The 61,798-nt window shown below is 38.8% G+C and overlaps 4 protein-coding genes across 9 annotated transcripts; 1 reads left to right on the top strand and 3 right to left on the bottom strand.

The window, feature by feature from the left end:
- Positions 1-1,091: 1,091 nt before the first annotated feature.
- Positions 1,092-16,139, bottom strand: LOC136006494 (inverted formin-2-like; the record flags this gene model as incomplete). The annotated part of the gene is made up of 6 exons (XM_065664522.1): positions 16,114-16,139; positions 14,085-14,563; positions 6,968-7,017; positions 5,954-6,035; positions 1,830-1,906; positions 1,092-1,170 (listed from the first exon to the last, which is right to left on the bottom strand). Coding segments are annotated over exons 1-6 (793 nt in total), but the record flags the coding sequence as incomplete, so codon positions are not given.
- Positions 16,140-19,684: 3,545 nt separating this feature from the next.
- LOC136006493 (pre-mRNA-splicing factor 38B) lies at positions 19,685-29,283 on the bottom strand. Its single transcript, XM_065664521.1, has 6 exons — positions 28,887-29,283; positions 25,579-25,647; positions 24,902-25,053; positions 24,758-24,818; positions 22,020-22,243; positions 19,685-21,760 (listed from the first exon to the last, which is right to left on the bottom strand). The coding sequence occupies exons 1-6, from the start codon at positions 29,169-29,171 to the stop codon at positions 20,908-20,910; spliced, it is 1,644 nt and encodes a 547-aa protein (XP_065520593.1). The 5' UTR covers positions 29,172-29,283; the 3' UTR covers positions 19,685-20,907.
- A 5,491-nt stretch (positions 29,284-34,774) lies between these two features.
- On the top strand, positions 34,775-46,186 carry LOC136006497 (small RNA 2'-O-methyltransferase-like). Of its 4 annotated transcripts, none has more exons than XM_065664527.1 (7): positions 34,775-34,964; positions 36,528-36,659; positions 37,577-37,689; positions 38,514-38,648; positions 39,040-39,222; positions 40,860-41,037; positions 42,702-46,186. In XM_065664527.1, the coding sequence occupies exons 2-7, from the start codon at positions 36,543-36,545 to the stop codon at positions 43,104-43,106; spliced, it is 1,131 nt and encodes a 376-aa protein (XP_065520599.1). In that variant the 5' UTR covers positions 34,775-34,964; positions 36,528-36,542; the 3' UTR covers positions 43,107-46,186. The 4 variants fall into 4 exon arrangements, with proteins under 4 accessions (XP_065520599.1, XP_065520598.1, XP_065520601.1 ...); XM_065664526.1 differs by lacking the exon at positions 34,775-34,964 and adding an exon at positions 35,301-35,418; XM_065664529.1 differs by lacking the exon at positions 34,775-34,964 and adding an exon at positions 35,476-35,495.
- Positions 46,187-48,284: 2,098 nt separating this feature from the next.
- On the bottom strand, positions 48,285-61,217 carry LOC136006495 (EEIG family member 2-like). Of its 3 annotated transcripts, none has more exons than XM_065664525.1 (10): positions 60,721-61,217; positions 60,015-60,044; positions 59,412-59,528; positions 58,089-58,135; positions 54,295-54,401; positions 53,246-53,344; positions 52,531-52,711; positions 52,319-52,446; positions 51,853-51,922; positions 48,285-50,814 (listed from the first exon to the last, which is right to left on the bottom strand). In XM_065664525.1, the coding sequence occupies exons 1-10, from the start codon at positions 60,856-60,858 to the stop codon at positions 50,799-50,801; spliced, it is 933 nt and encodes a 310-aa protein (XP_065520597.1). In that variant the 5' UTR covers positions 60,859-61,217; the 3' UTR covers positions 48,285-50,798. The 3 variants fall into 3 exon arrangements, with proteins under 3 accessions (XP_065520597.1, XP_065520595.1, XP_065520596.1); XM_065664523.1 differs by having other exon boundaries at positions 48,285-50,819; positions 60,721-61,212; XM_065664524.1 differs by having other exon boundaries at positions 48,285-50,819; positions 53,249-53,344; positions 60,721-61,208.
- Positions 61,218-61,798: the final 581 nt, after the last annotated feature.

The following is a 61,798-nucleotide window of genomic DNA, read 5'->3' as shown; positions in this document are numbered from 1 at the left end:
ACTCATTAGCAGTCTGCAGTGGTGCAGGATATTGGATTTATCAAAGCAAAAGTTTCTGCTATTTCTTCTCATATATAGGAGAAAACTTCTCCCAAGCCACAAAAAAGGTTAGATGGAAAAATAATGTGTACATAGCAAGACACAGAAATACGGAATTTAATTATAGATCTCAAATGTATTCAAGCTACAATGGATTCCACTCTAGAAACTGAATTTATACACTACTTGGATGACACAAATACTGGAAATGACAGAGCTGTTTCTCTAACTCCTGATACAAAAGGTTCTGGCAAGCATTCAAACTGAAAGCTTGAACATTTGCAACAAAGGACATACAGTAAGATAACAGTATTCTTCCAGAACAAGAACTGCTTCATCAGCATAAAATGAAACAAGAAACAAAGGTGGTTTTGATAGTAATTTGGCTAACTGTTCTGAGAACACATAGTAGCAGATACGGCCTATCCACAGAGAGCCACAACTCCATCTCTGCCCTCAGCAGCACATTTGGGTTTCTTTACATGGCATTTTAGTCATGCTGACTGTCTGCAGAGGTATATGCAGTCACATAAGCCTCATTGGCACTAATTGTCTCTACTTTGCAATATGTCATGCATGCAAGGGCTAAGTAGGAACCTTCATTCAGGGACAGGAAAAAGCTGTCTCAAGTCTGAAAGAACTACCTAAAATAGCCCACTACAAAACAGTTCCTGAAGAAAATTCTTGCTCATTTGTATTTTTGAGTACTGTTTAGTTTACATGAGATACACAGTTTTACTTGATTTGTCTTCTTCCACGCTCTCTAGCACAACAGAAGATGTGAATACTTGAAAGATAAAACTAGATAAACTAAATTAAAAGCTGAGGTGGAGAACAATCAACATTGTTTGGTAATCATACAAGAAATTACCATTGCCATACAGCATGGTGACCACATCTCAGCAACCCAAATATGGTTAATGACTTGAGTCTCCTATCCTCTCAAGAAACATGACTCAATTTTCACATAATAAACTACAGTAAAGAAAGTTGAGGAGCCTACTTATTTACCTATATAATGTTACCAAACTGCAACAGAAAAGCTTACTTACAGTCAGTGAAATATACATATGCTGCTTTGTATCTGCTGGATGATTTAGAGATGAAGTCATCAATAAGTCCATCTACAGACTTAAGGAGGTAGGAAAAAATGAAGTTAAAAAAAAAAAAAGAAAAAAAAAAAAGAACACACATTAGTTTTTTGCTTTTCCCCACATACCAAACCAAACCTCTCCCTCCTCTCCTCCTCCCCTGTTAAATATGCAGTACCACTCAGGAATACTACAAATCAACATATAATAAAACACTCAAGAAGAAGATTTTCATTCCAGACCAAGAATAATAAAAAATTACAGTCAGTTGTGCACTAGGATCACTTCGGGAAACACACAAAGTAGGATACTTGCCTTGTTTTTCCACCTCTGTGCTGAGATATATTCTCTCAAGAAATTTTAGGGAGTAAGAGTTATTTCTAATAACAGCCATTACTTGGACTTCTGTTGTTCAATATATTGCATCACTCTTTTGAGACAGCATCTCTCTCAGTGAGATGACCACTATGCAAGCAATGAAACAGTGCTTCCACTGATGAAAAGGTAAACGTTTGCAGCGTGCTCTATGGTGACACTGCACTGTCTTTTCATCATGGAAAATCAAGTATCACACAGAGGAGTACCATGCAAAAAGCAAAACTTCAATACTATATAGTTGTACGCAGTGACGAACTGTTTTAAAATAAGATTGCTTTTTCAGTCTGAAAGATCTTGCTATACATTCTTTAAAATACTAACCTTCTTGGTGGGAGTTATGAAATATATTGCTTTCATGTGTGGGACAGGCTCGCGGTTTTTATATACATTCTCCACCACTATAAAGTAAGAAATATTACATTTTTATTATTAAGAGCTTTAGGCATCTGTAAGCAAAGTACCATACATATTTTAATTTAGAAGTTATAAAAATAAAATAACACCTATCAAGTTGTCCACAAAATTACTGGCAATGGTTAGCCTTGATTTTTTGTTTATTATTTTCAATAGAGCAAGTTATCACATGACTTTTTCAACTCTCAGTCTAGTGTCACCTAAATCTATATGACTAATTTTTTTCCTGGCTGTTGTACACAAGAAGAGTTTTGCCCTCACACAGAACAGGTATGGCAATACAAACCTGCTCAAGCCAAGGGGCCCAGTACGAACTATCTTGGAGGAGAACTGACTCAGCAGGATTGTTCCTTTTTCCAGCACAGTGAAGGAGAATGAGAAATAAACTACACAAGGCACTGTTTTGGACTAGAGCCTCTTCAGTCCTTCGTTTGCCTATTTCCTGTGCACTTACTGTGTTTCAGTATAATGGCAGGCACAAATTAGACCTTTCCATCAAAACGGTTTCACTCCATTCTTGGTTTTCTCTGTTTAGTAAAGCCATTACTAGATAGTGTTACAGTACACTAGCTTGAGAATGCAGTGATTCATGTTGCTCAGTAATTTCGAGGGGGAGGAACAAGGAAGATAAGTAATGTCAGACATCTGGATGTGGAGAGACAGGTTCTTTTCAGAAGTACACTCACTAAAAATAGAAGGCTTCCTACTGATGAACAGGATACATGCTCACCGAAGGGTTCTCACAAAGAATAAGTAGTGTTTCTTATGATTTAAAACACAATACAAAAAGTGAAATGTATATAGCTTCACTACTACTGCAGAAGAACTACATTACACTTAATAGCTGGAATAAGAAGAATCTTTCTACTTGTGGAAAAATAACTAAGTCTATAAAATACTCTCTTACAAAAGTGTTCCTAAAAATCTAAGCCTAAAGCTAATTAAAAATAAAAATTAAAAAAAAAAAAATAGAGAATTTACGTTTGGTATTCAATCACAAAAAAAGGCAAAAAAAGAGTTTGGCAGGATGATATAGTAACAAACGTTACATAAAGGTCAATCATAAAAAGCAACTTTGGTAAGTTTTTTATGATAACAATAACATACTACGTGGGGTTTTTTGTTGGGGTTTTCTTGGTTTCAGGGAGGAAAAGCCCATGAAATTTGCTAGAGAGAAAATACATTTTTAAAAACACTTGTAGAAAAATAAAGTATTATCTAAACAGACACTGCATAACTGAGATCTATCACAATCTAGCTATTGTTCACTTTTAACAGTGGCTAATATCTAATTACTGTTAATGTTGCTTATGGGTTTATTCTAGTTAAAGTAATCATTGATGTAACTTTATTTCAAGTTTTGGTTGGTTTTGTGTTTTTATTTTTTTTATTACATCAAGCTTTCTAATTTTCAGAAGACACTAAAATGTATCTCCACAACATAGAACTCAAATTTAAATTCTTGTCTCTATCACTTCCATTGCTTGGAAATGCCTCTCAGTTTGCCTGTTATTGTCTCCTGTTCTCATTTTGTCTTCAGTACTCGTGTTTTTCTGCCCTCCTAACTCTACTGTTCATGAGCATAAATTAATTTGAAGCAGCAAATATTACTGATTTACAGAACACATTAGGAAGAAATGCAGAGAATAATTTGGCCATTTGTATGTTTTACTAATCACAGAATCACAGAATCACAGAATCCCAAGGGTTGGAAGGGACCTAAAAAGATCATCTAGTCCAACCCCCCTGCAAGAGCAGGGTAACCTACAGTACATCACACAGGAACTTGTCCAGGCGGGCCTTGAATATCTCCAGTGTAGGAGACTCCACAACCCCCCTGGGCAACCTGTTCCAGTGCTCTGTCACTCTTACAGTAAAGAAGTTCTTCCTGATGTTAACGTGGAACTTCCTATGTTCCAGTTTACACCCATTGCCCCTTGTCCTATCACTGGATATCACTGAAAAAAGCCTAGCTCCATCATCCTGACACCTACCCTTCACATATTTGTAAACATTGATGAGGTCACCCCTCAGTCTCCTCTTTTGCAAGCTAAAGAGACCCAGCTCCCTCAGCCTCTCCTCATAAGGGAGATGTTCCACTCCCTTAATCATCTTTGTGGCTCTGCGCTGGACTCCTTCAAGCAATTCCCTGTCCTTCTTGAACAGAGGGGCCCAGAACTGGACGCAATATTCCAGATGCGGCCTCACCAAGGCTGAGTAGAGGGGGAGGAGAACCTCTCTTGACCTACTAACCACTCCCTTTCTAATGCACCCTAAGATGCCATTTGCCTTCTTGGCCACAAGAGCACATTGCTGGCTCATGGTCATCCTCCTATCCACCAGGACCCCCAGGTCCCTTTCCCCTTCGCTACTTTCCAGCAGGTCGACCCCCAACCTGTACTGGTACATGGGGTTGTTCTTCCCCAGATGCAAGACTCTACACTTGCCCTTGTTAAATTTCATCAAGTTTCTCCCCGCCCAACTCTCCAGCCTGTCCAGGTCTCGCTGAATGGCAGCACAGTCCTCTGGTGTGTCGGCCACTCCTCCCAGTTTTGTGTCATCAGCAAACTTGCTGAGGGTGCACACAGTTCCCTCATCCAGGTCATTGATGAAAATATTAAACAGCACCGGTCCCAGCACCGACCCCTGGGGAACTCCACTAGTCACAGACCTCCAGCTAGATTCTGCGCCATTGACCACAACTCTCTGCCTTCTTCCTTTCAACCAGTTCTCGATCCACCTCACTACTTGATCGTCAAGCCCACACTTCCTTAGCTTATCTATGAGGATGCTGTGGGAGACAGTATCAAATGCCTTACTGAAATCAAGAAAAACTACATCTACCGCTCTACCATCATCCCTCTACCTAGTCACTTCCTCATAGAAGGCTATAAGGTTGGTCATACATGACTTCCCCCTCATAAAACCATGTTGGCTGTTCTTAATGACCCCCTCATCCTTGATATGCCTAGTGATGGAGTCAAGAATAAGTTGTTCCATCATCTTTCCAGGGATGGAGGTAAGGCTGACCGGTCTATAATTACCCGGGTCCTCCTTCTTGCCCTTCTTATAGATTGGTGTGACCTTTGCCATCCGCCAATCCTCAGGCACCTCGCCCGTTTCCCACGACTTACCAAAGATGATGGAAAGTGGCCTAGCAATGACCTCCGCCAGCTCCCTCAGCACCCGTGGGTGCATTCCATCCGGACCCATCGATTTACAGATGTCCAGTTTGCATAGCTGATCCCTAACCCAATCCTCATCTACCAAAGCAAACTCCTCCTTTGTCCTGACTCCTTCTGGGGCTATAGAAATCTGAGGCCCTCGGGGAGAGTCTGCAGGAGTAAAGACAGAGGCAAAGAAGGCATTCAGCACCTCTGCCTTCTTTATATCCTCTGTCTCCAGGGTACCCACTTCGTTCAGCAGTGGGCCTATATTGCCTCTTGTTTTAGTTTTATTTGCTATGTATTTGAAGAAGCCCTTTTTATTGTCTTTAACCCGACTAGCAAGATTGAGTTCCAAGGAGGCCTTAGCTGTCCTAATTGCCTCCCTACATCCTCTAACAACTAATACTCCTATAATACTTGAATGAACTAGTTTTTCCTTAACTTCAACTAACAGATATCCTTAAGATCACTCTGTGACAGGTATCTTTCTCATTTACCCCACTGGTGACATTAGCAAATACCCACCCCTCAAAAAAAACCCACACCAAACCACGCCTAAATTTTAATAAGCTTAAAAACAAATACCAAACAACCCCAAACTTACTGAAATCTTTAGCAGAAATACTACTGAAGAAAAGGCTTTACCTGCTAGGCAAAGAAACATCTGATTCTTCATTACAAATAACAAAAATGCTCAATTGGGCAATTACTATACAACCAGAAAGTCTGCTAGTCTAATATCCCATTGCTGCTTGTCTTCATCAACACAATTAAGACAATTTCTTACAAGGGTACCATTAATTTTATTTTTCCCTTTTTCTTATCAGGATATTGCATCTGTATATTAAAAAGAATGATGATTACCTGTGATACCCTCTGCCAGCAGATCAGTCATTTTGCAGCACAGTGACAGTAATTTAGTAGTATAATCATCCAAAAGCATTACCTAATTAAAAAAATCCACAAGTATTCAGATAGATTATTCGGCTATAGTAAACCCATGTTATTTTCTTAACAACTTGCCATGGAAATTTGAAGCTGAAATCTATTACTCTGCATTTTCACCTACATACAGCTGGTATCTGTATCATTACCCACATTTAGCAACTTTGAAGGGGGAAATTAATCTCATTTAGCATGAGAAAGCAGCTCTCTGCATACAGGACTTCAAAGGATGAGCTGCATTGTATATGTAGCTTGTCCCCACTACTCCCTCCAGAAAGTATTTTAGAACTTTCACTTTGACACAGGTCTTGAATTCCTGCTAATTTACCCCATAGCCTGCTTATATATGTCCATACTTACCTACTCTAAAACTGCTTTACAGCTTAAGCAGCTCTAACAGATATCTTACTGCTGAATCCTGCTCCACTTGTATTGCACAGCAGCATCATAAAGTACAAGTCTTCCAAAAGTTAAACAGAAACACCTTCCAATTTATTTTTTTTCCCCAAAAACTTAAAAAAAAAAAAATCAAGACAAGTAACCATTTGTCTTACTATATACTCTGCTGTGTGATGAGACACTGGCACAAATTCCCCAAAGAAGCTGTGGCTGCCACATCCCTGGCAGTGTTCAAGGCCAGGCTGCATGGGGCTTTGAGCAACCTGATCTAGTTGGAAGTGTCTCTGCCCAGGATAAGAGGTTGGAACTAGCTGATATTTAAGGTCCCTTCAAACCCAAAGCATTCTATGATTTTAGACCTTGAGTTTTCATTATGTATTATACAGAGACTGAGTTAAGAAAACTAAAGTCCAACAACTGGACAGAAAATAATACTAAGTTTAAGTGCCAGCCATTAAATGATATTTTTTTTTCTGGTCTCAGAGATACAGATTACGTGTTCAACTGATTCCAACATTCTTGTAAGAATTATACCTTCCACTCTTCCTCTTTCTTGCAGTCCTCAAATATTGATGATTTTAGCTCTGTAAGAAGAAGCAAGAGATAGACAGTTTACCACTTAGAGGAATCAAATTGTTACTAAAAAATAATACTTCACCCATTAAGACTAATATGTTTAGATAACTAAAACAAAATTAAAAACCAACGCAGAACAAATCCAAACAAAGCACAAATAAATACCTCAGAGTTCTTTAGCACAAACTGTCCTTACCCACTTCAAAAAGATAGAGCTAAAGTTTCATTTTCACTAATAATAAACAGCTCCATAATAATCAGCCTGAATGATCACAGGCCTGTAGCTATTTCACTTGGGTTCTATTTTTTTATTTTTTGTGAACTCTTCCACTAAATGGACCGTGCATATGCAAATAATTTAAGCTACTTTAAGATAAAGGCAGCTGGAATGACAAATTCACAAACAGACCTATTTTAAAATACAGGCTAACTTCGGATGTCCTTGTTATTTCTCTGGAGTTCCAGAATAAGCCTAAGAAAATACCAGGTCTTTCAGGAACTGAAAGTAAACTTAAATAGGTATCCCATTATCTTTTCCTGCAATGATGACTTTGGGAGAAGTCTCAATTAAAAGGCTTATACAGGATGCAGCAATAGAAGTCAGCATCTAGTTATGATCAACTGCTTTTAAAGATCACCAGAACCAAGCTGCAACTTTCCTAAGCGATGTTAGCAGGCTAATGCAGATTAAGTCTCACAGCAATGGGATGTATTAATTAGAAGTCAGAATATCTGGGGAACTATTTAAAACCTTATGCTCATAAACACAGGAATAAAGACATGTAATTATTCTGTTCACTTTTCCCAGAGAACAGAATTTCAGACTAAACTGATGACTACTGCTGCCTATAAAAATATCTGGACCTTTCTCCCAAATGAAGAAACCAAAATTTCAATTACTACCAAAAGAAGGAGGAAGGAAAAAAAAAAAAAAAAGGAAAAAAAAAAGTAACCTTCAGAACAGTAGGTGCACATACAAATTAAGGACACCTATTTCAACAGCGTTTAGAAATATTAGTATATTCGCTTTTGTCTAGGTTCCTTTGGCATGACACCATCAAAACATACTGCATCTCTACCCCTAACCTCCAATGCCTCAGAATTCAACAGTTTCTCCATCTGGGCCTACTTGCTCAGGCAGCCTTCATTTCAGTTCCACCAACTCCGACACTGCATAGCACACAACGCTCCCAAGACATCATAATTCATGCTTCTTATGGCTATATTTTCCAAAGGTGTCCTACACAGACTTTTTCACACTAACACAGTTTTCTTTTTGAAAGATGGGTCTTTTTGCTTTAGCTTTCCAATGTGCTCAGGTTACAACTTAAAAATACCTCACACTCCACTGTATCTAATAAACTGACAAAAATACTGGTATAAAAATTATTTAAGCAAAAAGCACATTTTGCGTGGGATGCAGTTGGCGTATTTTGTTCATGATGCTAAACAGTAGAACTCGAGCTCAGTTCTCCTGAACCTTTTTCTGCTTATACAACTCCCGAAATCCATTATCATTCCCCCCATTTGCCTTCTGGGTTGCTTCCAATTCAGCATCCTTCCTGTTACACACAATTCACAGTTTTCAACAAGTTCTAGGTCTGTTAGCCTGGTGCAGAAGCCTAAATGCCTTCTTTGGATATACACTCTATAAAATCACAAAATGCTCATCACTGCAGAGTTCCTACTGAGATGTACTTCTTGGTAACACCTTTTTCTAGTATATAATACAGGCACATTTTTTCCTGTCACTTTTATACCATGTATGTGTTGCTTACATTTTCCTAGGTGTATACACAAGGTGTAAAAATAAATATTTAGCCTCATGAATATTTCATTAACCTTCTTATTTTCTGAGAACACTCTTACCAAGGAATTAGCATTACACAGAGTTCTTTTTAATAATAAATCAACTGGCCAAAAGCCTTGTCCAAAACCTCAAACGTATTTTTCATGCAATACATTAACTTATTTGCCTCTAAAACCTGAACAATACACAGAATCACAGAATCAACTAGGTTGGAAAAGACCTTTAAGATCAAGGAGCCCAACCATTACCCCAGGACTGCCAATCCCACCACTAAACCATGTCACTAAGGGAAAAGTGATCACCCCTCATGATCCCCAGTCACATCCACCCCTCATCTGCCCCCTCATAGCAGCCCCACACTATACAGCTGCCACCCCTCAAGATCTCCCCTCTGCCACCCCCCACAGCCCATGGCTTTCCCTGCTCTCACCTCATGATCTCCCCTCACACCCACCCCACCACTCCCTTATGATCTTCCCTCATGGCCATCCCTGCTCTCCCCTCACCTCTCATGGCTGTCCCTCCTGTCCCCTCATGCCTCTTGACTGCCCCACATTTCCCCTCATGATCCTCCCTGCTCTCCACTCACGGCCACCCCTGCTCTACCCTCATGGCTGTCCTTCCTGTCCCCTCACCCCTCATGGCTGCCTCTCCTGTCCCCTCACACCTCATGACTACCCCACCTCTCCCATCATGATCTTCCCTCACAGCCACCCCTGCTCTCGGCTCACAATCTCCCCTCAGCCCTCGTGGTCACCTCTCCTGTCCCTCATGATCTCCTCATCCCCCTCATGGCTGCTCCTGCTCTCCCCTCACTATCTTCTCTCACCTTCCCACTGACCGACGTCCCCGACATAGGATCATAGGATAGAATCACGGACTAGTTAGGGTTGGAAAGGACCTTAAGGTCATCAGGTTCCAACCCCCCTGCCTTAAGCAGGGACACCTCACACTAGACCACATCACTAAAGACTCCGTCCAGCCTGGCCTTGAACACTGCCAGGGATGGAGCACTCAAAACCTCCCTGGGCAACCCATTCCAGTGCCTCACCACCCTAACAGGAAAGAATTTCTTCCTTATATCCAATCTAAACTTCCCCTGTTTAAGTTTTAACCCGTTACCCATTGTCCTGTCACTACAGTCCCTGACGAAGAGTCCCTCCCCAGCATCCCTATAGGCCCCCTTCAGGTACTGGAAGGCTGCTATGAGGTCTCCACGCAGCCTTCTCTTCTCCAGGCTGAACAGCCCCAACTTCCTCAGCCTGTCTTCATACGGGAGGTGCTCCAGTCCCCTGATCATCCTCGTGGCCCTCCTCTGGACTTGTCCCAGCAGTTCCATGTCCTGTTTATGTTGAGGGCACCAGAACTGCACACAATACTCCAGGTGAGGTCTCACAAGAGCAGAGTAGAGGGGCAGGATCACCTCCTTCGACCTGCTGGTCACGCTCCTTTTGATGCAGCCCAGGATACGGTTGGCTTTCTGGGCTGCGAGCGCACACTGATGCCGGCTCATGTTCATTTTCTCATCGACCAGCACCCCCGAGTCCTTCTCTGCAGGGCTGCTCTGAATCTCTTCTCTGTCCAACCTGTAGCTGTGCCTGGGATTGCTCCGACCCAGGTGTAGGACCTTGCACTTGTCATGGTCGAACTTCATAAGGCTGGCATCAGCCCACCTCACAAGCGTGTCAAGGTCCCTCTGGATGGCATCCCTTCCCTCCAGGGTATCAACCAAACCACACAGCTTGGTGTCATCGGCAAACTTGCTGAGGGCGCACTCAATCCCACTGTCCATGTCAGCGATGAAGGTGTTAAACAAGACTGGTCCCAACACCGATCCCTGAGGGACACCACTCGTTACTGGTCCCAGCCGGACATTAAGCCATTGACCACAACTCTTTGTGTGCAGCCATCCAGCCAGTTCTTTATCCACCAAGTGGTCCATCAATCAAATTGTTATCTCTCCAATTTAGAGACAAGGATGTCATGCGGGACAGTGTCCATTGCTTTGCACAAGTCCAAGTAGATGACGTCAACTGCTCTACCCCTGCCTATCAGTTCTGTAGCCCCATTGTCGCTGGTCTGTTTTTTATTTGCTACTTACCTATAGAAGCTCTTCCTGTTATCTTTCACATTCCTTGCCAAATTTAATTCTAACTGGGCATTAGCTTTCATAAGCTGGTTCCAGACAATATCCCTGTATTTTTCCCAGGCCACTTGTTCTTGCTTCCACCTTCTATAAGCTTCTTTTTTCCCCTCTAAGTTTCCTCAGCAGCTCCTTACCCATCCATGGAAGTCTCTTGGCCCTCCTGCCACACTTCCTTCTAGTCAGGAAGCAACACTCCTGAGCTTGTAGCAGGTGATCCTTGAATATCAACAAACAATCTTGCCCCTCCCCCCCCATGCCCTCTAAGGCTATATCCCATGGACCCTTACTAAGCAGGTTCCTGAAGAGGCCAAAGTCTGCTTTCTTGAAGTCCAAGGCAGTGAGCTTGCTGCATGCTCTTCTCACTGGCCTGAGTATCTTGAACTTGACCATCTCATGATCACTACAGCCAAGGCTGCCCTGGAGCATCACATTTCCAACCAGTCCCTCCCTGTTGGTGAGCACAACGTCAAGCATGGCACCTCTCCTTGTTGGCTCCTTTATTCCATAATCCAGTTGTGCCTTGAATTTCATTTCAGTTATTAAAAACAGGAGTCAGCTTTACCCCATCAAGCAAAAAGATTTTATTCTAAACTATAAGTGTACCAGATACAGTGTACTTGCCCCTGCAACATTTCAACTGCTGTTTGTTTTGTCCTTGACCTGCAGCTGCTTTATCCAGACGACTCACTTACGCTGGTTTACAGACTCTCAAAATTATCTCATTTGTCTCACGTAAGCATTCTGAATGTACCAAAACTATTCATAAACCTAGATATGAACAGCATTTCATTTTTGTCCAAGCTTTCATTTCCTTCTTACGAATTTCATACCAACCATGCATCCTAGCTGCCCTCTCCAATTTCTTTTTCTCTGAATGTATTTAATTAGTTTAAGGCATTTTTATTCTGTTTTTACTTGCCAATCCAGATAAGTACTATACACAAACCTGACAGAAGAGCAGACTGCTAAATCCCCATGTGGAAAAGAAAACAAAAAACACAGCTTGGCAGAGTTAATAACCCATTTATAACACACTTCCTAAAGAAAGGACTAAACCAGCTTTCACTACAAGCAAGTGTACTGGAAAATAAAGTTGCAGAATTGCTGTATCATTTTACAAAATAAAGATGTAAGGCTAGGCTAAAATCTTGTCATAGAACTCTACAACACATGTGAAAGTTAAAAAAAAAAAACAAAAACACACCAAACCAACAACAAAACACAAATGAAAACCACACAGAGATAAACCCTGTAGACAGAATTCCTTGTGGAAATAACCTTATTTACATACACACTCAGAGACATGTAGTATATAGTGAATTTTATCCACAGGATTACTGCCTCCTAATGCAGGTAGGTTCACCTGCCCCGTAACTGTGAAACTGAACTGAAAACAAATCTATGAAGTAATCTGCTTAGATCGAGTCTAAAACTGCACCTTACAGACAAGGCTATGATGATGAAAAGAAGGGGTTTTAACAAAATCATACCAGAGCACAGATACAATACTTTTTGTATACACAACACAGGTGTAACTCCTCTCTCTATTCACAGACATTGACAACAAGCTGCCACATGTAGCATCACCATCATTAACATTATTTTCAGGCAAAACAGTATTTAAAAATAATTTTAAAAAAGCCACCTTTGCTGAAACATTAAAAAGCAGCAGTTTATAGCCCTGAATAATCCATATACAAAGTGCCAGACAATGTCTAAACTTAGTTCATAAATTTTCACTGCTGTAGTCTTGGAAAGACAAGAGTAACGACTTATCTAACAAAGCATTATCTTCAGATAAAGATTCCTTTTTAGAAAGTTTGCAATATAAATGTTTTATTATTCACCCTGCTTCACCATCACCTTTATATATTTATTTATGTTTCACCATTCTTCCTCACGTTCTTGCCCGCACTGGCAAGGCCATTTTCAAAAGTCCTTATACGCCATGCTGACTCCCCCAGCACTTTGATCAGGGTCTAAGTGCTCTGTAAAACACCATTGGACAAATTTTACAGTCAAAGGCACAAACACAGCAAAACAGGAAATGCACAGCTGCACAAACAGGGATTTCTAAAGGACAGGTTTTTAACTCATGAAAGCAGGGTACAGACGTCAGCAAATGAGAACTGAACACCACATAAACAGCCTGCTTTTCTCTTTCTCTCCTTTTTCTGTTTTCTCTTCCAGGGACATAAGCAAGCCAACTGGAGCTTACAGGTGGAAGTGGAAGAGGAAAACACAGATGAGAAGGAACCTCCCAGTCACTAGGCTGGCTGAGCTGCTCATTGAGTCACAACGCTGCTAACGCCTTTCCCCAGAAGTCTCACACTACCTGAAATACTTCTACTCCAGTAAGACAGGGAGTAGTTATAAGTTCATTTTCTCTAACAAACACCAGAAGAACCTGTTCCCAGACATGGAAATCAAATCCTACAGTTCATTTGCGAGAGTATCTTGGGACAGCAATAGCTTTTTCTTCTGAAAACTGTGAAACCCAGCGTGAAGGGGGAGTGCCACTTCGTGACAGAGAACCAGAGAGCCCCTTCCGCAGCCGGGAGCAGTCTACAAACCTGCTATTTCCAAGCAACAGGGCAGTCCTTGAAGAGCTGACTTAGACTTAACCTCTTTTAAGAGCTGGTATGACTGTGTATATCCTACATAGTTTATCTCGGAATAAGACAAAAACGCTTCCACGCAAGTGCTATCACCACAGGCACCCGAAGCACGGCCACAAACCGGGGCGGCCGCTTACCGCCACCCTCCGCCACAGGCAGAGAACAGCAGCCACCTCCAGCCTGTGCCGCATACCGGGCTCCCCGCAGAGCCGCGCGGGCCGGGCCGGGCCGGGCCGGGCCAAGCCGGCTCTCCTAGCAACCGCGTTCTACCGCCGTAGCTCCGAAACAGCGCGATAACGCGGCTCCAGCCGCACCAACAAGTACCCCGGCCCCATCTCAGCGACCACGCAACCGCGACCGCACTGCACTGCACTACGGGGAGGCGGTGCCTGAGCTGTTAACGATCCCTGCCGGCCCACACCATCTCCCACCAAGCGGCCCCACGCAGCTCCCAGACAGGGAGACGAGAAAGGGGGACGCGGACCGAAACTCCGCACTCACTCTGCCACACCAAGCTCTTCAACCCCCACGCCGCCGGCGCCATCTTGCTCGTAGACCCGGTCACCTGCCACTGCCACACCTCTCCCTTCCGCTGCCCTCCCCCGGGGCCGCCGCTCCCTCTTTCAGCGGAGGCCGGGCGCGGAGGAGGGCGCTGCCTGCTACCTGGGACGGGACGGGGCGGGGCGGGCTGCCGGCAGCCGTGCCAGCCCTTGAGGGGTCCTGCCACCTCCAGCCCCCGCTTGCTTTGCGGTGGTGCGGCTGGAAGTTCCCCCTGAGGAAATGCCGGGTGACCAGGACTCGTCCGCTGAGGAAGAAGTTTCCCACTGCTCTTCAGGGGAGCCACGGACGGCGGGAGCTGCCTCCGAAGCCCCGAGGCGGGCGTCTTGCGCGGTGTAGGGAGCAGCTGGGGAGCGTGCCGTGGTGCTGGGTCCTCTCCCGATGTAGAGCTTCCCTCGCCATCGTGACTCTCATAAAAACGTCTTCAGGGTCCCTCCTACCATTAGTGTAAACCGTTGAAGAAAACACTGGGGGGGTTCATGGAAAGGTACCGTTTCTTGACCTCCAAAATCGTCTGTGAGAAGTTCTAAAGACATAAAGGTGTTTTGTGAAAGGGGAACCAGCAGCTGGTACAGATACAAAGAAATGAGAAGAAACTGATTTTTTTCCACAACGCAAAGCATGAGGAAGAGTGGTTTCCAGGCTGTATGGCCGTGTTCCATTCGAAGGGGAGTACAACCAGGGCATCAGTCCTGACAGAAAAAGAGATCCTTTTAAGTGGACAAAAATGTCAATTAGATAATAAGCTGAAGAGCAAATGCTGAATTTAGATTGAGCATAATTATTTTATGAAGGTTGTAAAAACAATGCAGAAACTGTGTCCTGTAAACAGAAGGGGAAATGCCCTACTACCCGCCTGCCTTAAAGTTAAGTGCTGTGTCAGACTTGCTTCACCATGGCCTTGGTCAACCACCAGGAGGCTTCCAACCAGCAGAGAGGAGGGCATAATCTAATATGACCTCTAGGCCAAGGGAGTAAACCTGCAGACACAGTAGCGCTGCATAATACTGCTGGTCACAGCAGGGATCTGCATGAGCTCATCCCCGTGTGAAGGTTGGAACAAAGTTCTGGCAAGATGTGCCGTGCAAAAAGTAAATCATTAATGTTTACTGGGCTGCTTTTCAACCGCCTAGGAATGGTGAGTGCCACTCGCTTTAAAACTGTTTTCAAGAATTGTATTATGCTCTTTGCCAAAGTAGAATAAAAGTTAGGGTACAGACTATCTGACACTGCTTTCTACATTCATATTTTGTTACTATTGCACTTTTGCACTGTTTACAAGTGACTGAAAAATAATTTGTTAGGACCCAAGGTCTTTCAAAGTCTATGAACAGCTTGAAACCAGGTAAATAGACAGATTCAGGGAGAAAAAAAGAAGTAATACAATCTGCATACCTGTACCAAGTCTCAACTCACCCCACCCCAAAAAAAACATCCAAACAAAACACATGCCAGATGCAGGATCCCCTAAATGCAAATATTTCCAATGTTCTACAATGTTTTATGCTTTCTTCAGTTTCTTATTTTGTGCCTACAGCTCCTATTGCTTTCAGTGTGAATACTGGCTAGTTCAAAATACAAGGAATGCAAAACTGCAAGAAATGCTCTCAGAATTCAGTCATTCTCTGTTGGTAGTACATGTTCCTGCATACACTGCACCCTCAAGAGCCTGAAATGCTTAATCGTTGCAGTCATGCTGTTGCAGTATATGGACACTTACAGAATCATAGAATCAGAATAGTTAGGGTTGGAAAGGACCTTAAGATCAAGTTCCAACCCCCCTGCTGTGGGCAAGGACATCTCACACTAAACTGTATCACCCAAGGCTCTGTCCAACCTGGCCCTGCACACTGCCATGAATGGAGCATTCACACCTTCCCTGGGCAAGCCATTCCAGTGCCTCACCACCCTTACAGTAAAGAACTTCTTCCTTATAGCCAATCTAAACTTCCCCTAAGTCTTAACCCGTTACCTCTTATTGTAGCATATTCTTTTCATGATGTGAAAAACAAGCATTTGAACCTATTCATGTGTGGAATACTGTTGACACTGATTGTTTAGTCACATGCAGATTATGGCCTTTTTTTTAATAATTAGACTACAGCTATATGGGTAGCCATCATCATGACACAGTATGAGATCAAGTAGCAGTTATTACAGTAATCAATAGATTACAAATGTGAACAAGGGAAACAGCACTCCAAATTCAGTGGAATGCCTGGCATCTGAAATACAGGTCACTTGATAAGGCCCTGAACAATCATCTTGTCAAGACTTGACTATATCCAGGAATGACTGAACTGTTTTTTTGATAATGTTTTTTTTCCTTTTTGTAGCTTTCTCCATGTCTATATGCAGTGTGACATCATGAAGCATTTATCTCAGATGGCCCAAGCTGTCAGGAGCCTCTTCTTACAAAGTCACAGCTACAGCTGTGAATATTGTAGGCCATTCATTACTGGCTCATTTTAGTGATGTTACACTGAAAGTAACTCTAACTTCATTAATTCCCAATACTATTTATGCTTTACAAGCAGACACTATTGACAAGAACGTAATTACTCTTGCAGAAACACAGATTATGCAGTCAACAGGTAAGAGAAACTTTGTGTATTTTCCATTGACCTTTGTAGAAATGGGATTTTGTCCTTGATGTTTTATTGCACTGGTACAGAATAGCTGCCATTCCTGTTGAAGCCTTTTGCTGGTTCTCATACCGAGTTCAATATTTGCAAGAATAGCTCTTTTTTCCCTTTGCTTTTGATGCTGATAAACAGTATTTTTGTTTCATTCACAAAATGACTTGTAGCATGTAAGTAATAAATGGATATGGAAGAAGAATCTACATCAAAAGAAGTGCTTTTTTGTTTCATCACTGAAATGTAATTGAAAAAATTTTCTGTTTAAATTCTGTTTTTAAAATAATTTAAGTGATAATATTTAGAATTAGCCATTTTTCTAGTGGAATTTGTTGCATATAAAAGAAATTAGTGCAATAAAAATTGAAAATCAAAAAGAAACAGTATTTACCCTGGCAAGTATAAAACCCGTCTATTGCTATCTTAGCTAGAACAGGTATTCATCTTGTAAAATTTATTTCTGATATAAATCATGCGCTATATCTTCTCTACTTGACTGTTAGGTGAGCAACTCCCTTAGACTTGCGTAAGGATTTTCTGCACAGAATTTTTTGATTCTTACTAAAGACAATATTTTAAAATGAAAAAAAAAACAACCCATAGTGCAATAGCTTGCTCCAAGATCACAAAAGACACACAAAAATTGTTCTGTAGACATGGTCAAATAGAGTGTATGTTACCATTTTTACCAAAAAAGAGGGTGTCTGACTATAGCCGAGTAAGAAAATGCTTGGGACTATGACTGCAGACATAATGCTCAGGAGTTGTATAACTGTATAATAATGTAAGAGTCTCTGAAATCTCAGATTTGCTGCCTTGTTACAATTTTTTCTCAAAATGCATACTTTTTTGTTCCAAATATTTTTTACTTTGTTTTCTTAATGTAGGTGGGATACACCATTTTATCTTTTTTCTCTTCTAGTGAGGTTTATGCAGCCTTGCTTTACCAATATGTTAGTTCTACTCAGAAAATCCTGAATACTGGACATAAATTACTTGTGGTTAAGGAATACACCCTCTGTAGTTGTTTTTGTTACTGCAGTACACAAGAGCTCTTTCTGAATGGCCTGCAGCATAGCATAATAGAAAAGAATTGCATTGTTTGATGTTTCATATTATTGTATATCTACATATATCTGCTCTGAGCAGGGGGATTGGATAAAATTGCTTCGCATAGTCCCTTCCAAACTGAATCAGTTTAAGTTGCACTGATACAGAAATGCCTATGGTTCAGCATACTATTTCAGACTGTCTTGGATAAACATCCACTTCTTTGTATCTATTGCTTTGTACATTGCTTTCTACAAACATGCAGTATAGTTTATTTGATATAAAGACAAAACAGAGACCTCTCAGTGCAATCTCAGTTAAATAATAGTTATTTTCTGTACTGATTTCAAGGGTACTGTATTTTTTCTCTATTCAGACACAGCCAGTGAGTTTCATACCAATACATAAAAGGTTTTCACATAAAGGCTTCTGGATGCCAACGGCCATTCAAGATGGCATTCTGATTGTCATCCAAACCTCTTACTACTTGAGAGCACAGACTGTGCCCGTTCCTTTTGAAATACTGCCTGATGCCTCTGGTTTTGTTCACAGGGTCTCCTTAAGCAGATCTTTTTCTGTAAAATATGAAGGTAGCATACATTTTGTTTTGTAAAAATCATACTCACTTTTCAGCTAAACTTAAGTAGTATCCTCTGTAAAGCCAGGTAAGCTGTTTTCTTGAACAAGACACAGCAACTGGTCAGACTGAGTAGAATATTTCTCTATATTCCCTATTTTCCTTTATTCCACAAACTTTTAACTTCAATAAACGCACCGTGATTTCAATTCTTTGTTTTCCTTTTTCAGAATGTTTTTTCTTCAGTTTCTTGTGCACTTGTAAATGCATCAGTTGAAGATCAGTCCTTTCACAAGCTGTATCAAAATGTTCACTATCTTAATTGTAATAAGAGGGCACTCTTCACAAAGATTGTTTCTTAATAACTGAATTTTGCCTGAAAATAAACTGTTCTTTCACTGTATTTCTCAACCATGGCAAAGGAGGAGGAGCGCTGAAGAAAGAACTGGAATCAACAGTTCATCTTCCCTTGACAGAACACTGGCCTTGCAGCCTCTGCCCAAGGGTATACTCTTTTCAGAAACTTCTAAACTGAAGGGTATAATTAACAAGGCCAAAAGAAGCCTCTAGTGGCAAATGAGGTAAATTACAGTTGTCAGTACTTGCGACAAAACCACGCACTGCCCTGGCAGTCTTCAAGGGCAGCTCTCATCAGCTAGCCAGGGCATTTATTAAATGGCCAATACAGTTTGTCTCCTCCCATGATAAATGACAGCTCAGTATTTAGTTTCACACTGCAATGAAATGAACTTCTTAAAGTGTAAGCTTTGTTTCAGGGTATCAAAAAAATAAACAGATGATAACTGAACATCAGTATTAAAAGATACTGAATGCTAAGAATGACGGTGACAAAAGACTAAAAACTCAGAAAACTAATAGCAGGAGGGAGACAAAATTTAGTTTGCTATTTCTGCTTTTTTGAATACTATGGAATGAAACGTAGTTAGAAATTTAAGCCCTGTTTGTTTTCTCCTGGAGGTTTAAAGAAAAATCCTAATATTTCAATAACATGCCTAAATGATCTGCATCACACAAAAGTGAAAAAGGCAGAAATACCAATTTATTTCTACCTTCAGGTCACTTCATGTTCATGAATGAGTCACACTTAATGTTCTTCCTATTTTTGGGCTGCTGCATTTCTTTGCTACATCTTCCTACAAGGTACTTTGTATGAGTAAGGGATTTTGTGTACTGTCACACAGACTGAAAACGAAATGTGGATGAACCCAAACACTCATCAACTGGCAATGAACATGCAGGGAAAAGCTGACACCCAATACAAACGAATTAATTGAGAGTTTATTCCAGATGGTTCTCCTCACTCAGTATACAAGTCATCAGAATAATCTATCAAATAGACTTGGACTTTTATATGACTTTTTTTCTATAATGCATTTTGGTTTTTGCTTCTAACAATCTGTTAAAAAAAAAACCTGCCAGATGAAATGTTCAACACAAACTGCAACCCTTACTATTTGTAGAAAATATGACTTAAAAAAGGACACTATCAGGTAATTCTTAATGTTTACACTTACAAAAATGCTTTGGAAGCTTGAAACTAAAATCCTTTGTAATAATTTTCTTCTTCCTACTTCCCTCTTCCAACCTTCAATGCCTTTATTAGCCCACGATTATCATAAATGACAGAGTGCAGCTGCTGATGAAAAACATCAGAAGACCACAAATGGATAAACTGTGTTTAAAAAAAAAAAAAGTAATATGGAAGCTTACATGTTTTTTTTAACAAAAAAAATGCATAGATGGCTACGGTACTCATCTGCCAACCTTTACAGTGTCTGCTTGAGGTAGCCTTTCTAAAGAATTACTAAACAAGCCCCAACATAGTACAGATCCTTACATCAAAACCACTATCTCCTTGAAAGTCCACTCTCATTTAATACCAGTGGCAATCAACATAATACATTTTAAAAGCTTTTGAAAAAGAACAAAAAACAAACCAGCAGGTACAGTGGACATCCATGGTAGTTCTAGATCTGCAGCCCTCAATGTACATTGTATGCACATAAATATCTCAGCTATAATACACATTCAAGATCCATCCCTAAAAGCTGTATTATGTAAAGCACAGCCACACTAACTTCAGGATACCCATAATTCCACATCTACAAAATCAAAGTAGAATTAGTGGCAGTTTATTGCCTCATACAAATTTAACCAACATGGCAACCATGCCAAAGGAATTAAAACATTTTCAGGACATATGTACAGACTGTACATTTCAGAAACATCTGAACAATAAAAATTCAAGAACAATCTCTGCATTACAAATTAAACTAAACAAATGGTTTGAAACCGTCAATGCATTGAATGGGTTTACAAAGGCACTTCCCTACCCAAAATAGGAAATGACAATCTGCAGCCTAGAGGGAGGTTGGAGAAGAGTGCTCATCAACTACTGCACAATCTCAACTTTAAGAAAAAATAAGCAGGATTTAATCAAACATTTATAGGATTCAATGTGATCCACTTCGAAAAGAGTTCACACAGTCTCATCTTTGTTTTTCTGTTGTTTTTCTTGGCTCTCTCGTTCCATACTTTGGCTCCTTCGACGTTCATGTTTTTCTGAATGGTCCTTGGTGTCACTGTGATCATGTTTGTGGGAACGTTCTTTGCTTCTGCTACGCTTTCTAGACTTCTCTTTGCTGGGACTCTGGTCTCGTTTTCTGGACTTGTCAACGCTATCTGTTCTTCCTCTGCTTCTGCTTCTACTTCTTTTATTTGACTTCTCTTTACTTTCATTTTTATGTTTACTTGATTTCTCTTTGCTCCTGCTCCTGCTGCGCTTACCTGTGTTCTTACTTCGGCTCCTACTCCTATGCTTTCTTTCCCTGCTTCGACTTCTACTATGTTTTCTCTCTTTTTTGGAATCCCTCTTGTCATCCCGGTGTTTCTTGTCATCCTTGTCATCTTTGTGTCTTCTCTCTTCTGTATCACCCTTACTTTTCCTTTCTTTTGATCTTTCTCTAGAGCGATCTTTTTCCCTCTCACTACCTCTTTCCTTATCGTAATCTCTCTCCTTTTTCCTGCTCCGTTCATTCTCTTTCTCTCGCTCCCTGTCCCTGTCTCTTCTATCTCCTTTCCTGTCACGACTTCGACTACGGCTTCTGTATCTGTCCCTGCTTCTGCTTCGCCTTCGTTCTAGCGTGCGATCGGTGCTTCGAGATCTCCGTCTTTCCTTTTCTCTCTCTTTAGCTTCACGTTCTAATCTCTGCCGTTCTCTTTCTCTTTCTAGTTCTCTATCAAAGCTAGATGATCCATGACCTTCCCTATGATGACTTCTGCTTCTGGATCTTCTGGGAGACCTCCTTGGACTGATGGATCGTCTCGGAGACCTTTTAAAACAAGAGATATTCAATATGAAACACCACCTTCTGAAGTTAAGGGACCCTCTTTAGTTTCCTATTTATACTTCATGTAAACAGTCTTTATTTAATCTTAAATACCAAATATTTTCTAATTATTTTCATCCATTAGCATCCATAAACTGTTTGTCTATTGCCTTAAAGCCTATCCCACTGAAAAGACAGTATGTTTCTGGTCACCACTAGGTTCAGTATTAAACTTCTGACATTCTTTTAACATATAAATGACCTTGAACGTCTACGTTCCACGTGCCGGTCTATTTCTTCCATTCCCTCCTTGCACTCTTTCTTGATTTTTCTAGGTCTGCTTTTAATTTGCTGGTCAATGGCTTTCTGGACTGGCACAGGAATTCTTGGAAACAACGTGGAAAACCATTCAAGCTTAGTGAGGAAGGAACGAAGCATCTCCCCGATGGTCATAACACAACCCCCACCTGCTTTCACATCCAGGTCCTACAAAATACAAGCAAAAAAATATCCTGATGGTCAAAAATACTCTGTACCAATTTAAAAAAAAAAAAAAAAAAAAGCTGCTACACTAGTGCCCTCTTGAAGCCTCATGATTATTGAAAGTTACTTGTCTCATATTCTAATACATCTCCTCAGAAAAATTCAAAGTCTGCACCTTTTGAATTTGGCACTATGTTACAGAAAGGGAATGGGACTTAATCTATATGCATGCAGGCACATACTAATCCTGCAGCCATCTGGATGGTACGGGACTGTTGAGGAAGAGATTAACGCGAAATCCCCTTATACAGTCTGGCTATACAGTATGATCTTATATTTTATCTGAATGCTACAAAGATGAGAAGTCCTCTCAAACTACATTTAATACTCCATTTTGTGGATGTACAACTGCGTACCATCATACCCAACCCTGTGGCCTAAATCATTTATGAACTACATCATTGCCTATCTAAAAATGATCACAGAAAAACCTCTAGTATCAAATGGCATCCTAACAGAATTGGAAGCAATAGCAAACCAACTGCCATGAAGCAGTGAGGTTTCTAATTTAGAAACATGTAAAAAAATAAATAAATGAACAAATAATTGGAAACGCATAATCCATGATGACCATTGTCTCTGAAAAGGGTCATTACCGCATGAAGGCCTTCTTGCTATGCCCTCTCACAGCTCAGGACATGTTAGTCAGCTATTGTCAGTCCCAAACCTATAGTGCAAGCACACAAGGAAAGTGAGATTTGTTATCTAAACAGGAAGAGAAAATCTAAATGTAAAACTGCTTGCACTCACACACATTTAAGTGTTCAGATATACAGTTTTTCCAAATATAATCGCTGCAGAGATCTAAAGAAGAAAAAAAGGAGTTAAACGTAGCACCTGAAGAGTACGTACAGTTAAGCAAAATAAACATAAGAAGCATTTTGAAAAAGTAACTCTGTATCCTGGGAAGATTTTCACAGCAGCATGACAAAAGATGAACTGCTTCCACATATTTTAAGAACTGGAGGGGAAAAAAAGTCCTGTAGTAATTCCATATATATAAATATATTTGATTTATCCTAATGAGCTTGATCAGGATTGGTAACAAACTTAAGAAAAGCAGCCCCAAGCACTTTTTCCCTACATACTGCAAAGCTACTCAGAGCAGCTAGGAAAGAAACACTGATTCCAAAAATATACTGGGAGGTTTTAAACAATAAATATACACTGATCACCAGTATCTGCAAGAACTGAAATGTATAACCTACAAGAAGTGCTGTGAATAACGAACCAGGTAAGACCTGCAAAATGAATCGCACTTGTGATCACTTTTTTGTTCTGGGTATCAAGCTGTTTGTGGGACCCTGAAAATGAAGCCACCCCAATCCTCCTCAAAAATTACCACACTGCAGAGAAGAGCTCGTGTTAACTAGCACCACCTGGGGGAGAAGGAGGATATCACAGTGATGCAATCAAGATTTCAATTTGCTTGGATTTTTGTTACAAATATACAATAGCATAAGTTTACCTGAAATAACAGCTGTTTCCTTTGGCAGTGTTTTTGATACTTAGCATGAAAGAAGCTGTTCAAAATAAATACACTGCATGGCAGTCAGATACAGGTATAATTAACACTATTTTTAATACAAGCATTTGGACATCATTTGCAACATGTGAAATTTCTTAAAGTAGATGCCTACTGTCACACCGAAGAGGGCACGTGATCCTTCCTGTGCCATTCTTAAATCTAGGATGTAATGTAAAACCTGCTCAATACATACAAATTGCGAAAGCATGCTGAACTTCATGGACTGAGCAACCTCACCCACCAGCTCCTACTCAGCTACTCCAGACAGTACACATCAGAACTATTGTTCAAACAGTATACTCCTATCTGACCACATAATAATGAGGTCTCTTCACTGTTTCTTTTTTGGTTTTTCCCCATTAACAATGACATTAAGGTTACTAGAAACAATGCCACCTTACACAGTAATTAGGCTGGTTGTTTCTGCTCTGAAGAAATTCTGGACATGAACAACCACCAGAGAGATTTTGATGGATTTTTCAAGGCCAGTGTTGGTTTCCACTATATACTTTACACTCTTCTATGTAAGCACCAACTTCCCCTGTCCCAGCCATAAATGCAAAACACAAATTTAGCACTCTCAGGAATTACTATACCTTGCATAAAAATCCTTTTTCTAAAAACCACATGGAAGGTGCACTCACAGCACCTGCAGTCTGTAGTCTGGTTTAATGAGCCTGTTTCATGTGGCTTTGTAGTATCTGACACAGAAACATCCTACGCAATATACAATTCTGTTAAATCTTAGACACCTAAGCTTAATGACCCAGGTCCCAGCTCAGGCCTGCTTCTTGCACTAATGAATTAAATAACAAGAACATAACATTTTAACATTCAAACCTTAGAAAACCTTATCAAGGAAAGATAAATTTATAGCAGTTACACAAAAGGAAACAAAAGAAAATGAATTATTACCCTCGCCGACATACCTCTTCATCATCAAGAAAGGATTCAAACCAGTCCCATAGATCTGTAGGTGGCTGCGTGTACCTTTAAGTACAAAAAGAATGCAGAATCTTAATAGAGTTTTCCATATATTAAATTAATCATTAGTTGATTATATTGATACTTACCTAATATACATAAATCCAAGAGCCCTAATATATGGGGAGTCTGTATGAGTTATAAGGCCCATCACTTGCTTACGGGTGAGTTTCAGTGTAAATAATTTGTACAGCAGACAAAAGGCAGTAGACACAATTCCTCCAGTTCCAACACCACGCACCTTTTGGAAGAAAAAAGTTAGGTGACAATGCCAAAAGTCAAACACATTGCCCCCGCTCTATAAAAGAACACAAGAACTATAGATGAGGTTAGACATAAGGAAGACGTTCTTCCCTGTGAGGGTGGTGAGGCATTGGAACAGGATGCCCAGGGAAGTGGTGGATGCTCCATCGCTAGCAGTGTTCAAGGCCAGGTTGGAGGGGGATTTCAGCAACCTGGTCTAGCAGATGTCCCTGCCCACGGCAGGGGGGGGGGTGGAACTAGATGACCTTAAGGTCCTTTCCAACCCAGAATTCTATGATCCTAAAACTAACATAGGACAAAATCTAAATCTGCAAACAGAGCTATGTGGAAAAAGTAACACTTCTTGCATCCACAGCTCTGGAAGCATGGGGAACACATCAACTCTTTGCAATAAACATTGTTACATCTAGGGACTGAGACAACATACAAGCAAGTTTTGGCCTATGCTAAGAAATTTATTTATCAGACATAAAAATGCAAGAAGGCACGTACTTCTACTTACCCCTCCACACATCCCTGTCTGGCCTGCTGTTTTTCTGCTCCCCTTTTCCCATGGTTCAACATGCGTAACCTGAAAGGGTTGGTGGGAAAAAAGAAAATTACAGTTTCAACCTCCATAATGTTTTATACAAACCTAATGCAAACAACAGGTATCCTAATCAATCATAAATGGCTTGTCTTCTGCAAAATTCAAGATCGAGTCTGCTTTGTCATTAAAGCAAAACATTTGGGTTTTTTAATTACCACATTAAGAAATTATAGCTAGACAAATTAAGTTTAAAAACAAACAAAAAAATAAAGCCCCGAAACACCTCCAAAGCAAGCAGCCACGTTTATTCCGTACTCCACTTACTTTCAAGTACTTTATGACTAAATCACATCATTACCATTTTCTATGGCAACCAGATTATTACCTTCATTTAAACTATCTCCTAAACAAGTTTATTAACACCTGCTGATAACACATAGAGCAGTCAAAATCTACCGTCTCATAGTCATATTCCATGAATTTAGCTAGAGATTTAAGTATCTACAATTACGGCAAAAGAAAAATGTCCATCAAGTGTAGTGGAAAAAGACAGGGTCTTTTTCTGTAAACTGCAGTGATGTTCTTGGATAAAACGGTTTTGAAGTACTAATTGAGTAAATCCTACCTAATTCCAGTCTTTTAAGATGCATTTAGAGGTGAGTGCACAAACACAGTTACTCAACACCATTCCATACATCGGACAATAAATCACAAGCGATTTAAGAACTATAAAAGTGTTCAAGTTATATTTGAAATTGTGAAATGCAGAGAAGTTACATTTGACTCAATAAGCAAGTACATTTCCTCAACGCATCAACTTTAAAAAGCAAGTAAAAGTGATACATACAGTGGTGTTACAATGGATTTGGGATAAGATTTTGTGCTCTGCAGTTGTAGTGGAGTTTACATTCAAAATGCTTTAACAATACTTGTAACAAAACTAAGTGCATGATCACCTGAAATCAGAGATATGCCAACGGCTGGAGCTGCTGAACTGTCTGGGTTTTTTTGTGAAATGCCAGTACTGCAGAAATCAAAATCCACTTGACTTCCTGTATTATTTGCATCATACAAGAAGTTCACAAATACTTCATAAGCAATACTGCACATCCTTCTGATTTTTTTTTTTTTTACACATTTGCCTCTCACAGGAAATAGTATTTTTTGTCAAAGGATCAAGTACAACACTATCACAATGGCAGTTTTGATTTTTTTACTTATTTATTAGCCACAAACAAAATAAATATGCTGGTTTAAAAAAAAAAAAGAAAAAGCCTTTCAACAATACTCATGTCACAAAAGAGTACTTAAAGTTTTGATGCTACAAAGACTGCTGTATATGCTTAACTTGTTGAAAGATACAGATTAAATGAAGTTAAAGGCATTCACATGGTGCTAACATCGGGGATAAAGAAGAGGAAGTCATGCACTTTGCAGACAGAACTGAAACAAGACCAGAACTACAAGTGAATATATTCAGATACGTGCACAGAATCCATACCTTCAAAGACAGTCCCTATCACCAGCTGCCTCTATGACTTAACATTATCTCTCCCAATAAGCCAACACCCATCATTCCCAATTTTTTAAATGAAGCACTTATTTTGGTTCCCAAACAAATACACCTGAAAATACAGCCGTGATGGTGGACATGGTGCTCATTCAAGGGATGGGGGGAGGAGAAGAGCGAGGAGGCAAAGTGTGCAATTGTTCAGAAACCTTGAAATAGGAACAGAACTCAGATCATCTGAATACCAGTGAAGTACCTTAACCATGATGTTATCTTCTCCCTCACACCTATAAAGTAAATGGCTGAGCTTTATCTAGCACACAGAATAAACTGTCAATTTGGGTAAACAACCTTTATTTACATTGGATTAATAAGCAAATATTTAATGGTTTATCAAATTTCTTACCCAATTTAAGATACTTAAGGAATGAAACACTGAGACAAGCAAATGAACTATATGACCTACTGCAGTTAAGCTCTACCAATACTAAGAAGACAAACCACATAAAATATTTTTACCCCATCTGAGAGGGTCCCTGTAAACTAATGTAAGCTCTCAAATTTTCTCGTAATAGATTTCTTTAAAAATTTTTCAGCACTGGCCATCAACTGCAAAAATAAACTTTGCTGCTTTCAGTTCTGACAGTAATAACGATTTATCTCATATGCAGCAAGTGGTAAATTAATTGAAGCTTTGTCAACAATCGATGTTACTTTAAGTATTAGGAGAATTGAGTAGTCCACTCTAAATGACAGAGGCAAGGAGAGAAGTGCTATCATTAAGATGAAAAACAGTAGCACTGTCTTCATAAGTATGTGTGAACAATGCCAAAAAAACCTCAAAACACTTCTGTGGAGTTATTTTTAATAATGACAGTGCCCTAAGTAACTAGACTTGCCCTGCTTAAATAAGACAAAAACACTACATTTTTATTTCCAAGTATAGTGAAACCCTCTGACACACTAACATCATCAAGCAGAATCAATTCACCAGAGAAAAACACCTCAATCACCACCAAAGTACAGCTGACTGAAGAAAGCAGCTCTGAGTTATCTAAGTTTTGCTCTCATTATAAGAACAAAGAATGTCGCTATGTTGATGAGCATTAATTATGCATACCTCCACCTGGGAAACTGGCTTGATAGAAGCCTTGCTGCAAAACTGATTCAGTCCTGCTAACAAAACAAGAACCCAGACATGGGTGCACTCATACAGTTCAGTTATATCCCCAGCACTGCCTACTTAACACCAAAAGCAGCACTAAACTGAACAGGTTTTTAACTGGGTGAGAGGGGGAGATCCTGACCTCCAACTGAGGAAGAAGGCCACATGCAAACTCTTGCTGAAACCACTTCTGCGCAGTTACAGGGCGCCGACGGCCCCTCAGCTGCGCGCAGTGCCCGTCTGTGAAATGACACGCAGATCGGGAGCCCTCTCTACTCCCTTCAAATGAAAGCACGGACCTCAGACGGCCATTTCATCCCCACTGCCGCTGCTCACACTGCCCACTTAAATAATAACCTGGAACTCCATAATTCCAAATGCGAAGCGGAACACGTTTGTGTTGTAAAGGAAACAGCACCGTTAAATCCCCTAATCGAGCACTAAAAAATACATTAGCTCCCACCGCTTACGGCAAGGGACAGGAAGGCAGAACAGAGAACCAGCACCAACGGAAGACTTCCCCCTTCAAAACCCCCCACAACAGGGAGGCTTTGGCCAAGCTTCAGCGCAGCCCCAGGGAGCCCGGGGCGCGGCCCGCAGGCTCACCTTGAAGTAGATCTCGTCCACTACTTCGTGGTAAGTCTTGAGCTCATAAAGCTGCACCTTGAAGTAGGGCGACGAAAGAATGTTGGTGAGGATCATCGGATTCAGGTTCATGGTCTTCTCGTTGCCCCACAGCGGCAGCACATTGCCCTGCTTGCCTGAGGCCGCTGGCTTGGGGGCTCCGCTCTGCAGCTGCTGCTGGGCCGGTGGGACGGCACCAGGCTGGTGCTGGGCCGCCTGCTGCCCCTGGCAGTTCCCAGCGCCGACGGCGGGGCTGTTGTTGGCCATAGCGGCTCAGGCCCGGGGCAGGGCAGCAGCACGCGGCCTGCGGGGCGCACGAGCGACCGGGCCACACCACACCAGACGGCGGACGCAGCCTCCACCAACCGCTGACAAGATGGCGGACTCCACGGAAGTGACGAACACACCTTCCGGGGCCGAGCCGGCCAATCCCCGCGGGGGAGCGTGGCGGCGCTGGGCGGGAGAATGCCCCCCCGCCCTGGTCCTTTCCCGCGGTGTGGGCGCGGGGGTGTTTTTTCTCCTTCACCCGCCGGCCGCTCCCGTAGCGGGGAGGCGAGACCCGTCGCCAGCTTCTCCTTCTCGTTTTTGGGTCGCGGGGAGCGCGCCCTCCTTTGCCCGAGGGTCGCTAACGGCCAGGCCGTGGTTCTTTCGGGCGACCCTGTCGAGCACAGTGCGCGGGGGTCGGACAGCTGCCGTCACGGGAACGCCACAGACCACGCCAGACGTTTAGCTAACGCGGTAGTGGGGCCATCGGTCGTGCTGGCCGTTGGTAACGAGGGCAGGGCACAGCAGGGGAGCGAGCACCGGCGGCGCTAACAAATAAGGACAAAGTCGTTGAGCTTGCAGGGATCTCGGCGGAGGAAGCGTGTATCTGCGGCCAGGGTACAGCAAAGCTGGCGCGCTAAAACTAGCGCTGGGTACGAGGCTTGCTCCCCCAGCAGGCAGAGCAGCTTCTGAGGGTTTGTCATACACCAAAAACCTAACTGTGCTGCTAAATCCGAGCTGAACATCTCCTTCGGAAATGAGTAATACAGACTCGGAACAATGAGAATTAGGTTAACGCATTTGAAAGCATTAAGATTTAAGAAATTAACTGTTAAATGCCAACAGGAAACAAACTTCAGTTTTGCCTGAAACTTAAATATGTCGAGGTTACATTTAACTCATTATTCAAAGTTTTCCAGCAGGTTTTTAACTGAACGCTCTTGCAAAAGCAAAATAATAATAAGTTAAAAACTAGTTACAAACTTTGATATCAAGCTTTAGCCAGAAGTACAAAAGGGAGACCGAATGTACAGGAATTGCCAAGAGATTTTGAACATGGAATGAATGTGCAATAAAATCACTGAAAGTCCACCAAAGTGTCAGCAACCTAGGCATAGCAGGATAAAATACATTGTACACACAGAGAAGGGCTTTGCATTGCTCAGCACAAAAGGAAAGGGATGCAGGGTTAAGTTGGTTAGGAAGCAGCATCTCTAATTGTATACTATTTAAAATTTATTTATATTTTGAATTTGAAAACTAATTTAATTTAAATACTTCCAGCAGTATTTACCTCCTTGTAAACAGTGTATAATCACTCTTCATTATATGTTGAAAACCTTGTAAACAGAACATCTCACTCTTCATTACAAATTGAAAACCTCAGAAACAGTGACTCATCTTCATTAATCTGGCCCTTTAACTTACCTTAGAGCTCATACTGTAGCAGAAAAGTGTTCTTATCAGGGCCCAGTTTGACAGTTACCAGTTTCTCTAAACTGCCTGCTCTGCTATCTAAGCTCTTCATTTAGCTTAGAAAAGTACACCCCTTTTCTAGGAATAACGTCTCCAGACTCCTTTTGGCCTCGTTGTCCCAAAGATATTAACAAAGATATTAACAAAACCATTTATTAGCACAGGACTCTTGAGGCAGCAAACATCCATTTAACAATCTCATGAAATTAAAGAACTAATCACAAAATTAATTCTACCGAGGTGTTGTAGCAGTGAGGTAATCTTGTTCTGGAGACAGCTAGCTAGAGTAGTGACTTTGAAGCTGAGTGGTTCTGGTGGGGTTTTTTAGGGTATCCTTGACTCTCTGAGCACTTCCTTAATGTCTTCTGTAATCACTTCAAGACAGCCTGTATTTCTGTGTAATTTATGTTACCCAAATTGTGTTTTCATGTGTTTATCTTTTGCTGTTGGAATATTTAGTCAGTATGATTCAAGCCTCAAGTGGTTTTCCTCTGTATGACATTTTTGTTCTTCTTGTGCAGATCCTTTTTGGTGGTGATGCTGAAACCTTTACAGCTGCAAACCAGGAAGCCATTTGCTCAAAATGAGATTTTCTTTCCTCAAGCATCCCAGCTGGTCTTTATACAGAACAGAGCCAAAACAAAACAAACATACACTTGAACAAGGAGGACTGCAAGGAACTATATATATAACAATAAAAATAAGTAAGAGGATGGTGCTATATGCAAAAGCCTAGCCTCCTTTCTCATTCAACAGATGAATTCTGAATTTGTCTCAAACAGGCCTACTCTGTTAGTTGAATCTGAGGAGAAAAGTACTGGTACCTAGTCGCTGAACATCCTCTATCCTCTGAACCTGCTGTGAGAGGAATGTCTGTTAGCTCTTGAATTGTAGGTTAAGCAGTATTGCTGCATGTATTTTTCTGTCAAATATCAGTGTATTGTCTTCTGGCAGTAGTGCTGCATTAGATACCTTCTGCTATCGCATTTAATTATGTGTAGTGCAGCTTCAAAAGGAAAGTCCAGGAACTGCATACAGTTCTCTTTCTCATCCCAAACACTGAAGGATAAAATAAGTTTTAGCAGTTTAGGATTTCTTGATTCATGACTTTCTACTATGAGATGCTTTTATTCCAGTATAGTCATATATTTTTTGCTCTTTGTATGGTACAGAAGTAACAGGCTTCTCTAAAAATAGCTTGCTTAATTTGTGGACATGCTTAATTAAAGACAACCGGAACTTTCAGTTTGAATTTACAGATTGTAATATTAGAAATACCTTTGAACTGAAGTTTCTGAGGAACCTCATCAACCTGGACCTTGTTTGAGCAGGGTGCACTAGATAACATCTAAAAGTCCCTCCCAACAGAAATTACTCTATGATGTCGTCAGACTTAAGTAGATATACCACTGCATGAAGAAGGGAGATGTGTGACACAATGGACCAAAACAGACATAGACTTTAGACATACTAAATGATTTATTTTTTTTTTTTGTGACAGAATGGAGAAATTTTATGTTATGAGGAATAATCACAATATTTTTTCAATTTTTTTTTTTTTCTAGCAAGAAGATCAGGTTCGCTGGGGTCAAAGCAGATTGTGCAGCTTAAAACTACTAATAGGGCTGTCTATTTCTTTCATGTTGTCAATCTTCAAAAGATGGGATCTCTGGTCAATTTTGCCACCCAATACAAAACAATGAAAAAAGAGATTTCTATGACTACATTGTTTGATAATAGAGAATTAAACATCTGATAATTCTGAAGGTTTTATTTACAGTGGTACATTTTTGGGTGAAGTCTTACAAAGGAAATTGTGTGAATTCACAATTTGTTGCAAATTTACTTTTACTGTATAACTTCACTACTATTCTTTCCCCCCCCCTTTTTTTTTTCTCTTAATAATGTCATATTGAATTATGAGTAGAATTTTACTGAGTACCAAAATCTATAGCATTTTAATCTAGGACACTAAAGACTTCTATTAATAAACTTTACAATATCTCACTGAGATGCAAATATTATCCACAGTTTACGGATTGTCTAATTAAGACACAAGTACTAAATGATAGTTCAGGATTAAACTGCGATTCAGGCAAAAAGAACAACTGTGGATGGATTTTTAGCAAAGAATGGCCACATTCCCAAGTCAGCAAGTGCCTACATGGAGTTCGACATGAAATAAAGATGAAGAAGGACATGGGTAAAGAAGCAAAAGTAACAGTGCAAGTGAGGTAAGAAAAAACTGGAATATGCTAAGATACGAAATAGTGAACTGTTAGCGAGTTTTAAAGGTTAAGTTCCTATATGCTTATTTCATCAATTTTATACTAGTTGCTGTGTGCTGCAAGAATATGTATCAAAGCATAATATACTAAGCTATTGTATATGTATTGATTATACTACAGCAAACTATTGTAAGCAGATGCAGACAACAGTATAAAAAGGATAGATGCTTTGTACTAAACGGCTTTTATCTGATCACATTGATCACTCTGACTGAGTCCATTTTGAGTTATAAAACAAAGAGACTTGAACCTATCCTTTCTTGCACAAGGTATTCATACCTTTAGCTCAATAACAGTTTATTTTCTTTGTTAAAAAGCGAGGACCTAATTAAAAAGTTAAAATCAATTTACTAGACTACTCAAAGGCATTTAATGGGAATTATTCTCTACACATAGTTTCTACTTACAGCCAAATTAGGTTGTGCAGGTCTTTAAAGCCTATTGAGGGAAAATCCCACTAAAGTAATTGACCAGATGTTATATATAAACTTTAAAGAAGTTTGCTCTGTATGCTTTGTAACATTACTGATTTTTACATATTTAAACCCTGTTTGCAAGCCAAGCTCCCATTGAAATAGCAACTCATAGGCTGCCTCATACACTGTTGTTAGCACTTCACTGTTGTAACAGAAAAGGACCTCAACTGTGAAATTGTATGGGTGGTTCCCTATTTCTACTACTCATAAACCAAAAATAATACAAAGAAAATTGCTGTTGTATTCCAAAACCTAAAAACCAACTTCAAACAGAATGAAAACATTCCAGTATCTTGAACTAATTGAAAGCGGCAGGATTACCAGTTTGCAAGCACACTTTGATACATTTCTTAGCTATTGAGTAAACAAGAGAGCTAGACTGCTGTTAGCTACTTATATATACTCTGTGTAGACCACATCCTGCAAAACTTATAGCATTAAATAGTCAAGGTTAAACAATCACAGGCACATTTCAGCATAAAGACTTTCAGTATTTTCTGAAAACTAAAAAAGCATTGAAATATAGTTTAGCTAACAAATACTCTCTGCTCTCACTCCCACCATATCCAAACTTCCTTAAATCCTGGACAGAATCGATAGACAACTCTTTTTATATAGCAGGCCCACCCTGTGATTAGTAAAATGCTTTACATACTTGTGAACAGAGAAAGTAACAAGCAATTCAGCTCCATGTTTTCCTTCCTGGTTTCACTGTTCATCCACACAGTTGCTTGCTCCTTGAGGGACAAATCCTGCTCCAATGTAGAAAATACTCCATAAATTGCTGCAAAATATATTGATTTGCTTTGGGTTGTTTGTAGTTTACCTCACTGACTTTGACAGGACACTTTGACTTCATGTCACCACCACTGCAATACCTTAAATTTCCATTATGGAGAGTACCAAATCCATCTGCAAGCACAGGAGCTGTACTGAGGCATAAAGCAGCTGGCAGTACCAGCATGAGCAGTAGGGGTTTTTTGCCTTTTTAGTGTGAAGATTAGTGACCATCACCACTCCCAATCACCTTGTAATTACACTGAGGGAAGCTGGCACAGGCAGAGATAAATACAGCAGGTGGATCTCTGGATGCTCATGTGCTGGTAATCATAAAATCATCCAGGTTGGAAAAGACCTTTAAGATCAAGTCCAGTCTTTACTCCAGGACTGCCGAGTCCACCACTAAACTGTGTCACTAAAGGCTTCATTTACACAGTTCCAGAACACTTCCAGGGACAGCAATTCCACCACTTCCCTGGGAAGCCTGTTCAGTGCCTGAGCACCGTCTCTGTGAAGAAATTGTATCTAATTTCCAATCTAAACTGCCCCTGGCACAGCTTGACGCCGTTACCTCTTATCCTATCACTTGTTACTTGGGAGAAGAGATCAGCCGCCACCTCACTACAACCTCGTTTCAGGTACTTGTAGAGTGATAAGGTCCCCCCCGCCCCAGCCTTGTTTTCTCCAGACTAAACAACCCCAATTTCCTCAGCTGTGCCTCATCACACCTGTGCTCCTGTTCCGTTAAAACAAGACACCACCCTACATAAAAAGAGGTAAGCAGAGGTTTTGCTGCGTAGAACAGCTAGTTCCCTGTTAAAGGGCAGCAGTTCCCTGCGCTCCAGACGACCAGCCGGAGCCGAGGTGTTTCCGGGCAGGGTGTGAGTGCCGCGATAAGCCGCACGGGGTGGAGAGCTTCGACAAAGGCGGCTCTTACTCCTCAGGCCCTCTGTTGAGGGCCAGCTCTCAGCTCCCGCGCGTTCTTTTCGTAGGGGGAGGTGGTTGCTTGCTCGAGGGTCAACCCTAGGGAGAGAAAATGGAGGGGGAGGGGTGCGGGAAGCCCAAAAAGAGGAGCAGGGGTTGAGGGGGAAGCTATCGAAAGGCCGTGGAAGGCCAGCTTTGCTCCGCCATACACGTCGTGGGCACTGCGGAGAGCGGCCCTTTGGAGAGGGAGGAGGGCTCGGGCTGGGCTGGCCTGGCTGCTCTGCGGCAGCACTGTCGAGGGCTGAGGTAGCTGTGGCCAGGCTCGTGCAGAGTCGGGAGGGCCGGGGCGCAGCCTGCGGGCGTGAGCTTGTGGGGGCCTGGAGGTGGGCGCTTGCGAGCTCGCTCCTCAGCGGGCTTATTTTGCTCCTGGGGAGACGTGTAATTGTCCGAACACTGAGGCCGCTTCTTCTTTTGAGGGAGATATATATATATATATATATATATATATATATATGTAAAATAGATCTACACCTTATGGTGCGTTCGGGTTGTTTGCAGGCTCAGTCTAGCTGCTTTGGTTGGCTGAGCCTGGTGTTCGTTAGAGCCAGTAGTGAGCTGAGGCTGAGCTGCCGGTGCTGGGGAATTCTGTGCCCACAGTCTTCCACTTAATGCGATTCCCGTGGGAGCGCAGTCGTCGTGCATTAGGGCCTTATTTTCAAGTTTAGGGGGGATATTTCTTGTTAAATATTTATGTGCGCTGAAGTGTAGATTTTAGTAAAAGGTGGGAGAGTTGGAATTGCACTAATGGCTGTGATTCTTAATGCCATGTTGTATTATATTAGTTTATTTATAGAATCCAGGCACAAATAACCACGATTTAGCTCGTAGTAAATCTAAAGCTGATGCCCAGCAGAGCACTTCTTTTTGCACTATATAGTAGTTATTTATATATTTCCTGCTGGTTGTTCCATTGTAGAAATTGTGTAGGGCTGTACGTACACAATTCTAGATACTAAGTCATTTGTGTTGTAAGATAAAGAAAATAATAGGTGAAAGGGGAGAAAGCAAGCATCTCCGTGAGAAATTACAAATTTTTCCTCTCCTGCCAGAAGAGCTAAGGAAGATGAAATAAGCTGTAGTTGTGTAAAAACTATGTAGGTATGCTGGATGGAGAGTGATAAATTATGTAATTTAATAATTTGTTTAATGATTGCATATATATAATGGTTTCTTAAAAGGTTATTTGCATCATATGTGGATGCAGCTAGTGCCTTATTTTGCTAAATGCTATATTTTTGACATTCTTAGGATAAAATAGTGATCAAGTCTACCTCTGCTTAATTGTGAAAACAACAGACTGTAATTTCATATGTTAAAAAGTAATCTGAAAAATAAGTGTTATCTTTCTATTTCAGCATTAGGAAAATATTATGGATAAGAACTTTAAGGAAGAGAAGTTTACAGGATTTACTAAATTTACACCTCCTTTGTACAGACAACGCTACCAGTTTGTTAAAGATTTAGTGGGGAAATATGAACCTAAGAAGGTTGGTATGTTTTGTCTTTTTATGTTAGAAATTAAAGGCAAAAATAAAGACATTAGTTCATTAGGTATTTATATAATAACCTTCATGCCCCCCATGGCTGTTGTTGTGATACTCATTTTGAAAATTTAAGTAAGTTAAACTATATACATGATGTTGTATTTTGTCTGCTCTTTTCTAACGAGTCACTCCTCTGAAAATGGAAGAAGTTGCAGAATACCTCTGTCTTCAGGTTTAGGTCAGAAAATGTTTATGTCTTAGGGAACATGCAAGAAATTAATGAGAAATGCTGTAGCAGTGCATTTATGAACTTGTAGAGGTCATGGCACTAAGATCTGCTTTTGGATATAACAATTTGGGAGTGTTGCATTTGTGTTTAAGTGTTTGAATTTTCTGACTTGGGGTGTAAAATGTGTGTGTGTAAACTTTTTGTTTACCTACAGGGTTAGAGGTAGGCTGAATAGAAACAACTCATGACTTAAGGGTTGGGAGCTGAGCCTTCCAACCTTGACTTTGGAATGAGAAAGAGCAGTGGGGTTTGGTTTGTGTTCACAATGGTTTGGATGGAGAGCAGTCCAGTGAAAAGCAGTGGTGAACATGAAAATTGCCACAGCTTTCATACTTAATGACTTATCATTACTTGTGAAAGACATTCTTCAGAGTCAGCGGAATGTTCTACGTGTACTTGTTTATAGCTGTAAAACCAGAAAGTTAATGCTTTTAAAATATCTTGTAGGCTCTTCAAAGAAATTTCAAATCCACATCTATCCTGCTTGCAACTGTATGTTTTGGTTATGATTTTAAAATGGTTCTTTTTATCATTAAACAGCTATTTTGAAATAAATATAGAATTTGTTATGCAAGGTGAAATTGTTTGGAAATGCACAGCATTGACACATTGTTTAATATCTAACTTACAGGTGGCAGACTTAGGATGTGCTGACTGCACGCTGCTTTGTATGCTGAAATTCTGCAGTTGCATTGAAGTGTTAGCTGGGGTAGATATCTGTGGAAGTGTAATGAAAGAGAAAATGTAAGCTCTTGCATGTTGTTAATTTAAGGTTTGTATTTGGCTTGACCTAGTGGCATGCTACGTTCTTTCTTGTAAAGAAGTTCAAAATAAGGGCAAATGTGGAAATACCAGCTTGGCAAATAAAGAGTATTGTTGTTAATTACATTGCACCTGTGTCTGTGCACCTGGCTGTAGATGTGCCTAACATCACCACATGTGGCAAAGATCCAAGTCATGGAATGGCCCTGAAGGTGTGTTGTGTACACCTGGGAATTACAGTGTTTGTGAAGGTACTTAACAAATTTACATGTTATATGAGTACCATGGAGTTGTAGAATCAGCTGTGTTAGAAAAGACCTTTAAGATGTTCAAGTCCAACCCGTTATGCCAGGACTGTGAGGTTTTGCGTTTCACATTTGTGTGTTTTGTGTGATGCAGTATTTCAGAATGAAATTTGTGCCTATATTTTAGTTGTTCTTATTTGGGAAAAATAAGTCAATATGATTGCCTAATAATTTCCCCCAAATTCCTCTAAAATATGTCAAGAGCTGAGCTACTTTTAAAATTACAAGCATCTTTCCAAATGTCTTGAGAGTACAGTGGAAAGTTTTATAGATATAAGGACAATTGCTGGATTAACTCCTTGGCTCTTTCTCTATCACAGTAGTCATAAAAAGTGTTTGTATTAGAAAGGTTTTTTTACTTTTTGTCAATCTGTGTAAAATTGTTAACCTTTTTGAGATTCACAAGGGATCTCTGTAGGAGGTTAGCTAGTTCAGTTGCATGCACAATTTATGTTGCCCTAAGGTCCTTTCTGTAACGTTGTGTTTTCAATACTTTTGTAGGCATAGGTTGTCTCCTCTTCCTGTTGATTATTTGCAACCACGTGAAAGATCCCTAACTGTTACCTTGCATCATGGTTCAGTTGCCCATAAAGATCCTTGCATGCTTGGTTTTGACTTGGTAACGTGCCTTGAACTGTGAGTATTAAGCCAACATACTATGTTTTTCCAAGTTCATTAGGGCCTGCTTTGGAATTTTGTCTGGACTAGAAACAGAGTTGAGCAAACGTTACAGTGGAGTAGCAGAATATGTCATCTTCTAAATTGTGCTTAAGCGTACTAAGAAACTGATGTGGTGGTAGCTTAATGGCAGGAGAAGGATATTGATGGGAAAAGTACAAAATGAAGGAGGAAATTGTCACAGACAAAAACCTCTAAGCTGCCACTCAGCCACATTGCTAGTGTTAGGCTATTGCAGTGCTAGGCTTAAAATTCCAAGGTATAGATATGGGTTTAGGGTGTTTTGACTGGTTGTTAATAAGATACATTAGGGTGTTCTTAGACACATACATAAACTTATCCTTTACAGAATAGAGCACCTGGAAGAATCGGAACTAAAGAAGTTTCCTGAAGTGGTGTTTGGTTTCATGGCTCCAAGCAGGGTTGTTATCAGTACTCCAAATTCTGAATTCAACCCTTTACTTCCAGGAGTGAAGTTATTCAGAAATCCAGACCACAAATTTGAATGGACCCAGTTGCAGTTTCAAAGCTGGTAAGCTTGCTGAACATCATAGCCTGGTAGCTTTGAGTGTTCAGTAGTGTGAGAAAGGAATAGATACGTGTTTTCAAATGGTTTGTGTATGTGGTTTGGTGTCAGCGGACTTTCACACCTGATTTAGTGAAGCATTCCTTTGCTGTTATAAATACCTAAGCATATTTTGTGGGGCTTGTTTTTTTAGGATGGTTGTTGTTTTGCTTTGGCTGTAAATGATCTGCAAAAAATATTTAAGACTTACTATTTTTATTATTTTTACTATTTTTAAAACATTTTTGCATGCCTTAATTACAATTAATACGTTTGAAGTGTAAAGTAATAATTAACCTTTGTGCATAATAATAGCCTGCTATAGAAATGCTTCATAAAACCCCAAGGAATGTTCTCACTATGTATGCTGGTATAATTTAAGTGCTCTGTTAGTCCAGATCTTTCTCTAAGAGCATGCCAATAGATGTATCAAATATTCATAGTAGCATAGCAAGTTGAATGAGGTTAAGGATAGTTTAGTGGATCTTGGCTTAATGACAGATTCTGTGCAGAGCATCTGTACAGGACAGAGGGTTGCATGAGCTGTATGTTAGTCTACTATCAGTAGATGAAATAAAAACAAAGAGGGAATGGGATATATATATCCTGTATTATCATTCAGCTGTCAGGCAGTTGTGGAAGAAAATACATGGTACAGAAAAGATGCCATACCTCAGAAGCTAGCTTTTAGTTAGAAACAATCTTGAAAAACTTGCCCCTTAAATTAGTGTGTTTTTTTTTCTGCCGTAGACTTTGATGCATGGAGTGGTTTTTTGAGTATGTAGTTCTGCAAAGCTTGAGGCATATATTTTCCCCTAAATAATGATCCTAAAACCTGCTTGCATTATTAGCTAAAGGATGAATACCTTAGAGACCACTTATACAACCTAAAGTAAATTTAGGTTCTGCTTTTGGGTGCATGTGAATTAAATACAGATATTGCTGAAGGAGTTGTGTTTTCAACTTCCAAACAGAAACTCTTTGTGTTGTGAAATAAGCATTTCAATGTACTTTAAAATACGTGGGATATTAATTTAGCTTACTGTTTTTTGTTGGAGAATGGTGCAAGTAGATAGTACTATTTCAGTTCACTGCCCCATTGATTTTTTCACACTGGCTAATGTGCAGTACTAGAAGATTGGTTTTCATTTAGGTGTCATGTGCACTGTTGTAACCTTGATTAGGTATACTTCATTCTTTGTACATTTGCAACAAACCTCACTTTTCTGGCCTATCAGTTGGTCTCTTGTTTTGTGGTATCTATGTCTTTTAAGAGTTCTTTTCAAATAGTTCTCTAAAATTGGTAGGTTTTAGCTCACTTTCAGTGCACTTAAAACAGTAAGTAGCTGTGAACATGCATATTCTATGCAGATGTTTGGTTGCCTAAATTACCAATACTAAATGAGTCAGGCTGGGGTAGGCATATGGCTACAGCTCTGATTCAGCAAATTTTGACAGTGCTTATCTTCAGGCATGTGAGTATTGCTAAAAAAAAATCTGCTCAAGCATTCACAGGCTCAGGGTCTTGCTTTTGTTAGAGATTGCATCTTTATCACATTAAAAGATGAATGTTTAGTATGACCACAATGTTTTGTGTTTCTTAGGGCTCTAGAGACTGCTAGATGCTATGGTTACTCAGTGGAATTTACTGGTGTGGGGCATCCACCAAGAGGAATGGAGAATGTTGGGTTTTGTACTCAAATAGGTGTGTTTGTTAAAAGAAATCCTCAAACCAGTGTATCCACTCAGTCTGAGAAACCCACTGAAGCAGTTTACAAAACAGTAAGTATTACTTTCTTCCTTTAGGAGGTTGAATAAAGGATAAAATTCTGTATGACCTGGCTGTAAAGGTCTTCTTACTGTCGACTACTGTTACTATCCAATCTTAGCTGTGATTAACACATACAGTGAGATCAAAAGACTGTTAACTACATGATTTGTGTTTCTAGTTCTATAAAGGCCTTACAGTTCTAGGTTATTTGTTAAATAGCAGTACGGATAATCATTCTTACGTTAACATAGTGATATCCTTAGAATGAAAATTTTCTTTCGTCCAGGCGTTCTATGACAGGTACTTTTCATAGAATCATAGAATAGTTAGGGTTGGAAAGGACCTCAAGATCATCTAGTTCCAGCCCCCCTGCCATAGGCAGGGACACCTCACACTAAACCATTCCACCCAAGGCTTCATCCAGCTTGGCCTTGAACACTGCCAGGGATAGAGCACTCACAGCCTCTCTGGGCAACCCATTCCAGTGCCTCACCACCCTAACAGGAAAGAATTTCCTCCTTATATCCAATATAAACTTCCTCTGTTTAAGTTTTAACCCGTTACCCCTTGTCTTGTCACTACAGTTCCTGATGAAGAGACCCTTCCCAGCATCCCTGTAGGCCCCCTTCAGGTACTGGAAGGCTGCTATGAGGTCTCCACGCAGCCTTCTCTTCTCCAGGCTGAACAGTCCCAACTTCCTCAGCCTGTCTTCATACGGGACGTGCTCCAGTCCCCTGATAGTCCTCATGGCCCTCCTCTGGACTTGTTCCAGTAGTTCCATGTCCTTTTTATGTTGAGGACACCAAAACTGCATACAATGCTCTAGGTGAGGTCTCACAAGGAGGAAATTCTTTCCTGTTAGGGTGGTGAGGCACTGGAATGGGTTGCCCAGAGAGGCTGTGAGTGCTCCATCCCTGGCAGTGTTCAAGGCCAGGTTGCATGAAGCCTTGGGTGGAATAGTTTAGTGTGAGGTGTCCCTGTCCATGGCAGGGGGGTTGGAACTAGATGATCTTGAGGTTCTTTCCAACCCTAACTATTCTGTGATTCCATGATCATTTCAAGAAGTAATCAGAAAGTAAGAGGACATAGTTATAGACACTGGAGCTTCAGTGGTTGTGTTGGTATAAGGCACTTCCTCGTAAACTAATAGGAATGAGATTGCTTAGTTTCCTTAATTGCCTTGGAATTAATCTCGGTGTAAAACACAGTACAAGTTCACAGATTGTGATGTTAGAGGTGGTTTTTTTAATCATTTTTTGCATCTGTGTGAGCATATTTCATGTTTTACTCTGGAAGCAGAATGAAAGACACAGCTGTAGTGCTGGTTTCCAGATGTCATTTCAGAAGTAGTTTAGAATCTGTGTAGATGTGGAACTGTGACCAGAGCCTTAGAATAAGCAATGTGGAAAAGAAGAGAATGATTAAAAAGAATTGAAGAGTTGCAGGTTTTTACCTTGCCTGATCTAGAAAAATATATATGGAAATATAAGCCTGATTTAAGTTCTGTTAACCTAATTGCCATTGTAGTTGTAATACATGAAGTCCTATTTTCTAGTTTTTGTGTTATCTGAATATGTTTCAAGTAGTAAGCAAAACAGGATTGAATTGAAAATAATCTTCACATTTTAGAAGCTCTCTTTGACAAGAAAATATTATTGTGTTGTGTGCTATAAAGGTCTTCAAAGCAGTGTATCCATGTCTTAAGGATGAGAAGTACCTGCAGAATGCAGTGGTTGGAGAAGTTATTTTCACAGCACAAATCATTAAGCAAAGTCTGCTGAAGCGTTTAATGTCAGAACACGGGGAGTATAATGGTGATCCTGCTGAGAGAAAATCCAAATTCCAACCTTCAGTGAGCTGCTTCTCAGAAGATCTTGGAAAACTGGCTGTTGAAAAAAGCATGGAATCATCTGTCAGTGGAAATGTGGTTTATATACCTCTTGCAACAATCTTCTCTTTCCCCAGAGTGAATCAACTTTGTGGTACCTTTGAGAAGTTAAGCAAGCTTGTTGCTGGCCAGGTCACTTTGAGCAATGATGGCTCTGCTGTGATGCTCAATACTGAACATGAAGATAGATAACAAATTTCTCATGAATTTGTTAAAATAATGAAAGAATTTTTTTAACTATCAGTGAAATGGTGTTTTCTATGTGAACTAGAACCAAAAAATATTTTACAAACTTTACAGTATTCATCCATCAGCACCTCTTTCATTTAGTGAAGATGAGTGCTTCTGACAAAGATCGAAGTAACTCATAAGGTTTTGAAATAGAATATCAGGCTAAAATCAGGGAATTAATTCCTGTGAAGAAAAATTTAAAGTATTTCTCCTTATTTTCTATTACCTTATTGTAGTTGTCATGACTAGATTGTTTTTGATAATCTTTTGTTAGTTCCAAGGATAGTTAATAACGCAATTATATTGTTGTTCTGAATAACACAAGCTGGACATAGGTTTAAGGCAAGTTTTTCCTGAATAGGATAGAATTTTTAGATGCCTCTTTCAAGATGAGCCCATACTTGGCCTTTGTGAAAACCAGATATTGTTCTGATAAATAGGAATATGCTGCATATGTTTCTTGTTCAGTAAATTGCATACTTGAGAAGAGTGCCATGATGTCGGATGTAAAGTAGGAATAAAAGGTAGATTTAGCCCTGTTGTTATCCTGTTTCTTGATAACTGCACCTTGGGAAATAACTTGCATCATGTAACTTTCCAGAAGCTGAAATTAATTAATTTGGAACTGGTATCTTTGACTACTCTGTTTAAAAAGAAAACAAAGTAAAACCCAACCAAAATGTTCTGTCGCTGTGAATGCTGACCTGGCCCCTTTGAATTTGGGAAAAATTTTCTCTGTATTTCCTCATGTAGCTGTTGTCTAAAAGAGTCTTAGTACGTTCTGCAGACATGAAAGGCAGATGTTAGAAATAGTCGAGCTTACTGACTTGGCTAAGATGATTAAAGTAGATCTTAACTGTATGTGTAATACACAGTGAGCAAATGTTAGATGATGGACTCCTGTGCATCCTTCAAAATCTGTGTCTTCCTAAGATTGGGATTTTCATACAGGAAGCTAAGCACTGCCGTTCTTAAGCTTCTTTGCATACCCAGATTTTTTCACCAGTAATTTTAATATGTCAACTTAGTGTTTCTTATGAGTATAGAGATGGTTAACGAAAAGGCCTCATTTTGTGCGTGCTTCACAATGTCATTGGCAATTTGGGATGAGCTACTGTTATCAGAACTGATTCCATGTTTATGAAACATGCAAGTTTTACAACTTCCTGAAAACAAAAATTCTGTGTAAGGGCTGACTGTTTCTTCAATGTAAGTGCATTCTACCTTCTCAGTTTTTGAATTTCCTTGACATTATTGAGGAAAAGGTTAGACATAACAGGAAAAGGCACCTGTAATTCTCTGAATTGAGAAATGGTACAGAATCTGTATTAGATTGATAATCAGGGAAAGATCTGCAGTGCTCTGTAATACCAAATGACTCAGAAATGGTTGCTTAGTGTAAGAAGCAAGGGTAGACTGATAGTGCTAGTATGTATAAATGGCTCAGAAGTGACTTTACTATTGACTAGTGGTGAATCTCCTCTAGTTACAAAGCAGGAAGGGTGCATGTGCCAGGAATGAATTTCTCAGCAGTTGAGGTACAGCCATTATAAACCAGATTTATCTGACAAATCAGGTGAGGACTGGGGTTTGATGGAAGCATCCACTCAGAAGTTATGATTCATGTAATGGAGAAGCAGTTGTCCCATTGCCTCGAAGGCCCCACTCCCCATCTCCTGCTCCTTCCCTTCTGAATGCCCTTTGGTCAGCTGTTATGAAAAAAAACCTCCAGATTTTTAAGAATTCATCTTCAATACAGCATTTAGAATGGTTTTACTTTTTTTTACATTGTGATATGAACTTGATATAGTTGGTATGTTAAAATATATGTAAAATTCAAAACTGGTAAATATTCTTTGGACACTAATAAGCATAGCTGTTTGAGAGTTGCATTGGTTTGTTATGAGGTCTCTGCAGTTCTCTTTATGATTTGTTATAATTTAAAAGGTTTGGGTTTTTTCAAAACTGTACTTTTTCCTGTGTCATTTTTTCTTGAAACTTTCTATGTTTAGTGTACTTTGTAGCATGATTGATCACTTCAAAATAAGGAAAAGAGATGCTCCTCTTCTTCCATCAGATTTGGAATGGTACTTGCTTTGAATTTTGTGTTTGGATAATATGTAACTACAGGACTTTCTTGTGAGCTGACAAAACTGCATACAAATACTTGCTTGGTTTTCCACAACACAGTGTACCCTCTTTGTAGCTACACTTGGAAAATGGTTTATGTGAATATTTGATAGACTAATGTGAAGGGGCCAAAAGAGTAATCAAGTTTTTAAGGGGTTCATGGGTCCTCTTCCCCTTGTTAGTTTGGCATTTGCTATAGCTATCATTAAAAACTAATCTTTAACATTCTTGCTTATGCTTTTCCTGGGGAAGATTTCAAGTCAAACTACAGATGTTTGGCCTCGTGTTCTGTGCTTGTTAGTATACCTATGTGTACTGAAACTGAAGAAGCTATTACATAGCATATACAGAAGCATTATTTAGAGAATAAACATTTGAGATTGCTGATTTTTATTGGAATAAGCTGTTTTGTGTGTTAGCTTACCAGGTTTCCACTGCCTTAAATCAATGTTAAGTAAGTTTTTTGTTAAAGGATTGAACAGTCTTTCCAGGAGTAGTTAAACCCTTTCGTAGGATTCACTGTGCATAGCTCTTCATTGTCAGGTTGGTCTTTTGACTAAACTGTTATGCATATTTGGGAATAAACACAGTACTTATTGTATCCCACTTCAACTTGCTGTTGAAACTGACAAAAGGTGAATTCTGATGTCTCAAATGAGCATGCTGAAAGGAAGGTAATGAAGATGAAATGTTTTAGAATGCATGTGACGATATCACTGACTAGGAGATGGCACACAAATCTCAAAACAGGTCACCCTTAAGTGTTTCAAAACTTTAAAATCCAGATTAAGTAGAAAAAAAATAAACCCACCACTAGCACAAAAAAAAGGCAAAAAGCAAAAACCAAAAAACCCCAAAAAAAACCCAAAACAAAAAACCCCCAAAAAACCCATAAAACAACCCAAACAAAACCACCCCACCCCCCAAAAAAACCCAAAAGCAATGCCAGACCACACAAAACCAAAAATACAGTGCAGTACCCTGAATTTAAGGGTACTGCAATTTAATGACTGAATTTAATAACTTGATAGGTTGTTGAGCAAGTCAATAGGTCAGAATAGCTTAACAGGATGTTTCTGATCACTGTTTTAAATTAATAACAAAGTGAGGAAGTGGTATAAATAAATCCTAAAGATACTGCTTCACTTATTTGAATCAATAAACCTCTGTAGCCTAGTGGAGACAGCTGGAGGAATTAATTGTCTCCACCAGAGATTTCTCAGAACACATGGATCTAGCAGTTAATGAACCTCTGATGTATTTCTGTCCTGCTGGCCATGGGTTTTCATGGTTTTAGGCTCTGTTCCATGATTATATTTTTATTGGTAAATGAGGTTTGGATTGTTCAGTTACAGCTGGAATTTGTGTAACTCATAATGGTTAGTTGTTGGGACTTTTTACTTGTACATACAATTCTGTAGTTGGGCAAAGGTTTGCTAGCATTTGCTTGGAGATTTCACATAAAATCACCCCCAAGCAGTTAGTTGCTGTTTTAGCTTTTAATAAGGAAGCAGCAATGGGAATTGCCTGTCCCACAGAAATTTTAACAGGCATGTTATGATGTGTTTTGCCCTTGGCAGATCCCACTGTGAGGCCACAAAGGGAATTGAATCAAGTAACCTGTCACAGGAATTTGTAGTGGGAAGAGGAGAGCAGGCCAGAATGAGCAGTTGGGTGGGGAGAAGGCAGAGCTACTCATTTTGCTCCAAGAATGACAGAAAATAATTTTTCCTATGCTCATCTTTGTCTCTGTTTTCTCATGGCAGAATGTCTACAAAATACGAAAGTGTTCAGTGACAGTATTTGAAGTACCTCATGACTCTGCTTTTTTTTCTTTTTTCATGTAGTAGTAAGGGAAAATCTTTTCCTACATTACAACAATGGTTTTCCCATTGCCATATATGTACACATATAGTATGGCATATGTGTGTATGCAACATTGGTGCATAGCCTTATTTTCATTCACGAGATGTTTTCCTTCCAGATTGAGAAAAGAACAGTGTCTAAATGACACATTACAATATAAATGTCACTCAAACAGTCTGAAAACATAGAGGTAGAAAAAGCAAGACATTTTAATAAAACCCTTAGTGATTATATTTGCAGCTGCTGGTATTCAGTAAGGTGACTAGCAGTTATGAATATTTTATGTATATATGTGTATACTTTGTATTTTGGAGAGCTCCCCACTTTGAGATCCTTAACTGCAGGATTTGTTTGCTGATGCAATTTGCCTTTTGTGCTGTAAGGAACCTGCTGATTCATAAAACCAGAAGAGAGCCAACAACTACAGAAGAAATTCTGGGATATTCTGCTGAAATTTGGGAAACATTGTCTTCTTCTTTGTACCAAAAGACAGTGGAGACTGGAGTTGGTTGTATGTGGTACAGTTACTTCTCTTAATCCTTACTATACAATGTGTTGATTATTGAACTGATCCAAGTGACAAATAGCTTGTATTAAAATTAGCTGCAATTTTCACCAATCCCGATTTTGATTTTTTTTTTTTAATATAAGAACAGGTGCTTACTACAGTACCAAAAGGCTTGGTTATTTTGAATACAATGATGAGAAAAGGAATACATACCCAAATATGTTAGATAAATAAGAAGGTAATTTACAAAGTTATACAAATTGTATAAGAAGTCAAGTACTAGCAAGTCTGTACACTTCACTGAGGAAGATAGATTTTGTCAGGAGGGTCTAGATAGAGTACCCTCACTTTCCCCAAGTACTGCTAGTTGTGATGTCTGCTTAATAATAACTTAATGCTATGCCTCACACTTTAAATTTGATTTTTCATTTGTGTAAGACTTACATATTAGTTTTCCTCTCTGAGAGACAGATAAATAACCATGTACTAATAACGGTGCTGTTAAATACTTCGTGGACCAGAGATGAAGTTTAATAAGCCTCAGAGTTGAAAAGCTGTAGGGAAGTTGAGGTAGACTCTCACTTCCAGTGAAGTTCATAATCTTTTATTAAAAAAGGACAGATTAAAGAAACAGATTCCAAGCTGAAGACATGAGTTTATTGAATGTCTGAGAGACTTGCATTTAAATACAGTAAAAAAAAAAAACCAAAAGACCACCAATACATCCTGAACAGTTTCCTAAATGAGTCTCCTGTATTCTTCTAACACAGTTTACAAAAAAAAGGATCATACATCTAAACATGAAGGTTATATTCCACTTAAAATATGCACAATTAGCGAGTCGCTTCATAAAGAGTTGTAGCTGTAAGTCAGAACAATAAATTACTAGGATACAGTTTTATTAAAAGCTTGATTTCCATGTAAACTCCCATCCTATTTAAAAGATCTGCTCAGGCAAGAAAATAATTGGTTTCCAGTAAACAAAATACCCAATGTATGGCAGTTAGCTGTATCTTTTAACATAGAATACAAATCTAGGCTATGGAAATTCCCGTCAGAATTGCATAAATGGCTATACAATGTTGTTTTTTTTTTTTTAAATCTGCTTTCTTCAAACTATGTCTATTTTTCCTAGTAAACTTCAGTAAGCTACCATCTAAACTACTACTAGTTTTAATAAATTTACCAGTAAGTGTAGCAGTATTCAAGAGTACTGAAAGCAACTAATTTATTGAAGTATCGCGCATCTTTTGGCTTGCAGTAGGATTCTTTTGGTACAAATTAGCTATGTAACAGGAAAAGAAACGATCATTTTCTGGGATATGTATAGTATATTAGCAGTTATGTAGTTTCTGTTTAAAATTCCTGTGGCTGACAGAAATGGATAATACCACACTTCTATTAAGAGCAGCTAAAATATAACCTTTGTATTAATTCTTTTGCCCATTAAAACACTGAAAAAAGATTATAATTGACAGTAGGAAATGAAAGTATTTAAGTACCATAACTGAGAAATAGCTTATATTAATCATATTCAGTAACAGTACTCAGGCTTTAAAATCTGAGATTTCCTTAAACCCCCCCTCCCAAACAAAGAATAGTGTAATAATTCTTCTATGGATTTATAGAAAACAAAGCCTGCTTTTCCTAATATAGTCTATTAAATATGACCTGCTTATACTTCAGTAAAAGGTTGCCAAAGAGCAGTTTTTGAAACATTAAGGACTTTCAGAAATGGCCACACTAATTGGATTTTTATTCAAGCCTTACGAATAAACAAGTAATTTGCAGTATATAATTAAGTACAGTAGGGCCAAGCCTGAATTAGAACTTTCACCTACCACATCCCTTTCAAAATTAAGTCTTCTGTACTTCTTATTGAAAATTTTAAGGAGTTTTCATCTTTCTTGCCTGTTAGGCAAATCATTATTTGTGCAAATTTAAATACAGTACATTGACCTGAAAGTAACAGTGGACAGATAGTGAAGGAAGAAATGTTCAACAAATTTGTTGCACAGTAAGACTTTTTCAGAGTGCAAAGTATGTCTACAATAAAGTGCTTCTCTTAATAAGTTATATTGATAATAGTATAGATGTTTACCTAGTTTTAAAGCTAAAATTGCTTAGTAAATGGTTTAATTTCCCTATACCTCCCCAATCCCGCAAGGCACATTGAAAACACAAGCCAAGCACTAAATGTGAAGGATTAAGCTACAATAACAAGTTCTAAGTGGTAGTAAACTACTGACTAGGTTTGTAAACAGTACTATTCCATTGAATCTCAAGGTTCATGCATTATTTGAGTTTCTGTGGATCCAGCTTTTGAACTCCAGACTTAACAATCAAGCCAGCTTTCTTGATAATACACTACTGTGCCTTAGTATTTTCATGTGAAATCCCACTTTTCATGTCACTTACATGAAAACAGATCTCATGTTTCATGCATTAAAAGCCTTTAGACTTCATTTACACTTAACAGATCTGGTCTCTGGCTGGTTTAGATCTATTATGTTTTGGGTTTCATTTTTTGCCTTTTAAATGCATGTGGAGTTCACCTCTACAGTTCAACCTTATAATGAACTTACGATCAGTATTTTTAAGAGAAGGATTTTTTTATGTTAAAACATAGCTGTGCTATTTTGTGGAGGCCTGAACTTTGACTTCATAATTATGTTGATGTGATAGAAGTAATTATATTCTGTAAGACTAAAATGGTAGCTAGGATCAAATTGAGTAATTAATGTCTTCAGGTTCATTTAAGGCCAACTTGAAGAATCTTCTTTAGAAAAGAAGTTATGAACAAAGTACATCACTGCGAATGATCTGTTGTATGAAATCTGACTCATCATGCTTCCAAAAATGCTTCACACAACTTAAAGAGCAAGTAGTTCCACTAATGTCAAGTGGAGCTTACAGAAACAGTCCAAGTACTTGCACAAGGTATACATAGCTATATATTGCCTTCATACCACAGAAGAAGAAATTCTGTGAGCATGAGACATTCCATTGCCTTTCAAAAAAAGACCACATTGAGTTCATCTTGGCTTTGACAATTTTTGCAACAGAGCAAACAAAACCAAATACGAATGCCAGAGCTCTGAGTTTTCCTCTTGTTTCTCATTCCAGTCTAGCGTTTTATCACCACCTGCTCATACGCTCCAGATCCTACTCTGAAAGAATGGGAAAAGTTAATTCAGTTGCAATGTAATTGGAAGCTAAACAGCAAGTATTGCACATCAGCAAATTCACTGTTTAAGAAACCCCAAATAGCCACCTCCCCCAAAAAACTCCCAACTGAGCAGCTAGTATCACAACAGCTACATGTGAAGGGTGGAAAATACATGGAATTAGCATGCCACTGAGAAACCTACAGTTTAATACATTAAAGTGTTTCGTGTTGTACTGCAGTCAAAATGAATTATAAATAATGTTACTGAGAACAAGTTATTGTTGGACCTCTCTTTAGTTCCTTAAACATTACATTTTGGGTACCGCTCTGACCCTAGTCATATCATGTGCCGATAATTGTCTTTATATATATATATTTACACATAAACAGATAAATGTATTTAAAACAATAATGATGGTCCTACGATAACATACAGGAAAAACAACTCTCCTAAACCACCTACAAGAAAATAATCTGAAGCAAATTATCAAAGAAGAGAGTTTAGGGCTACCAGTACTTGGAAAATGAACAAGACCTTGAATCAGGAATAGTGTAGTGTAGAGAAACAGAAGGAGTTGTGTGTAAAATTAAAGTGAAGAAAATCAGGCTTGTTATCAGGAAGATGTAAAAGTTGGATATTGTAAAGGCAGATGTGTAAGAAAACACTTCAGACTTTCTTCTAGCTCTAGAGAGTGATGTAGTAAGTCTGTAGAGCTAAGATTTCAAACTGGTGCCTGTTTCCTGTGTCCATACTGAAACACTGCTCAGTTCTGAAAATTATGGAACTGAAACTCTTCAGAACCTCTGGAAGTTATAATTCTAATGCTGGCACATCAGTTCTGTTTTGGAAATAACCTATGTGCTTTGTTTTAAAGCCTGGAAATCTAGTTCTTTTGGTGCTTTTAAATGATATAGGGATTAATATGTTAATTATTAAAAGATACAAGGATTAATGATGTAGATCCAGAACAGCTGCTTTATCAGATGCATTTTTGTTGCATGTTATTTATGGACTGGTTGTTAATGCTACCTACCTGTTAGGTAGATGATGGCTTCCAAAAGAAGTGCTTCCACCAGGACCCACAAATAATCTTAAACCTTCTTCTAAAATGCAAGGGAATTAACACGTTAGCTTCCTTTAATGTTGCCCTAGTGAAACTACATAATTTTAAATCTACCAGTTTTGTAACTGATACACTGAGATGCAAATATTTTAAGTAATGAAGAACCAAACTTCATATGGTGTGTGTCGGAGGAACTACCTTTGTAGGTAGATTTGCCCCTGCTTTTTTTTTTCCAGGCTTAAAGTAATTCTCTGCCAGAGTTACCCGAGTCATGCAACCGTCTTTCAACTTCTGGGAGACAGGATAAAGGAGAAAATCTAGTGATTCATGTGCACTGTCCTTATGACTACAAGCAACAGAGACTACAAATAGAGTGGATTTTCCTAAGGCCTGTAATGTGCTTAGGGAAAACCCCTAGGCTTATTTATTTCCATACCTTCTGCACTTGAGTCTAAACTGAAGTCTTGACTCTGGAGTATTTTTTCGACTATATCATCAGCATCAACTCTGGTAGCATCGACCCTCTTCAGCTGTGACTCCACAGAGTCTTGCTTTACAGGATGTCTGCAAAAATAAATATATTTAGGCTCTTAGAAGTGATACAGTAAATTGTATTTTACTTCTGCTAGGTAAGGCTGTCAAGCATACCTGCAGACTTTCTCTGATGGTGCATCTTTAACAGATGTATCGATATTAGTTACTTTTGGCTCAGAGTCATCACATGGCTCCAGAATACTTCCAATTCCTGTTGAGGTACTACCCTCTGAGGTGTTTCTCCGGTGAGAGAGTTCAGATAGACTGGATGATCTAGAGTGACATGTGCTGTATCCTGTTGGGAAAGTGCAGGAGAGCTAGGTCAGGCATGTTCTTGAGAGCCAAGGTCATTACTTACATTTTACCATTTGTTCTTTCTTGTAAAGACAATTCAAAAGCCTTGGAATGCATGTACATTCATCAGCTAGGCGATTCACTTTGTGTTTTGTATTCTAGCACATGCTGTTTCTCTTTTTGCTCTAACTCCTGCTTCCTAACAAATATAATGACTTGATGTCATTAATTCCACTTCAGCATTTAGAGCTAAGTCTTCATTTCTATGTTACTTGTTTTTACACATGGAAGAGGTAAAAATATCATTTGGATGTATCATTAATTGGACAGAGCTAAGGGAAAAAGCTGTCTCACATCTGAACAGATTATTCATTGCGCTTTTAAGAGGAAAAAATATTACCCTCCACACACCTGAAATGCCTAGGGAAACCTTTCAACTTGAAACCTTTTTTTAAAACACATAAAGTATACTTTACTACAGTCTAGAGCTATGAAAGTAAATAAACCCCAAAACTCACACAGAATTGTTAACAACTACCTGACAGTTTTGACTGCTGACTTGCATAGCTTGATGTTCTGGAATGTCCACATGCACCAAGTTCTTCTGGGACTGAGGCACTCTTTGATGAGACATCTGCAACACGTGCAAGTCAGATACTGTTAATACTGTTGCTAAAGCCAGCTTTGTTATTACTTTGTCTGTAATCATGATCAGACTCAAATGTCCCATTCCCCATAGGGGTTACGGATTTGACACTGGTCTTCTACAAACCCTTTGAAGTGTCAAGTGCTGCAAAAATACCATGGATGTTAACAAATACGCATTCCTTAAAAAAAAAATAGAAGTATCATGTTTCTGTCCAAGTAAAACAGAGAGCACCATTGGATTAGAAATATTTACATGAAATGTTGTTCTAGATTTGTCTACTGTCGACATTAAAGAGATTACCATGCTTTCCTTGGTATTATAGTAGAATGGTATGATAGATATCTTCTGGCTGAAAAAGTAACTGTGGTTAATGCAACTTAAGGTGTGTATGGTGGAAACTAATGAGCTTTGTAAGAATGCGAAGCTTGTAAAAAAACACAGAAAACGAACCATCCCACAAAAACAAAACCCACAAAACCCCCACCAAAAGGTATTTTTTTATAATAGTCTGAATTTCAGAGTAACCACTTCAGTTTTTAACAATACTTAGAACGTTTACAACTCAAAATGTACCACTCTAAGTTACACATATCCCGATAATTCGTAAGTTGCAAATCAAGGGCCAAATTAAATGCTCACTCAAAATACAATTTCAAAGCAATCAAAAAATGTGTGACACAGAACATGTAAGATTTAAAATGTTAAAAAGAAGGTAAACTATCCATCCAATTTCTGATCTTTCCATCAAATAAACTTTTACAAAAGTAAAAAAGAGAGATTTCACTGATGTCGTCTAGGAGAGTGTGTCTCAACAAATAACCAAAGATAGTCCCTTTGTGGGCCAACTGTCAGCATTCCTTTAAGATTTTGCACATCTCCTTTAAGCTATGAAGCCAGCACAAAAGAAACGAGAAATTAAGAACATTATTTTATACCTGCTATGCCCAGATGTACTACTTTTAAGTTTTCTCCACCTTTCCTGTCTTCATGAAGAGATTCTGATTCTCCAGCAATTGCTATAGACATTCCTGTGGAAGGAGGCCTGTAAGAAAAAGGTGGTTAAGATTCGTTCTACTTCTGCTGTAATTCCTTCAAAATGATCAGCACAGATTTTTCTTTTCAAGTAAGTTGCCATAATTCATACTGTGCTTCAAATTAATATGCTTGTGACTTTTTTTTGGTACCTAGCTCCTTGTTAAAAAGATAAAAAAGGGAAAATACAGAAATCAAATCTATCTGCTCAGCTCTCAGCCCTTCAGGTTCCTTGGAAAGGCTTTTCCTTTTTTGATGATTAATGGAGTGGTATGTGTTTATTTTCAAGTTCTTAATTATTTTTTTTTAAGTCTCTGAATTAGGCTAATTTACATGCTAAGAATATATACACTGCAGTACTTCATGGAATACATGACAAGATGGTAAGTTTAAACAACAAGACACAATGCAACAACAGTTGGCCTGCTTGACTTGTACACTGTCATGTTCTTTGTTTTATCTGTTACAAGACAGGAGTTGATTCTGGGCTGTAACCCTTCCTGTCCTAACAGTGGGGCCAGTGTTACCATCTCCCTGTATTTCACTCTACCTCCTGCAAAATAAAAAGAGCATCATGTACAACATAATTTAAATTTGGTTCAGTATTTTAAAAGTTTTGTGTAATGCTTAAATGCTTGTTTTAGTTTATACGAAGACCTAAAGGGGTATTTTTAAATTACTAAACCCCTTAAGTTTGTGTTTTGCTAGTGCAAAAGAATCTAATTAGAAAATGGCAAATCTTGCAAGTACAACTAAAATACATTTCAAGATGTTACCTACCTACAGTTTTTCTAATGCTTTGTTATTTTTGACTTTGGGAACAGACTATTGGTCTGTGTATAAGTGGATTTTTGTTATCATTTTTAGATTTGACATATTCGATAGTCACTGTCTTTGTGTACAGTAACATATCCCTCCTTACGTTTTAAAGAAAAGAGAGAAAAAGTGCTTTTAGAAATACAATGCTTGTGTGACTTATCTTCCTGTCTTAGTTAGGAAAGCAAGAACTGAATGCTTTCAGGGATGTCACCCTAGATCAAACACCAAGCCTCCTAAGCTGCCTCATAAAATATGTAGCTGATTTCAATTGTGTAATTGCTTTAAGATTTATTTTTTTCCTTCTGCGAAGGACATCTGGATTAGATAAATTTTTTGTTCTGTTTGTGTTGAAAGTTTATGTTCCAGGAAATGGTTATATCATCAGTTTGTAAGAAAATGCCAAGTCTGAATAATTTCAGTTAGAGATTTTTTTCCTAGGGAGCTAGAAAATTATTTAGGTACTGATTTGAACTCCTTCAGTACCAGCCAGTAAGAACAGGAACACATTGTTTATTAGTATGCAGTTAACGATTAGTTAGATGCCTTTGAGAAATTGTTTATCAGTACCAGTGATGTATTTGTTAATAGCTCTGACTCAAAAGTAAATCAAGAGGGGCTAAATAACTAGCGACACAGAAAAGCTTTGCCCAGTCAAATTCAGATAATACTATCTTACTATTTATTCAGTAAGCACAAGATGAGCTTTTACAGCATTCTGTTCTTTTTGAAGGTTAGGAGAGCAGAAAGGGTCTTTAGTGGTGCAAGTGGACACTGAAGAGTTCCTGTGGTGAATCATCTGAGCTAGACTGATGCAAGCAGCATTCTCAGATTTCCTCAGAAATGGTGGTAAGGACACAGCTACAGCAATAATGCACAAGGTCTTGAGTTGCTACTCGAGTTCTTGATTGTCCTAATTACACCAGAACCTACCTCAAACTATCTAAAACCTACAAATCATGAGCTAATTCATATATGTGCCTGAGACTTAGTTAAGAGATCAGTGCTGCTTTTCTTGGAGCTGCAGCCTCATTTCACTTTAATTGCAATCTTTTTAACTTAAAGAAGACTTGAGTATATGTTCACTGCTACAGATGAAGTGTGCATGAGATTGTTGTCCCTATTATTGGATTATTAAGAGGGACATTGCTTACATTAATCTGATAGAAGATGAATTTAAATTCACTTTATGATAATATTTTGAATAAAAACCATAATCCATACTGAAGTAAAAGGGTTTGAGTGTAACAGTTTGTAAGCAAGCACTATATCTTTACAGTGGGAGATACCTTAGATGAAACATAAGGTGTGAAAGTATAAAGGAAGGTTGCAAACCTATACAAAAAGTTGAGATTGACGTAACAGGAGTGAAGCTAGCAGGTATTTTTCAGATTATTTTCCTTAAGCTCATTTTTTCTTTTCAAGCTATATGTAATACTTGGAGTTCTGCTTTAGATTGTTTTTGAAAGGGCCAAGAAAGCATGTTGTCTCAGATTGAAGGTCTGTCTAGCCTTGTGTCCTGTTTCTATCAGCAGCAAACAGATGCTGAGAGAACAAGACACAGGTAGTAATCATCTCCTGAATATTCTTCCAGTATCTCCTCATCTGTAAGTGCTTGAGCCTCATATGATGTTTTATGCTGAATAGCCCCCAATAATTTTTCATTCAGGAATTTGTCTTAATTCTTTCTTGAGCTTTTAGTATTCACAATGTGGAGTAGCAAGGAGTTCCAAAGCTTAATCACATGTTATGGTAAGAATTTTGATTCTATCTTCTACTAGTTTCAGTATAGCAGTGTGGTCAATGAAGGGAACTGTAGAAAAAATTGAGTTAAACTAGAAACAAATTTATTTTGAAGGAATTATTTAATCAACCCCTCCATAAATACCTTGTGACAAAATACAACTAAGTTGGTTTAAACGTGGTCTTGATAAAACCCTTAGAATTAATGGCTTTCAGGTTATTATAAAGTATCTCTCATAATACAAAGGACATGGGAGCTCTTCACTTCCTACTGATCAGGATAGTTAAGTCATGGTTAGCGATAGCCACTTGCACTGTTTCAGTGTAGCTATCCACTCAGCTTAGGTGGCCCATAACAAAATGGCCCATTAGTCTAGAAAGAAAGCAACAATTTCATCTTATTCATGACTAGGTTTGTCCTTAGCATGCATAGTTTGTCTGTTCTGTGGTTAGTTATGGAAGCTAACATGCTCTGGTGAAACCATTTCATTAACTATAGATTAAGGACAGTGAGTCCAAAGGATCCTGAATACATCTCTCTCTATTTTCCCAGCTAGCTCTCCCCTCAGATGTTACCTCTTGCATCTTTTACTAAGTTGCATAATGTCTTTGCTAACAGAGAAATATCTGTAAGTGATTTCTCTTGTACTAACTCATACCACATTTCCGGTTTTGGGTTTGGTTATTCTTAGTTGGTTTGTTTTGGTTTTTTTTTGTTTATAAGTCTTTTAAAATCACCTGAGACTTGTGAATAAAAGGTATAAAAGCACATTTTCAAACACAAGTATTAATCAAATCATCCCATACCAAGTATAATTATATAACCTCACAGCAGGAACAGGTTCCTATATGGCTTTTGTTTTCATTATTTATTTATTTATTTACAGGTTTGCAGGCTAGTACTGTTTGATAGAAAATATACTAAGTATTCAGCACTAAGGAGAATTATGAGACTTCTACTGTTACTTTTACCAAGTTAGCCATTATTCAGCTACCACCCCATTTGTTTCTAACTTTTTTTTTTGGTTAATATTGTTGTCAAATTGGAAAGATTTATAAATGCAACCCAGAAGTGTAATTCTGAACATGGAATGTATGACCAAAACACTATTCCACGGAAATTTTTTTATAAACTTACGTTTTAAAGCATGGGTCTCCAGACATTAGCTGCATATTGATCAAAACCTACACATGAAGAAAACAAAAACCCACTGTAAGAAGAAAAATGGGGTTGGTCTGTGATACATGGTCATGTCACTACCTTACATTTCTTACATTTAATCTTACATTTAAGTAAAACAAAATGGCATCTTCACATATGCAAGTAAACGCATGTATGTAAAAAAATAGCTTTTTTTTCCTAGTACGCATGCAAACAACACAAAATGGCATTTAAAGTAACATAGTTACATGTACAAGATTCTGCAAAAGATACACAGATCAAGAAGACTCTTAGAATCATTAATAGTTAAGATGGCTTTAATTAATTAAGCTTAAAATGGCTTTAAGGGAAAAAATAAAGAGACAGGAAATCTAAAAGATTAATGAGCAAACAGAAGATTGTTTAAAATAGTGGGTGCTGAAGTATGTTCTTTGCCGAGAGTGTTTAGCAAACAGCTAGCATACAAGAACTGGTTGTGCTAACACCAGAGGTAAATAAAACCACAAAAGGGTAAATAATGCCGTAGGACAACAATTCATCGAGGAGGCTTGTTAGCTGGGTCAAAGCCATCAATTAAAAAGTTTTCTTTTTAAAGTCTAAAACTGTCTTTAAGAAATCACAAAGTGCATGCTTAAACAGTGCGCTCAGTAGTGTCAGAAATTAATCCTAGTGTCTTGGAAATTTTTTTTATTCACTTTTTTATTACTTTTTTTTTTTTTATTCACTTGTAACATTCTGTATGTAATGATTTTCAGGTTTATGCAGCTTACTCCATTTTTTTAAACTCCTTGGATTAATGGGAGAGAACTGCAGGGTGTGTTTCTTGCAACAATGCTCCCCAATTATTACTTTCATTACTATTAAATAGAAAAGGGGGAGTTCCAGGAGTCATTGAGGTGTTGAAGCTGGCTTATACATAAATAAGCCAATTAGGAAATTCGCTCTTATAAAGCTGCACAGGAAGTTGTCCAGTCTTAAAGATATAATCACTACACATATATATGAATGTATTAACTTCTTCATCATACTTTCCTATTCTTTTGTTCAATTCCTGTTAGAATATGAATACTATTTAAAAGCTTTTCTTTTACAGCTATCCAACTCCTTTACAAGGAGTAGGACAAATTCTGTTTTGACTGCATGGATTTTAATGATTCTCTCTAAACAACGCTGATGTTTTTACTTTAAATAGTATTCCTTCTAGAAAGAGGTTCACGAAATATGCTTTAAATTTCATTGTGTTTAATAATACTTGTTCTCTGCTTTATTAGTTTAAGTATCATAAAGAAAACAAATTACTTTGAGAATGGAGTTATCCTGTCTTGTATTTTTGGTATCATAACCTTCCAGTAAACAGCGACGAGTGGTATTTCCCGATCCAGCAAACTCTGCAAGATTTAGGTCTGCAAATCCCAGCTGTTAAAAGAAAATGACAAAATTAGTAGTAAGCATATTGTACTTGTTGCATGCACAGCATTGAGTACCACCAACAGCAGTTTCTTTCAGATATGAAAAAGAGAATACCCTTTAATGGGAGTGGCCCAAGGCAAAAAGCCTTGGCTCTTTGAGAGTGTCAAATTCTGCATAATTCTGTTTTCAGTCTCAAGAAAGAAAAAGAACAAGGAGAGTTTTCTGTATTTTTAAAAGTAAACAGATGCAGAAGGGTTTACTTTTATCAACTCTTTTAACATACAAAATTGAAAGAAAAAAGCATTCTGGTGGTATAATATTATTTATTTATTAAACACACTGATCAAGAGTTTCAACACCACTGTGTCACTATAATGCACATAATGAAATCATGGGTTATTAGAGTAGTATTCTGGAATGACTTTAAAAGGACATAAAATTACAAGAAAGAAAAGGTAATTAATAGGCAAAATTAGATACATCTCAATTTACCTTTGCATATGCCTTTCCTCCTTTTAACTCCTATGAAAAAAGAGAAATGCCATTAAGCTATTAAAGATACTGACTGGGAGTTTTGTTTGTTTTGGGTTTTTTTCTTAATTTTTTTTTTAGAAAAGCAAATACTAATCTTCATTTTAAAACAGCTCAACACACATTTGCTAGGCTGTGCTGCTGTCATTTAGAACTTAGTGTTAATGTTCTCTGTGCAGGCCAGCAGGAGACTGTCATCTTGCGGAGAGGCAGAAGGATGAGTGCCTGATGCCAGTCAGTATTTGGCTCTTGCAAAGTCTAGCCCCAAAAGTAGGACATCCTGCATAAAAAATTCTTAGCATAGTTCAGGACTTCTAAGTTTACTGTTGAAGTATCTTCAGGATATCCTAAGTAAATTTAGGATAGATACTTCTCACCTTTCTTAGAAGTATCTATCAAGGGCTAACTTTATAAAGACTGATGAGTGATTACTTTGCTATCCTGCTGGAATAAGTGTTTCTTTCCATAAGAAAAAGAAATGCAATTAATTAATCAAACTATGGTAATTAATAAGATTACTATGGAATTTCTACTAGAAGAATACCTGACATGGTTGCAGCTAAAATTTGTTTTATGAAGTTTATCAGACATTTAGAAATTAAACCAAAACAAGTGAAGAAAGAGCAGGAAAAAAGGAGAGAAGGGTTAAAAAAAAAAGGCTACTTACCTTCCGTACAGACACCCTGCAAATGCAAGTATCCAAAATCCCTGTTGTGGCACTGGCACTGATTTTACACATAAATAAGAACTTTTTCTTCCAGCGGACACAGTTTGCCTGTACTACTTCCCTGCAAAAACAGAACATGTTTCATATTACTTGCACATACATTTAGGACCGTAAAATGCAATAGGACACAGCTCAAGAACAAAGTTTTGTTGTAGAGTAGTCATGTCGTGCAAAATCAGTTCATGGTCTGAATCATCATCCTTCATTCTTCTCTTTGTGTAGCAAGACTAATAATTGTTTCAGACCTTGACCACAGTAGAAGACCTACAGAAAAATTCAATAGCCAGTGCTTTTGCAAATGAATGGGATCATGGTTTCTCCAGTTTGCTTCAGGTGAGTGAGGTTTTCTTGAACATTAGCTCCCAAGCACTGTCTTCCAAGCTCCTGAGCTTTGGAAAGTGCTCAAGATACTGTGTTTGAGAAGTGTTTTTATCAATACAAAGAGATATAAGCAGAACCAGATAAATTTGAAGCCTGGAAAAGTACAAAGGAGATGATGTACTGTAACCACATAGAAATTCATGCACTTGGGACAAACAGGAATTTCAGGTACATACTGGGACCTTGCCATTTTGAGAGCAAAATAAAACAACTAATATCTGAACGTATTTGTTTATCACAGAAGGATTACAACATGATAGTATGATGTAGCTGAGAAAAGGCAAAATGGAAGATGCTTTCAGTGAGATTGATATTATTTTATAAGGCGCAAATGGAACACATTGTTCTACTTGAGTAAATCCGGTTGAGCAAGAACAAACTCCAAAATGAATGGGTACAAGGAAGACAACTAGAAAACTCCTGTACCTTATGAGAATAAATTATATATAATAAAAATACACTAGTGATTCCAACACTTTAGAGACCAAGTAACATTAGTCACATACAAAATGGTTAGGACCAAAATAAGGCATAACCAAACACCCATTTAAAACTGAAAACTACAAGGTCTTACACCACAGAGCAAGTTTCTAGAACAGCCTTTCAATAAGTGAAGTAGGAGCAAAAAAATTTTACA

Source organism: Lathamus discolor, unplaced genomic scaffold (assembly GCF_037157495.1).
Source record: "Lathamus discolor isolate bLatDis1 unplaced genomic scaffold, bLatDis1.hap1 Scaffold_249, whole genome shotgun sequence".
NCBI lineage: Eukaryota > Metazoa > Chordata > Aves > Psittaciformes > Psittacidae > Lathamus > Lathamus discolor.
The sequence above is the reverse complement of the archived record's forward strand: the minus strand, read 5'-3'. Positions and strand labels throughout refer to the sequence as shown.

Excerpts from the sequence above, each read along its gene's own strand:
- LOC136006497 (XM_065664527.1), top strand. The coding sequence starts at position 36,543 with ATGGATAAGAACTTTAAGGAAGAGAAGTTTACAGGATTTACTAAATTT. Across the intron at positions 38,649-39,039 it reads TTGGTAACGTGCCTTGAACT|AATAGAGCACCTGGAAGAAT; the intron begins GTGAGTATTAAG and ends TATCCTTTACAG. Across the intron at positions 39,223-40,859 it reads CAGTTGCAGTTTCAAAGCTG|GGCTCTAGAGACTGCTAGAT; the intron begins GTAAGCTTGCTG and ends TGTGTTTCTTAG.
- LOC136006493 (XM_065664521.1), bottom strand. The coding sequence starts at position 29,171 with ATGGCCAACAACAGCCCCGCCGTCGGCGCTGGGAACTGCCAGGGGCAG. Across the intron at positions 24,819-24,901 it reads CTTGGATTTATGTATATTAG|GTACACGCAGCCACCTACAG; the intron begins GTAAGTATCAAT and ends TTGTACTTAAAG. Across the intron at positions 21,761-22,019 it reads GTGGAACGTAGACGTTCAAG|GTCTCCGAGACGATCCATCA; the intron begins GTCATTTATATG and ends TTGTTTTAAAAG.
- LOC136006495 (XM_065664523.1), bottom strand. The coding sequence starts at position 60,858 with ATGTTCTGTTTTTGCAGGGAAGTAGTACAGGCAAACTGTGTCCGCTGG. Across the intron at positions 58,136-59,411 it reads AGGATAACTCCATTCTCAAA|GTTTTGATCAATATGCAGCT; the intron begins GTAATTTGTTTT and ends CTTCATGTGTAG. Across the intron at positions 54,402-58,088 it reads GGAGACCCATGCTTTAAAAC|GCCTCCTTCCACAGGAATGT; the intron begins GTAAGTTTATAA and ends TTTTTCTTACAG.